The sequence below is a fragment of the Ambystoma mexicanum genome, chromosome 6p (assembly GCF_040938575.1).
Source record: "Ambystoma mexicanum isolate Mex_15411 chromosome 6p, UKY_AmexF1_1, whole genome shotgun sequence".
In the NCBI taxonomy this organism is placed as follows: Eukaryota; Metazoa; Chordata; class Amphibia; order Caudata; family Ambystomatidae; genus Ambystoma; species Ambystoma mexicanum.
Window position 1 is genome coordinate 441,869,554 of NC_090935.1, and position 72,089 is coordinate 441,941,642.

Genomic DNA, 72,089 nt, shown 5'->3' on the forward strand with positions numbered 1-72,089 from the left:
GGCTACAGGGAGACATTCACACGGTATCTGGCCAATGAGGTACCCCGCAGACATCGGCAAGGACACAAAACAATGCTGCACCTTAGGGACACCGAAACTCCCTGATTGTTCCCCTCTCTTTTATGATATGATATGGCATTTATAACGCGCATATACACAAGTGTTTCAAGGCGCAACGAAGCAAGGGGGGGACAAAAGGGAGGACAGACAACGATACTATTGGGCCTGGTGTCATTCAGATCGCGCAAGTGCATGGGAAGGGGGGGGGAAGTGCACAGGGGGAGGGAAGAGGGGAAAGTGCAGTACATGGGAAGTGGAATAAATAAGACACTTAAGACAGCCAGCTAGTGGTAAGTGCAAAGGAAGTGCAGATGTTCACCCCCTCATCCTACAGTCCCCTATCCAGGCACACCTGCCATGGGGCGATTTGCAACTGCTTACCTCTCTGTGATTTTCCTCCAATTTGCCTGTATTTATTAGTTGAATCGCCTAGTTTCCCAGTGGTGCCATGCTCACTGACCTCGAAAGTATCGACTGAATCCATTTCCCAGTTACTACAGTCTCCTAGGAATGGTTAACTTGCAACATTTCTCCAGCACACTGCCGTGGCAGAGTACTTTGAGAAATCCATATTTGCCTTGAAATATAGGGGCTGTGGATGCAAAAAGACGAGTGATTTTACTTACCTGTGGCTTATGTCCCAAAATTGCTGATTGGTGGTTCATATTATACTATAATACCACTTCTATCTTTTTCCCCTGCCGCGGGGTCCCTTTTCCCCTCTGGGTACCCCTCTCGGTGCCCCCACCCCTGCCCTTCCCCACGGACATCTCTAGCTGCACCTGCACACAAAGCGCATAACTTAGACATGGCTGCTGTCAGTGATGAACCACCCTACACAGATGCCACTTCCCCTTTTTCCCATCACTCCCACAACTGATTGGTGAGCCCACCCCATGACAACACTGAATTTCCACCTTTACCACTGGAGGCTGAAAGTGTCTTCTCTTTCTGGAACTTGTTCAGGTCCCAAGATGCCATACAGAATTTAGTAGCAAGTTTCTTCTACAACCTAGCTGAGAGTAATACATATATTACATATGCACACAGCACAGTGGTAAAACTTGTAGTGTTAGGAAAACAGGTGTACACAATTCCCATCAAAGTCAGGAGGGTTTCCAAAATCAGGATATCCTCTAGGCTTACATTACCTTGGCCCCAAGGGGTATACTACACTCAAAGGAAGAAAGCAATACAAGCAAGCATTGATGTATATCCAGAGGCAGAAGTGCAAAGCATAGACTTACTGTATCTAAAGAAATCGAGGACATTGCCAAAAATCCAAAGCTTGGTAAAAAATTCCAGGGACCAATGTAATGGTTTACTTAAGCACCCACGATGTTATTTTTTAGGAATTCTGTAGTTAATAGAATACCACAGGAGACAACAGGACAAAGTATGTAGGTTGAACATTGGTTATTGTGAAAATCCACGTAAGTCTCACTTCCTCCTCACAGGTACATAGAAAAAAGCACCCGACTCCACTGGAGCCAAGTGTAGACCCAAAAGAAAAAAAACAAGTACTGGATTCAAGGCCCATGAGACACAGGAGAATAGAGGTAAAGCAGCATTCAGCCCCAATAAAAGGCAATGGAGAAACAAGGTTGGTGGAGAACTGTCTCTGCGGCTGTCCACGGATGGCCGCCGCCCCGCACCGCAACAACAGTAAGTACACTATTTAGTAAGTGCCCCTGTACATGCCCCAAGAACCCTGTCAACGACCAGTTGCGTCAGGCGGCCACTCTCTGACTGCATCTGGGTCTTGCATTGTTGCCACAACAGCGCCTGGAAACCATACCCATACTACAAACTCCGTAAGCCAACTATCTTACTATTTCTTATCAACTACGATCGCCCAGCAATAGTGCTTATTTACTGTGTGCACCTCGGTGCATAAAACCCAAGACAGTCTAATAACTCAATGCCCCAAAACCCCTTATCAGCGGAATACTTCTGAGCTACCGAACTGAGCTCTATCACTTACCCCGCCAACCGAAGCAACCAGTATCACTCTCCCTTACCTACTATACTGCATTCTGGACATACATTGTATGCGCATAGCTCTTTGAAATCGTATCATCTTGAAAATGCAGCCCACTATGTATTATCGTGTCTACGCAGTATCAGGATTCCTCTCAGCATGTTTACCTATGCCTATGCCATATTTACCTGTGGCAATGTGCGATTATCAAAGCTTGTAGGTCTAAGCCCATCAGGCTTTATCGGAATTGTTAAATTTGATGCATGTAATCCATCCGGCCCTACTGGGTCCACGGAGGCATATTACTTTTAACAATCTTGATGCATGTAGTTTGATGCTTTATCAGAATTGTTTAGTTTTATGCATGTAATTCATCAGGCCCTACTAGGTCCATGGAGGCATATTACATTTAACACTCTTTCCTACTCTATATATGTCTGTGTTACTCTGCATTACACTGTCTTAGCAAGATATTGCATTCTAGCCCTCCTGCAACTGTCTTAACTGGATACCAAACTTTAGGATTTTTGCTGCAAAAGTACCTTGCGAGTATGCTGCTTTTTAGACATCTTACAACAGTGCAACTGTGCTAGGACATTTTAGCCCATCTTAACCCTTCTGCAAACGTGTTCTTATTGCGAAAGTGCCTTGTTAGTTTACTGCATTTTAGAAACCCTACAACAGTGCAACTGTGCCCTACTAGGATATGGCATTTTAGCCCTTGTGTAAACATGTTTTGCTGTACAAGTGCCTTGTGAGTTTATTGTGAGTTTGAACATCCCTAACTATATACCATAAGACTATAAGACCCATCAACTAGCCCATCATCTACACTGTGTTTTCAAATGCATGTACCTCAAGCACTGTAACTTGTTTCTGTACCATTTTCTATACCTACGAGATATCCTTCATTCCACCCTGCCTACCTCCAGGACGTATCCACTAGCAAGCTGACACATCATGATTAGCTTACTCTGCTTTATCCTTCTGTTACTCAACACTACCTGGTCAGTCACTAGCATCCTCAACCCTAATCAGATGGAACCTCAGAGGCATCCCAACACGAGCTCAGCTACAGCCTTCAGCTCTAGGATCAAGGCTACCCCCTTCGTACCTGGAATAAGCAACTTCACCCTGGGGACAATACCTAGGCCTACTTCATTCCTCCCCAATTTTCACCCAGTCCTACCCAGGAACAGAAAAGGCACACCCACATCCCAGTTGCTGCCATAAATATACCTAACCTTACAGCAGGTGTACCCACTACCTGCCCTAACACCATGGTCAGAAACACTAGACTGAGAACCAGGCTTCTCACTCATTACAGCCGACCGATCAAACCTAACCCCAAGAATCTAATAAACACCCCAAAGGACTCACATACCAGGAACAAACTGATAAAATACCTCACGTTAATCTGAATGAGCCCACAGCAAACAAAAACCACAGCCTCATTCAGAAGCAGCCCATAAAAGGAGCCTTAATTAACACCATGTCCCTTGTAGCCCTCACCACTGAGATTGCAGACACCATTCTGTCCAATAATCTTGACTTCCTCAAAGTAACTGAATCCTGGTTGCATGCGGCAGCAGGTCCATCACTCGCCCTAGCAGTCCCCGACAACTACTCCATCCTCAGAGCCGATAGACGTAACGCTAGAGGAAGAGGTACCGCCATCATCTTCAGATCTACGCTAGACATATGAATAGCCACCTCTACTCCCTTGCCTTCATGAAAAATCTTAACAGTTACATTTCAAACATCACCCAAAAGTACCATTACAATCCACATAATATACAGGCCCCAAGGTCCCATAGGTTCATTTGAGGAAGATATTATGACTTTCGTCGCCGACAACACCAAATCGTCTGCACAAATTGTAATCCTAGGAGATTTTAACCTCGGTTACAATGACCCAAATGATTTACCAGCATTAGCTCTAGCCAATGCCCTGTCTGAACATGGAATCGTACAAAAAATCACCCAACGCACCAAGGAGAAAGGTAGGATATTGGAGTGGCTTGCAGATCTAAATTGCAATATCAAAATGAATGAGTCTTCACCCCAAACATGGAACGACCACCACCTTCTCTCTTTTGAGCTTAACATCAACAACCTAAAGAAGAAAAAAAACAATTGCACCACCCTGTCTCATGAGAAACAGATGCAGCATCATTGCAGAGGCCATTCTACCTCTTGTAATCCCTACATTAAATACTTTACCCCTTACTAATGACACTAACTTACTGGTAGACACCTATAACGCATCCATGGGCAAAGCCATAGACACAGTCGCTCCTCTTAATATGTGCAGTGGGAAACCAAGAGCACATTTGAACTCCTTGTTCACCCCCGAATTAAAACTACTCTGCACTGAAAAGAGGAAACTTGAAACACTTTGGAAAAACACCCCTTCTTCAGAGAATAAAACCAATCTAGCAAATATTACTGCCAAATACAAAAGCGAGATCATCTGCACCAAAAGAGAGACCTTCAATGATAAAATAAACCAAGAAGGTTCTAGCACCAAAGAATTGTTTAACATTCTAAGAGAATTGGAAAATCCCAACCCATCTGAGGATACCTGTCTAAAAGATAAACCCTGGTGCACTAACATCCAAAACGCTCTCTCCAACAAAATAGCAGACCTTCAGACTAAAATTGCCAACAAACGGCATCAACAAACCGTTCGAGGACCAACTACTCCATTACCCACCGCCTCCCCTCGTCAACTTTCAGGCTTTAAATTCACCAATGTATCTGTACCAGAGGTACAAAAAATGATAGCTTCACTGAAACCATCAAACTGCCAGGGGGACAGCTGTCCAGCTCAGATCATAAAAGATACGGCCAGAGACCTGGCTCCATTCATTACCAAATTAACCAACTCCTCATTCTCTAGTAACTCTGTACCTTGCAACCTGAAGGAATCATGGGGACTCCCCTTACTCAAAAAGCAAACGCTAGACCGATCAATACCCACAAATTACAGACCAATCTCAAAAGTCCCCTTCCTGTTAAAAATCCTAGACAGGGTTGCATATTTGCAAATACAAGACTATCTAGAGACAAACAAACTACTGTGAACACAACAATCTGGCTTCAGACCTCAACATGGAACTGAAACGGCCCTTGTTGACCTCAAAAGCCAGATTGACGAACTGAAAGACAAAGGAAAAGTGGCCATCACACTAGTTCTAAACTTGTCGGCAGCGTTCGACCTGGAAGACCACAAGTTACTCTGTGATCACCATCGCCACGGCAGCTCATTTCTCAAGTACCACCATCACCTGGATTCAGTTGTTCCTTAACAACAGGACCATGCATGTCTTCTCACCCTTAGCAGCAGCAGACCCTATACCCATTACCTGTGGTGTGCCCCAAAGCTCTTGCGTCTCTCCTACTTTGTATAATATTTTACAAAGCCATTGTTTGATAAACCGGACCATCTGTGTGTCACCTACACCATTTATGCAGATGACACCCAGATACTCCTACCCCTATCAGGTAACTATGACACAGATGCATCCCGGATAAACAAAATCTACACCATCATTCTGGCATGGATGGCCATCCACGGCCTCTGCCTGAATGATGATAAGACTGAAATCCTACTGGTTGGCTCACCTACCAACTTAAACAAACTCAGCCCTAACTACACTAGTATTAGCATAGATGGGAACAATATTGTCATTGCCAAAGATGTAAAACCTTTAGGTTTTTACTTTGATGCCAACTCCAATCTAACCAAACAAGTGAACATGACTGCCTCTGCCACTGCCTACACAGACAAGCTGATCAGGGCATGTAGACCGCTATTGTCATCTAACAGCTGTCTAATATTAGCCAGAGCACTCATTTAGTCCAAACTGGACTACTGCAATGGTCTCTACCTAGGTGCTAACAAGGCTATACTCAACAAACTACAGATATTACAGAATAACACACTCAGAGCTGCCCTAAACATACCCAGAAAAGAGCACGTCTCAGCAACCAGAAAACACTACAAATGGCTCTCCATTCAAGAAAAGATCAACTAGAAGAACCTCTGTCTCCCTTACAAATCACTTAACCACCTAGCCCCAACCTATCTCACATACTGAGACCTGCTACTCGCACCACTTGATCAACTAATACTTCCTGCCTCGTAGTACCCAGATACAGCCTCAAACGAAGAGGTGCTTCCAGCTTTCCGGTCATGGAACTATGGAACTTACTATATAAGTAAAATAAACAACCAAACAAACAAACCTACAGAACCTGTTGACCAGAGACCACGGGGTTGTTGAATATGTCAAATAACCCACCGACCCAAGGCCGATAGGTAGGAACACACAATATTTATTCCAGGGAAGACACTGACCGTGACAAGAAACAACCCAGTAACTACCACTCTTCTTTTGTCAAGTGAAGGTAAGAATCCTTTCATGCAAGGACTAGAACCCTGAAGCCTGAACCAAAGATTACTCAAATAATCCAATTGAAAAATGTATGACCTTCTTCCGAGTGATACCTGCCACCCAGAAGTGAAAGCAATGATAGAGATGGCCCAAGGGGGACAGATGTACCTGCACACAATAAGTTCAGGAATTCAAACGTGGGCAGATTTACAGCAATAAAGATGCAGCTGTACAACCGTTTCAGGTGGCGGCAGATATCAGCCCCTTGGTGCAAGACACTTACAGTAAATGGTGAGAAGCAGCTGTAAAACAGCCCAGACATGTGCCCCAGAATAGAAAGTCTGGCCTACGAAGATAATGAGTAGGGGAGGATGAGGAAGACCCAAGAAGGATGACACTGAGGCAAAAACCCAGATCAGAGCTGAGTGTAGGAAACAGGACCTGGGCAGTATGGCCAAACTGGTCTCAAAAATGCATTGAAAAATCTCAAGCAGATAAGTAATCCCCCACTTCTAATAATCAATCAGAACTGAATGAAGGAATAGGTTTCACTATGTGTATGTATACTCACGTGGTCTAGCCTAAGCCAAACCACCAATCACAAAAGGCACTGAAAAATAAAGGTTGTGGTGACCAGCAACCAGGGGGGGCCCAAAACCTGCTAAACACCCAGGACCAACTATACAGGAAGTGTAATTGCCTGCCCAGAAACTGGTTCAAACCAATATAGAGGGTGCAATGTTGTGCACATGAAAAAAACACGTGTGTAATATTGTAGGGCTGCCTCATGCTTTACCTGAACAAAGAGCAGCTCTTAAAATAATATGTCTGAGAGTAGGACTAGTACTCCAATGTCTCCCATAAAAACATATTGAACAACTAATGAGGCAAACCCATTTTCACACCTGATGAATCCAAAACTAAATAGTAACTGCCACCAGCCTATCCACTGTAACCAATGTGAGGTGATAAAAGCAATGTGGGGCCAAAATTGTATACTAAGGAAGTAGCCATGTCCTGGACGCCAAGTGGATTAGTGTGAGACCATATACTAACAAAGGGGTGTAGCTACCGGAGGACTTCAGCACAAGTCCTGCTGACCAACAAAATAAAGCAGAAAGCCTAACAACCAAAAGGGGTGGATAGAATCATTAAAGGCCCCAGACAATGAGACTGCAGTACCTCAAAAATTGGATTCTGCCCTAGCAGTATCCACAGAAACAAAAAAAGGAAATGACAAGGGTGATGGCATGTGTTGTCCTATTTTAAAGGTTTTGGGTGACACAAAGGCAAAAAAGGACCTACAAAAAGAACCGTTTATTCGAATTTTTTAAAATAAATATTTGGGTGACAGTAACAAATGAGCATGGAGCAGGTAAAAAAGTACAACAGGAACACTCACTTTTTGGCTATTTACATTTTTTCATCGAGAAGTGTAGGGAAAAAGACATTTGGAAATGGCTGGGACTCCACTGATTGGTGGGTCAAACATCTTTATCGGGGCTCAAGCCTCCTGATTCGACCACAAGACTCGAACCGCACCTCAAGAGTCGAAGGCAAGCTTGGCCCATAAGAAATCAAGCAGGAATACTGCCTGAAGTGCGGATCTGCCGAGAAAAGCGCAAATTTACCTGCAGGCACATTTGGGGAAGTCTGAGCACCCTTGGTGACTTCTTCTTGGGCAGGTACCATAACTATCATAAACAGGGGCAGCGCATTGAACACATCAATGGAACTGTTCTCTGTCCTTTGTCCTGTCTGCTGGCCCACTATTCCCTCAACAAAGCATGTACTCCAACAAATTCATCTCAGTTAACATTGTACTCCTCCTCACCCACCTGAAGCTACCTTTCCACCTTCTCCTTTTCCTCTCGCCTTCCTCTGGCCCCACAACTCTGGCTCCATATTTCTCCTCCTGCGTACATCTGCATTCTCATCAACCACCTCATACTTTTTGATATACGTTTTACCTCCTCAGCGCTTTTTACCGGCTGGCCAATATTAACCTCCTTGTGGTCCTTTGCCAGTTATTTTCCACCTCCAGCACAATTCTACATATTTATGCTCCTCCTCTCCTGCCTCTGCCTCCTCATATTCCACCTTCTATTAGCACACCCTCTCAACTTCCTCATGTTTTACCTCCTGTAGCCACTCTATGTCTGCATCCCCTTGTTCTGCCAATCTCCTTTGCTCAACTATTTCCACTTTTTCTTGTCTCGCAACTGTGTCATTCTCTTGCTTTTCCTACTGCCCTGACTAACCTTCTTCCCACTGCCACAGCTCTGCAATTGATGCCGCCACTTTGCCCTACCCACTGTGGCCCTATTCACCAGAAAATGCCTGCAAAATGTCAAGGTGATTTTGCATGACCACTGAATATCCAAAGAAATATTAGTTATCTTTTTGGACCACCAAATATATCTAATAGGTTCTGAGGTACTAATTAGACTGCTGGACTCTAACCTGCACACCAAACTCAAGTGTGTGTTCAGGTTAGATTTCGGCCTACAACCACATTTCATGATCCATTTGCTAGTCTCCTGAATCTCCACTTGCTAGTTATATTGCTGAACAGCTTACCCAACATTACTGTTTTTATTACCCTACTTTGTTGTCTTCTGTTAGGACCCTGAGTTTCATGAGCATTTTTCTAACAGCTAAGTATAAGTATAAACAATTGCAAAAGCGAAAAGAGATTTTAGACCTGTGGAAAATGGTGGAAGATGTAGAGGATGCAGCCTGGTGTATGCCCCGATACAAAGATAGTGCCCTACCAAATGTAGTAACTATAATAGCTCCAGAGGGAACTTCACAGCTGGAGCCTAGAGAAGGGCTCTATCCGCTCACTGCCCGCTCACCACAGGATACAGTAATTCAGCATATGTGCCCCCGCCAACCACCAACGCACTCGGATATGGACCATCTCCAAAATAACTTTACACATCAGGAGGCCAAAACACAGAAGGAGTTAGAGGAGGCATGTTTAGATTGGACAGCACTGCTATTAAGAATGCGCATGTCAAGAAGCACGAGAGTAAAGATCAGGGGTGGAATGTGCAGTTTATGGGACAGTGAGGTCAGACAGCGTGGTGCATGAAGGGGAACAGTAAGGAGATTGGGACAGTGTAGAAGATTTCAAAGACCAAGGAGTTGAGACGCAGGGGGCTCCAGAAATGATGCCGCGAGTAGAACATTTTGGGTGACCAATTAGGGAATAGGTTTTGACAGGTAGTAGTAGAAGCAAAAAGGGAAGTGCTCAGCAGAGAGCAGGGTGAGGACTAGGCCAGCAAATGCAATTGAGATACAAGGGACCTGGATGAATGGATGATGTGCCATGGGCGCAAATGGATAAAACTAATTTAAACAAAGCACTCCCGGCCCTTACTGCTGGGCCTGGGAAGTGGATGTACGCCTTCGAGAAACAGACAGCGAGGTTTCCCTTGGCGGTAGGAGACATGAAATGCCTACTTGTTGCAATTGTGTGGGACCAGGCTGGGGACGTGTGGGTTAAGGCAGAATACCTTAGAGTAAAACTGGGTGATGAAAAAGTATTCTCAACACAAAAGACTCCAATGTCTTGGCAAAAATCTATTATTATTCCTGTATTTAAAAAGGGCAACAGACAAGATCCTGACAATTACAGGCCTATCGCCTTGTTGGATGCCCCTGGAAAAATATTTACGTGTTTGATCATGAGAGACTTCAAGCAGTGGCTGAGAGAGAAAGATCTATATGACCCATATAAAAGAGGGTTCACTAAAGTATGGGTACCTCGGTAAACCACATGATCTTACCGGCGAACGATCAATACTAAGCAGTCACTGTACAAGGCCTACTTCGATTTCAAGGCAGCATTCGATTCAGTATCACAAAATAAACTGCTGAATAAGCTAAAGAATGCTGGTTTCCCGAGTATTTACTACACTATATCCACCAAATACATCAAAAAACTACAATACAAATAAGATTAACACAAGAGGGACATCTGACACAACCGATATGTACAAATAGAGAAATGAAGCAAGACTGCTTGATGGCAGCGACTCTTTTCCATTTTTTCATATCGGACATGATGAGAGAGCTAGAAAGCACACTATCTGATCCGCCTCGATTAGGTTCAGGTAGGATACTGTTTTTATTTTATACGGATGACCTGATCTTGATGTCCAAGACCTGATTTGATTACAAAATCTCCTTATAACTTTGGAACAATATGCCAGATAGAATGACTTGGAGATAAATGAACAAAAAACAAAAGTCTTGTGTAAACATTGTCCTAGTGTCCTAAAGAAACATAAAGCTATTATGTGGTACTTGGACACCAAAGTCCTGGAGGTTGTTAATGTATACAAATATTTGGGGGTAAACATCAGCAATTGTAGTCAAGACAAACCATATTATGACGACATCCAAGCTAAAGTAAATACAGCTATTTCTCAGTCAAAAATCATCTTGCATAAGCATTGGAAATTTTCAATTAAAGCAGCAATTATATATTATCTCCAAAAAAACAATGCCAATAGCCCGGTAGACACTAAACCAGTCAAGAAATAGACCTATTGGTCCAAAACTGAAGGCTAATACTGGAAGTCTGTTTTACATCTTCCGAAATCAGTTTCTATGGCAAGGCTGCAATATGAACTGGGCATTCTATCATTATACAGGATGTATAAGTGGAAGCTCTGCTCAATGCACAGGAAGATTTTTTTTAACAAGAAACAAAGGTAACTGTTCTGTCTTTTTCAGCAGGCTTCATAAAGAGCGCATATCAGCCCTTCTCGAAAAACTGGAGAAAGTTTATTAAGCAGGATCTTCAAGATGCAGATATGACAGAGGATCTACTCATGCAGAATCCGTCATGTGCAAAAACGAAAATGCAACAAGAAGATTGGATAGTGACAAGGAATAGGGCAAAAGGATATACATTTGGCCATGCTGAACTATTGTTTTAAAAAATCTCATCTTTAAACATATCTACAGGGTTCCGATCAGGACCTGTCGTCTTATTGTTTTTCAGAGTTTTAAGGGCTGTCACCACATCACCAACATAAAATAAGAAAGAGCAGGTGTTGGTGGTCTATAAACTGGCACTCTAGGTGAAGGTTTATAGACCTCATCTTTGTACAAGTTTGAAACTAGGTATGCCATTCAACCTCACCAATATTGTAGTGAAAAGCACTTTTCCCCATTCAGATTCTTGTCAGTGATCAACTTCCAGAATAAACAAGCATCCCTTGATTGTAAGGCACGATGCAACATAGGCCCATTGTTCAGTAACAAACACCACATTTTGCAGCCCAATTAACTCCTTGAATTTCAATCACAGATATCGCAATTTATCAGTCCCCAATGGGCTATTTAAACAAGACACAAACTACCTTTTAGCGCTATATCAGGCAGCATCCCCAAGGAGGCCACCTACTTCATCATGGTAGATCTTAAAAATGGCATCTTTCATATATCTCTGAATCCTGATTCCCAGTACCTCACTGTGTTCACGCATGGGGGAATGCACTTCGAACATATGAGGCTGCCCCAGGCATAATGTGAGTCCTGCAGCATTTTTAACAGGATACTCCATGCTGATTTATGTAACATTCAAGTGCTATTACCATCATTCAGTATTTCAATGACTTATTGAGGTGCAATGTTTGCGAGCAACAGTGCATAAAAGATTCAATCATGAACCTGCAGTTGTTGGCTTATAAGGGGTACTAGGTTTATAAGGACAAGCTGCAGTACTGTCTTCAGGAAGTACTTTATGTGGGCCAATTGATTTCTGTACATGGCAAGCAAATTATGCCCGACGCACCACATCTGTGCACAGTACTACCCAACCTAAAACAGTGAAGGAAATGCAGAAGCTCTTGGGATGGGTGTAACTATTGCAGGGCTTGGATTTTAGATTATGCTGCATACAACAGGCACCTCCTACATGGTCTCAAAGATGCTCAAAAGACTGACCAAAAGGTTTTGTGGGCAGAAGACATGATTGCAAATGTTAATGATCTTAAACAAGTGATCTGTTCGCCCCAGTGCCTGCCACTACACGCAGGAATGTTAACTGTTCTCTCATTCAAATGGCCAACTGATGGCTGTGGTGCTGACGCAAAAAAGCACCATGCGTCATAAGCCATTAGCCTATTACAGTGGCACGCTAGATTCGGTCATTTAGGGTCAGTTCCCTTGTGATCAAGTGCTCGCAGCTGCCACATTTGCAATTGAAGAGAGTTCAACTATTGCATGGGATGCTCCATCACACTGTATGTGGAGCATGCCCTATTTGCCATTTTAGAGCGCTCCAAGTCAATATTGGCAACGCGGCGAGCCTCTGTGTATGAGATTATTCTTTGTAGCCCAAACATACACAAGACTGTGCTGTGGAAGACTACGAACCCAGCCACCTTTTTGACAGAAATGTGTACTGATGAAGACCTACCCAAACACGATTCGGTTACATTTGAAGGGGAGGAGAATCACATTCCCAAGGCATGAGACTGCCCATTCGAGTGTGGGAGGTCATGTTCTAATGACCAGGGCACCCGCTTGAGACATACTTGTGCAGCAGATGGGTGTTTGGTGGATGGCGAATATGAAATATTGATACAGAAAAGACTACCCATGCATTTCTCAGCCCAAGTGGCTGAACTCATGGCACTCATTGAGGCACTACGGGTGTCTCAAGGGTGTCACATGACCATTTACACCTTCTCAGCACACTTCACAACTACAGTGCATGCAGGACTTGCCGGTGGAAAAGAAGGGGGTTTAGAAGGGCTGACTGCTCTCCCGTGCAACATGCAGCATTGGTAGACAAGCTAATTGACACGCTGTCCTAACCGTCCATACAGGCAGTTGTAAAATGTGCCACTGACACCAACTACACATACAAGCTCTCTCTCAGTAATGCTGATGCTGATGAGGCAGCCAAGGCGTCAGCATACCTTCCACTACCGCCAGCCTCTGAGTATCCCGTACTCATGCTAATTGCTGAACAATTGCCAGTGTCCTATAATGCCTTACCCATTGCGCAGCTTATTGAATTACAAAGATGAGCACCGCAGGAATAAAAGGATTGTGGGTAAAAAGAGGGTGTAAGCAATCTCCAACCGACTTGTTGTGGAGACAGGAGATATCTGGGAAAGCAGTTATGACACATGAATTGTTTCCAAACAACATATTGCTGCAGACACACAAGAAGACAGTTTTGTCTCCAATCTGCCTGAAATACTTACTTTTCAACTGCACCACTTGCCAGACTTACAGCACTGGGCTAACATTACAATAAATTAGAGGTACCTTGCCTCGCCCTACTGGGCTGTTTCATGAATTGCATATAGATTATGTGCCTGGATTGACAACCTCTGCACTTGCCAACAGGGACTCTGATGTTGTGCTAAAGCAGTAGCTAACAGAGCCATTATGATGGTTTCAATTAGGGCACCAATTGCACCTTGAGGTACAATAAATACTGCTGCCCAAACCGATGACCCAGAAAAACATGCATGTTCATGATGGAGCAATGTCTGCACCCCCTTGGCACTATCACTGCACCCACACCTGATCCTGAACACTTTACCGAACACTGGGTAGATTTAGCTGGATATCTGAGTGTATATACATGACATGCACCCCCGAAGAGTATGCCTAAGCCGGCCAAAGTTTGTGTCATCTGTGTAGAGCATGGGTTCAAAAGGAAGGGCCACCCCCATATATAGAGGCTGAAAGGTTGGAAGAAGAGCAGCGGCACAGAAGTGCTGGCAATTTACTAAGAGGGGAATTTGTTAATGTAGAATTAACGGAAGGGGAGAATGTTGTGAAGGAGAGACCGTCTTCCCAGCCTCCCAAGCGGTTTAGAATAAGGCAAATGCCTGGAAGTGTGATGTAGGGGACCAGGTGGGAGGGGGTTGCCCTTATAAGGTTCTGTATGACCACATCATTTTATGCTTTTTAGATGTAGTGCACATGCGGGAGCAAATTGCCATCTTAGATAGCAGTGACCATATTGAAATTGAGGCATAATGCAGCAGTGCAGCCAGCATTACAGATTTAGGCCATGGACATGAGAAACAAACGGGTGTATGAAGGACTAGGTTGCATCCTGGGCACTGATGAGAAGGGCCAGAGCCGCAGAGAATATTAAAGCCTTCATTGTCTTAAAAGTTGCCAGCCTTTGTGTTCTGAGAGGAATGTAACCTGCAAGGCCGTGGGAGGGGGACCGAGCGCTTTTGCAATTTGCAATCCCGCAATAAGGAGGGCACAGGCCTCTGCCCGCCACCAGTCCCAGATCCAAGTTATAACACCCAAGTGCCCTAGTGCCAAGGCCTTTGAATTCCAAGATACCAACAAACCCCAGACTACCGACCATTAAACTGTTAAACCCCAATCAATCAAGAAAGATCAGAAAAAGCCAGGCTCTCTTGCCTTCACTCTTGGGTCACGTGATTTGTGCTGGGAGGTGCAGGCAGGGACAAAATAACAAACCTAAAACTAGGGTGTAAGACCTTGGAAGGGTGCCAGCCTGTCTGATATAGCGTGAAGCCCGTGAATTAGTATGACATTGACCTCTCCCTTGAGCCCTGGTCTGCTTGTACCAGGTGCACTGCTAGATAGACAGAGATGTATTATTTATCCTGCACATAATTGCCAGTTAGACACCATATCACATCCGATGTGGAAGAAGATGGACAGAAGAGGCTGGTCCTAATTGCCTGGTAACCCTTATGGAGCATGTAGCCTATGTATATTGTCTCTCCAACCAGCCCCTTGGGTTTTTACTATATGTGATGATGTCATTGATTAAGATACATGCCTTTTTAACATGCTGTAATGCAGATGGAGGTAGAACATTCACCAGCAGCAGAGTTCTTAGCTGATGCAGTTTTAATTTGTTAGAATAAAAGCCTGTTATGTGCGCAAGAGCTTTCATTGCCTTTTTCTCTAGCAGGTTGTATTTTCTCTGGTGTGAGCATTGAGGCGCTTGTTAACAACTACAATCTTATTTATTTTGAGCTTATGTATTACAAATATGTATGCACCACAATATTATAAAATTAGAACACTCCACAGCATTAAATAAAACATGATTCAACAATAAACACCCAGAACGATAACTACACTATGAAAGCTTCACAGAGATGCAAGCACCACACCTATATCATCTCGAAACAGAATTAAACATATTGAGCGAACTTTATACTTGTTATCCAAGTTGACACTGAAACAGCCAATATGTTTAATTTTTTTAAATATATTTGAATATACTTCTTTTTTTCTAATACTTTGCATTCATGTTTATTTTATTGGGTAAGTTCAACGTGGTCCATTGCAAGCAAGCCACTTCAAAGTGCAAGATGAAACATGTATAATGAAGAATCTAGGAATATATCAATCAAAGAATCTTGGATCAAAGATAACCCATGTGTTTTCAATCTGATATTGCTCTAACCAAGTGATATCCAAGTGATAAGGAATTTGCTAGGCCACACAGTACAGGTTGGGTTAGCAATTTCCGGGTACATTTGTCCTTTCAGACATCAAGAGCTTGCAATAAGTGCACTTGATTGTTTTTAGGCACACTAGATTGTCAAGTGCAAGTATATCTTGCTTCAATGTATCTTCAGAGAGCTTTGGATAATCCCTGAGCAGCTCTAATTAAGACCTATTTCTATTGTGTGGTAGGTTTGGACATGCTCAAGGAAAGGTCCCTGAGCTCAAAACATGTCAATCACTATTTAGCTCATAGATAGTTTGAACAGACTCGCATCCTCCAGAAATTAAATTATGGACAACAGCACACACATGTCACTTAAATCAATCAATGCAAAAAGCCATCACACGTTGAAAATATGCCCACTTCATAGCAACTGCCACAAAGCCCTGAATTAAATACACCTGATACTGCTGCTATAAGTACTATCGAAATGTATAGGCCTCTTCAGTGCCTGATTCCATATACCTGGGCAGTGGAAGATCCATGCTGTGGCACAGATTGCTGGGAAATGTGGACTAAATATACAGATTTCCTTGCAGGTTCATGAGATCCAGTACACTTCCAATGTAATAGTTGTACTGGAATAATTGAGAGTATTTTGAATGAGCCCCTGGCGACACCTCAGATCGTGTAAAGGGAATTTTAGCTAATGTAAAAGTCAGGGTTGTATCAGACACTGGTGAGGAGCCTCAGCGGCATTAGAGTAACACCTTCATAGGGTGCTTTAGTTGAGGCTCTCAATGTAGACCAAATAAAGATGATATGACCTGAGATAACACTGCACCTAAGCATACGGTCAACACTTTCAGGCAGACATATGACCTGAAATGCAAGTGTGCATCAAGTGAACAGATGTATTCTACAGCCAGCAGAGAATCTGTTGCAAAGAGCCTGAGGCTAGCACTTCCCTATTGCGCGCTCTGACTGAGGGATACTCACCCCACTGAATATTTTAATTTCCTACCTGCACGCATCTGCCTCTGGCAGTCTGTTTTCGCTGCCTATCAGGCAGATTCACGGGATTGGCCATTCAGGGACTTGTGTTCCTACATTGACGTTCAATCTGCAGATACTACAGTTATGGCTTGGCAGTCAACTGTGCTCTTTTATCTTTTACTTGTTTCAGTTTGTTTTCTTTCGTTTCTTTTACTTTCCTTTTAGGCACTGGGTCTCCCCGGTCCATCGTTAAATGCATTTTCGTTTTACCCTTTACTGGTTGTGCAGGGAAGCGCTGAATATTTGTATTTCCTACCTGCACAGATCTACCTCTGACGGTCTGTTTTTGAAGCCTACCACAAGACTAACGGGATTAGCTATGCCAATATCACATGCTTACATACGGAAATGGTAATGAGAAAGCATTGCAGAAACTGGTTCAAACCAATATAGAGGGTGCAATGTTGTGCACATGAAAAAAACACGTGTGTAATATTGTAGGGCTGCCTCATGGTTTACCTGAACAAAGAGCAGCTCTTAAAATAATATGTCTGAGAGTAGGACTAGTACTCCAATGTCTCCCATAAAAACATATTGAACAACTAATGAGGTAAACCCATTTTCACACCTGATGAATCCAAAACTAAATAGTAGCTGCCACCAGCCTATCCACTGTAACCAATTTGAGGTGATAAAAGCAATGTGGGGCCAAAATTGTATACTAAGGAAGTAGCCATGTCCTGGACGCCAAGTGGATTAGTGTGAGACCATATACTAACAAAGGGGTGTAGCTACCGGAGGACTTCAGCATAAGTCCTGCTGACCAACAAAATAAAGCAGAAAGCCTAACAACCAAAAGGGGTGGATAGAATCATTAAAGGCCCCAGACAATGAGACTGCAGTACCTCAAAAATTGGATTCTGCCCTAGCAGTATCCACAGAAACAAAAAAAGGAAATGACAAGGGTGATGGCATGTGTTGTCCTATTTTAAAGGTTTTGGGTGACACAAAGGCAAAAAAGGACCTACAAAAAGAACCGTTTATTCGAATTTTTTAAAATAAATATTTGGGTGACAGTAACAAATGAGCATGGAGCAGGTAAAAAAGTACAACAGGAACACTCACTTTTTGGCTATTTACATTTTTTCATCGAGAAGTGTAGGGAAAAAGACATTTGGAAATGGCTGGGACTCCACTGATTGGTGGGTCAAACATCTTTATCGGGGCTCAAGCCTCCTGATTCGACCACAAGACTCGAACCGCACCTCAAGAGTCGAAGGCAAGCTTGGCCCATAAGAAATCAAGCAGGAATACTGCCTGAAGTGCGGATCTGCCCAGAAAAGCGCAAATTTACCTGCAAGCACATTTGGGGAAGTCTGAGCACCCTTGGTGACTTCTTCTTGGGCAGGTACCATAACTATCATAAACAGGGGCAGCGCATTGAACACATCAATGGAACTGTTCTCTGTCCTTTGTCCTGTCTGCTGGCCCACTATTCCCTCAACAAAGCATGTACTCCAACAAATTCATCTCGGTTAACATTGTACTCCTCCTCACCCACCTGAAGCTACCTTTCCACCTTCTCCTTTTCCTCTCGCCTTCCTCTGGCCCCACACCTCTGGCTCCATATTTCTCCTCCTGCGTACATCTGCATTCTCATCAACCACCTCATACTTTTTGATATACGTTTTACCTCCTCAGCGCTTTTTACCGGCTGGCCAATATTAACCTCCTTGTGGTCCTTTGCCAGTTATTTTCCACCTCCAGCACAATTCTACATATTTATGCTCCTCCTCTCCTGCCTCTGCCTCCTCATATTCCACCTTCTATTAGCACACCCTCTCAACTTCCTCATGTTTTACCTCCTGTAGCCACTCTATGTCTGCATCCCCTTGTTCTGCCAATCTCCTTTGCTCAACTATTTCCACTTTTTCTTGTCTCGCAACTGTGTCATTCTCTTGCTTTTCCTACTGCCCTGACTAACCTTCTTCCCACTGCCACAGCTCTGCAATTGATGCCGCCGCTTTGCCCTACCCACTGTGGCCCTATTCACCAGAAAATGCCTGCAAAATGTCAAGGTGATTTTGCATGACCACTGAATATCCAAAGAAATATTAGTTATCTTTTTGGACCACCAAATATATCTAATAGGTTCTGAGGTACTAATTAGACTGCTGGACTCTAACCTGCACACCAAACTCAAGTGTGTGTTCAGGTTAGATTTCGGCCTACAACCACATTTCATGATCCATTTGCTAGTCTCCTGAATCTCCACTTGCTAGTTATATTGCTGAACAGTTTACCCAACATTACTGTTTTTATTACCCTACTTTGTTGTCTTCTGTTAGGACCCTGAGTTTCATGAGCATTTTTCTAACAGCTAAGTATAAGTATAAACAATTGCAAAAGCGAAAAGAGATTTTAGACCTGTGGAAAATGGTGGAAGATGTAGAGGATGCAGCCTGGTGTATGCCCCGATACAAAGATAGTGCCCTACCAAATGTAGTAACTATAATAGCTCCAGAGGGAACTTCACAGCTGGAGCCTAGAGAAGGGCTCTATCCGCTCACTGCCCGCTCACCACAGGATACAGTAATTCAGCATATGTGCCCCCGCCAACCACCAACGCACTCGGATATGGACCATCTCCAAAATAACTTTACACATCAGGAGGCCAAAACACAGAAGGAGTTAGAGGAGGCATGTTTAGATTGGACAGCACTGCTATTAAGAATGCGCATGTCAAGAAGCACGAGAGTAAAGATCAGGGGTGGAATGTGCAGTTTATGGGACAGTGAGGTCAGACAGCGTGGTGCATGAAGGGGAACAGTAAGGAGATTGGGACAGTGTAGAAGATTTCAAAGACCAAGGAGTTGAGACGCAGGGGGCTCCAGAAATGATGCCGCGAGTAGAACATTTTGGGTGACCAATTAGGGAATAGGTTTTGACAGGTAGTAGTAGAAGCAAAAAGGGAAGTGCTCAGCAGAGAGCAGGGTGAGGACTAGGCCAGCAAATGCAATTGAGATTCAAGGGACCTGGATGAATGGATGATGTGCCATGGGCGCAAATGGATAAAACTAATTTAAACAAAGCACTCCCGGCCCTTACTGCTGGGCCTGGGAAGTGGATGTACGCCTTCGAGAAACAGACAGCGAGGTTTCCCTTGGCGGTAGGAGACATGAAATGCCTACTTGTTGCAATTGTGTGGGACCAGGCTGGGGACGTGTGGGTTAAGGCAGAATACCTTAGAGTAAAACTGGGTGATGAAAAAGTATTCTCAACACAAAAGATTCCAATGTCTTGGCAAAAATCTATTATTATTCCTGTATTTAAAAAGGGCAACAGACAAGATCCTGACAATTACAGGCCTATCGCCTTGTTGGATGCCCCTGGAAAAATATTTACGTGTTTGATCATGAGAGACTTCAAGCAGTGGCTGAGAGAGAAAGATCTATATGACCCATATAAAAGAGGGTTCACTAAAGTATGGGTACCTCGGTAAACCACATGATCTTACCGGCGAACGATCAATACTAAGCAGTCACTGTACAAGGCCTACTTCGATTTCAAGGCAGCATTCGATTCAGTATCACAAAATAAACTGCTGAATAAGCTAAAGAATGCTGGTTTCCCGAGTATTTACTACACTATATCCACCAAATACATCAAAAAACTACAATACAAATAAGATTAACACAAGAGGGACATCTGACACAACCGATATGTACAAATAGAGAAATGAAGCAAGACTGCTTGATGGCAGCGACTCTTTTCCATTTTTTCATATCGGACATGATGAGAGAGCTAGAAAGCACACTATCTGATCCGCCTCGATTAGGTTCAGGTAGGATACTGTTTTTATTTTATACGGATGACCTGATCTTGATGTCCAAGACCTGATTTGATTACAAAATCTCCTTATAACTTTGGAACAATATGCCAGATAGAATGACTTGGAGATAAATGAACAAAAAACAAAAGTCTTGTGTAAACATTGTCCTAGTGTCCTAAAGAAACATAAAGCTATTATGTGGTACTTGGACACCAAAGTCCTGGAGGTTGTTAATGTATACAAATATTTGGGGGTAAACATCAGCAATTGTAGTCAAGACAAACCATATTATGACGACATCCAAGCTAAAGTAAATACAGCTATTTCTCAGTCAAAAATCATCTTGCATAAGCATTGGAAATTTTCAATTAAAGCAGCAATTATATATTATCTCCAAAAAAACAATGCCAATAGCCCGGTAGACACTAAACCAGTCAAGAAATAGAACTATTGGTCCAAAACTGAAGGCTAATACTGGAAGTCTGTTTTACATCTTCCGAAATCAGTTTCTATGGCAAGGCTGCAATATGAACTGGGCATTCTATCATTATACAGGATGTATAAGTGGAAGCTCTGCTCAATGCACAGGAAGATTTTTTTTAACAAGAAACAAAGGTAACTGTTCTGTCTTTTTCAGCAGGCTTCATAAAGAGCGCATATCAGCCCTTCTCGAAAAACTGGAGAAAGTTTATTAAGCAGGATCTTCAAGATGCAGATATGACAGAGGATCTACTCATGCAGAATCCGTCATGTGCAAAAACGAAAATGCAACAAGAAGATTGGATAGTGACAAGGAATAGGGCAAAAGGATATACATTTGGCCATGCTGAACTATTGTTTTAAAAAATCTCATCTTTAAACATATCTACAGGGTTCCGATCAGGACCTGTCGTCTTATTGTTTTTCAGAGTTTTAAGGGCTGTCACCACATCACCAACATAAAATAAGAAAGAGCATATGTTGGTGGTCTATAAACTGGCACTCTAGGTGAAGGTTTATAGACCTCATCTTTGTACAAGTTTGAAACTAGGTATGCCATTCAACCTCACCAATATTGTAGTGAAAAGCACTTTTCCCCATTCAGATTCTTGTCAGTGATCAACTTCCAGAATAAACAAGCATCCCTTGATTGTAAGGCACGATGCAACATAGGCCCATTGTTCAGTAACAAACACCACATTTTGCAGCCCAATTAACTCCTTGAATTTCAATCACAGATATCGCAATTTATCAGTCCCCAATGGGCTATTTAAACAAGACACAAACGACCTTTTAGCGCTATATCAGGCAGCATCCCCAAGGAGGCCACCTACTTCATCATGGTAGATCTTAAAAATGGCATCTTTCATATATCTCTGAATCCTGATTCCCAGTACCTCACTGTGTTCACGCATGGGGGAATGCACTTCGAACATATGAGGCTGCCCCAGGCATAATGTGAGTCCTGCAGCATTTTTAACAGGATACTCCATGCTGATTTATGTAACATTCAAGTGCTATTACCATCATTCAGTATTTCAATGACTTATTGAGGTGCAATGTTTGCGAGCAACAGTGCATAAAAGATTCAATCATGAACCTGCAGTTGTTGGCTTATAAGGGGTACTAGGTTTATAAGGACAAGCTGCAGTACTGTCTTCAGGAAGTACTTTATGTGGGCCAATTGATTTCTGTACATGGCAAGCAAATTATGCCCGACGCACCACATCTGTGCACAGTACTACCCAACCTAAAACAGTGAAGGAAATGCAGAAGCTCTTGGGATGGGTGTAACTATTGCAGGGCTTGGATTTTAGATTATGCTGCATACAACAGGCACCTCCTACATGGTCTCAAAGATGCTCAAAAGACTGACCAAAAGGTTTTGTGGGCAGAAGACATGATTGCAAATGTTAATGATCTTAAACAAGTGATCTGTTCGCCCCAGTGCCTGCCACTACACGCAGGAATGTTAACTGTTCTCTCATTCAAATGGCCAACTGATGGCTGTGGTGCTGACGCAAAAAAGCACCATGCGTCATAAGCCATTAGCCTATTACAGTGGCACGCTAGATTCGGTCATTTAGGGTCAGTTCCCTTGTGATCAAGTGCTCGCAGCTGCCACATTTGCAATTGAAGAGAGTTCAACTATTGCATGGGATGCTCCATCACACTGTATGTGGAGCATGCCCTATTTGCCATTTTAGAGCGCTCCAAGTCAATATTGGCAACGCGGCGAGCCTCTGTGTATGAGATTATTCTTTGTAGCCCAAACATACACAAGACTGTGCTGTGGAAGACTACGAACCCAGCCACCTTTTTGACAGAAATGTGTACTGATGAAGACCTACCCAAACACGATTCGGTTACATTTGAAGGGGAGGAGAATCACATTCCCAAGGCATGAGACTGCCCATTCGAGTGTGGGAGGTCATGTTCTAATGACCAGGGCACCCGCTTGAGACATACTTGTGCAGCAGATGGGTGTTTGGTGGATGGCGAATATGAAATATTGATACAGAAAAGACTACCCATGCATTTCTCAGCCCAAGTGGCTGAACTCATGGCACTCATTGAGGCACTACGGGTGTCTCAAGGGTGTCACATGACCATTTACACCTTCTCAGCACACTTCACAACTACAGTGCATGCAGGACTTGCCGGTGGAAAAGAAGGGGGTTTAGAAGGGCTGACTGCTCTCCCGTGCAACATGCAGCATTGGTAGACAAGCTAATTGACACGCTGTCCTAACCGTCCATACAGGCAGTTGTAAAATGTGCCACTGACACCAACTACACATACAAGCTCTCTCTCAGTAATGCTGATGCTGATGAGGCAGCCAAGGCGTCAGCATACCTTCCACTACCGCCAGTCTCTGAGTATCCCGTACTCATGCTAATTGCTGAACAATTGCCAGTGTCCTATAATGCCTTACCCATTGCGCAGCTTATTGAATTACAAAGATGAGCACCGCAGGAATAAAAGGATTGTGGGTAAAAAGAGGGTGTAAGCAATCTCCAACCGACTTGTTGTGGAGACAGGAGATATCTGGGAAAGCAGTTATGACACATGAATTGTTTCCAAACAACATATTGCTGCAGACACACAAGAAGACAGTTTTGTCTCCAATCTGCCTGAAATACTTACTTTTCAACTGCACCACTTGCCAGACTTACAGCACTGGGCTAACATTACAATAAATTAGAGGTACCTTGCCTCGCCCTACTGGGCTGTTTCATGAATTGCATATAGATTATGTGCCTGGATTGACAACCTCTGCACTTGCCAACAGGGACTCTGATGTTGTGCTAAAGCAGTAGCTAACAGAGCCATTATGATGGTTTCAATTAGGGCACCAATTGCACCTTGCGGTACAATAAATACTGCTGCCCAAACCGATGACCCAGAAAAACATGCATGTTCATGATGGAGCAATGTCTGCACCCCCTTGGCACTATCACTGCACCCCCACCTGATCCTGAACACTTTACCGAACACTGGGTAGATTTAGCTGGATATCTGAGTGTATATACATGACATGCACCCCCGAAGAGTATGCCTAAGCCGGCCAAAGTTTGTGTCATCTGTGTAGAGGATGGGTTCAAAAGGAAGGGCCACCCCCATATATAGAGGCTGAAAGGTTGGAAGAAGAGCAGCGGCACAGAAGTGCTGGCAATTTACTAAGAGGGGAATTTGTTAATGTAGAATTAACGGAAGGGGAGAATGTTGTGAAGGAGAGACCGTCTTCCCAGCCTCCCAAGCGGTTTAGAATAAGGCAAATGCCTGGAAGTGTGATGTAGGGGACCAGGTGGGAGGGGGTTGCCCTTATAAGGTTCTGTATGACCACATCATTTTATGCTTTTTAGATGTAGTGCACATGCGGGAGCAAATTGCCATCTTAGATAGCAGTGACCATATTGAAATTGAGGCATAATGCAGCAGTGCAGCCAGCATTACAGATTTAGGCCATGGACATGAGAAACAAACGGGTGTATGAAGGACTAGGTTGCATCCTGGGCACTGATGAGAAGGGCCAGAGCCGCAGAGAATATTAAAGCCTTCATTGTCTTAAAAGTTGCCAGCCTTTGTGTTCTGAGAGGAATGTAACCTGCAAGGCCGTGGGAGGGGGACCGAGCGCTTTTGCAATTTGCAATCCCGCAATAAGGAGGGCACAGGCCTCTGCCCGCCACCAGTCCCAGATCCAAGTTATAACACCCAAGTGCCCTAGTGCCAAGGCCTTTGAATTCCAAGATACCAACAAACCCCAGACTACCGACCATTAAACTGTTAAACCCCAATCAATCAAGAAAGATCAGAAAAAGCCAGGCTCTCTTGCCTTCACTCTTGGGTCACGTGATTTGTGCTGGGAGGTGCAGGCAGGGACAAAATAACAAACCTAAAACTAGGGTGTAAGACCTTGGAAGGGTGCCAGCCTGTCTGATATTGCGTGAAGCCCGTGAATTAGTATGACATTGACCTCTCCCTTGAGCCCTGGTCTGCTTGTACCAGGTGCACTGCTAGATAGACAGAGATGTATTATTTATCCTGCACATAATTGCCAGTTAGACACCATATCACATCCGATGTGGAAGAAGATGGACAGAAGAGGCTGGTCCTAATTGCCTGGTAACCCTTATGGAGCATGTAGCCTATGTATATTGTCTCTCCAACCAGCCCCTTGGGTTTTTACTATATGTGATGATGTCATTGATTAAGATACATGCCTTTTTAACATGCTGTAATGCAGATGGAGGTAGAACATTCACCAGCAGCAGAGTTCTTAGCTGATGCAGTTTTAATTTGTTAGAATAAAAGCCTGTTATGTGCGCAAGAGCTTTCATTGCCTTTTTCTCTAGCAGGTTGTATTTTCTCTGGTGTGAGCATTGAGGCGCTTGTTAACAACTACAATCTTATTTATTTTGAGCTTATGTATTACAAATATGTATGCACCACAATATTATAAAATTAGAACACTCCACAGCATTAAATAAAACATGATTCAACAATAAACACCCAGAACGATAACTACACTATGAAAGCTTCACAGAGATGCAAGCACCACACCTATATCATCTCGAAACAGAATTAAACATATTGAGCGAACTTTATACTTGTTATCCAAGTTGACACTGAAACAGCCAATATGTTTATTTTTTTTAAATATATTTGAATATACTTCTTTTTTTCTAATACTTTGCATTCATGTTTATTTTATTGGGTAAGTTCAACGTGGTCCATTGCAAGCAAGCCACTTCAAAGTGCAAGATGAAAAATGTATAATGAAGAATCTAGGAATATATCAATCAAAGAATCTTGGATCAAAGATAACCCATGTGTTTTCAATCTGATATTGCTCTAACCAAGTGATATCCAAGTGAGAAGGAATTTGCTAGGCCACACAGTACAGGTTGGGTTAGCAATTTCCGGGTACATTTGTCCTTTCAGACATCAAGAGCTTGCAATAAGTGCACTTGATTGTTTTTAGGCACACTAGATTGTCAAGTGCAAGTATATCTTGCTTCAATGTATCTTCAGAGAGCTTTGGATAATCCCTGAGCAGCTCTAATTAAGACCTATTTCTATTGTGTGGTAGGTTTGGACATGCTCAAGGAAAGGTCCCTGAGCTCAAAACATGTCAATCACTATTTAGCTCATAGATAGTTTGAACAGACTCGCATCCTCCAGAAATTAAATTATGGACAACAGCACACACATGTCACTTAAATCAATCAATGCAAAAAGCCATCACACGTTGAAAATATGCCCACTTCATAGCAACTGCCACAAAGCCCTGAATTAAATACACCTGATACTGCTGCTATAAGTACTATCGAAATGTATAGGCCTCTTCAGTGCCTGATTCCATATACCTGGGCAGTGGAAGATCCATGCTGTGGCACAGATTGCTGGGAAATGTGGACTAAATATACAGATTTCCTTGCAGGTTCATGAGATCCAGTACACTTCCAATGTAATAGTTGTACTGGAATAATTGAGAGTATTTTGAATGAGCCCCTGGCGACACCTCAGATCGTGTAAAGGGAATTTTAGCTAATGTAAAAGTCAGGGTTGTATCAGACACTGGTGAGGAGCCTCAGCGGCATTAGAGTAACACCTTCATAGGGTGCTTTAGTTGAGGCTCTCAATGTAGACCAAATAAAGATGATATGACCTGAGATAACACTGCACCTAAGCATACGGTCAACACTTTCAGGCAGACATATGACCTGAAATGCAAGTGTGCATCAAGTGAACAGATGTATTCTACAGCCAGCAGAGAATCTGTTGCAAAGAGCCTGAGGCTAGCACTTCCCTATTGCGCGCTCTGACTGAGGGATACTCACCCCACTGAATATTTTAATTTCCTACCTGCACGCATCTGCCTCTGGCAGTCTGTTTTCGCTGCCTATCAGGCAGATTCACGGGATTGGCCATTCAGGGACTTGTGTTCCTACATTGACGTTCAATCTGCAGATACTACAGTTATGGCTTGGCAGTCAACTGTGCTCTTTTATCTTTTACTTGTTTCAGTTTGTTTTCTTTCGTTTCTTTTACTTTCCTTTTAGGCACTGGGTCTCCCCGGTCCGTCGTTAAATGCATTTTCGTTTTACCCTTTACTGGTTGTGCAGGGAAGCGCTGAATATTTGTATTTCCTACCTGCACAGATCTACCTCTGACGGTCTGTTTTTGAAGCCTACCACAAGACTAACGGGATTAGCTATGCCAATATCACATGCTTACATACGGAAATGGTAATGAGAAAGCATTGCAGAAACTGGTTCAAACCAATATAGAGGGTGCAATGTTGTGCACATGAAAAAAACACGTGTGTAATATTGTAGGGCTGCCTCATGGTTTACCTGAACAAAGAGCAGCTCTTAAAATAATATGTCTGAGAGTAGGACTAGTACTCCAATGTCTCCCATAAAAACATATTGAACAACTAATGAGGTAAACCCATTTTCACACCTGATGAATCCAAAACTAAATAGTAGCTGCCACCAGCCTATCCACTGTAACCAATTTGAGGTGATAAAAGCAATGTGGGGCCAAAATTGTATACTAAGGAAGTAGCCATGTCCTGGACGCCAAGTGGATTAGTGTGAGACCATATACTAACAAAGGGGTGTAGCTACCGGAGGACTTCAGCATAAGTCCTGCTGACCAACAAAATAAAGCAGAAAGCCTAACAACCAAAAGGGGTGGATAGAATCATTAAAGGCCCCAGACAATGAGACTGCAGTACCTCAAAAATTGGATTCTGCCCTAGCAGTATCCACAGAAACAAAAAAAGGAAATGACAAGGGTGATGGCATGTGTTGTCCTATTTTAAAGGTTTTGGGTGACACAAAGGCAAAAAAGGACCTACAAAAAGAACCGTTTATTCGAATTTTTTAAAATAAATATTTGGGTGACAGTAACAAATGAGCATGGAGCAGGTAAAAAAGTACAACAGGAACACTCACTTTTTGGCTATTTACATTTTTTCATCGAGAAGTGTAGGGAAAAAGACATTTGGAAATGGCTGGGACTCCACTGATTGGTGGGTCAAACATCTTTATCGGGGCTCAAGCCTCCTGATTCGACCACAAGACTCGAACCGCACCTCAAGAGTCGAAGGCAAGCTTGGCCCATAAGAAATCAAGCAGGAATACTGCCTGAAGTGCGGATCTGCCCAGAAAAGCGCAAATTTACCTGCAGGCACATTTGGGGAAGTCTGAGCACCCTTGGTGACTTCTTCTTGGGCAGGTACCATAACTATCATAAACAGGGGCAGCGCATTGAACACATCAATGGAACTGTTCTCTGTCCTTTGTCCTGTCTGCTGGCCCACTATTCCCTCAACAAAGCATGTACTCCAACAAATTCATCTCGGTTAACATTGTACTCCTCCTCACCCACCTGAAGCTACCTTTCCACCTTCTCCTTTTCCTCTCGCCTTCCTCTGGCCCCACACCTCTGGCTCCATATTTCTCCTCCTGCGTACATCTGCATTCTCATCAACCACCTCATACTTTTTGATATACGTTTTACCTCCTCAGCGCTTTTTACCGGCTGGCCAATATTAACCTCCTTGTGGTCCTTTGCCAGTTATTTTCCACCTCCAGCACAATTCTACATATTTATGCTCCTCCTCTCCTGCCTCTGCCTCCTCATATTCCACCTTCTATTAGCACACCCTCTCAACTTCCTCATGTTTTACCTCCTGTAGCCACTCTATGTCTGCATCCCCTTGTTCTGCCAATCTCCTTTGCTCAACTATTTCCACTTTTTCTTGTCTCGCAACTGTGTCATTCTCTTGCTTTTCCTACTGCCCTGACTAACCTTCTTCCCACTGCCACAGCTCTGCAATTGATGCCGCCGCTTTGCCCTACCCACTGTGGCCCTATTCACCAGAAAATGCCTGCAAAATGTCAAGGTGATTTTGCATGACCACTGAATATCCAAAGAAATATTAGTTATCTTTTTGGACCACCAAATATATCTAATAGGTTCTGAGGTACTAATTAGACTGCTGGACTCTAACCTGCACACCAAACTCAAGTGTGTGTTCAGGTTAGATTTCGGCCTACAACCACATTTCATGATCCATTTGCTAGTCTCCTGAATCTCCACTTGCTAGTTATATTACTGAACAGCTTACCCAACATTACTGTTTTTATTACCCTACTTTGTTGTCTTCTGTTAGGACCCTGAGTTTCATGAGCATTTTTCTAACAGCTAAGTATAAGTATAAACAATTGCAAAAGCGAAAAGAGATTTTAGACCTGTGGAAAATGGTGGAAGATGTAGAGGATGCAGCCTGGTGTATGCCCCGATACAAAGATAGTGCCCTACCAAATGTAGTAACTATAATAGCTCCAGAGGGAACTTCACAGCTGGAGCCTAGAGAAGGGCTCTATCCGCTCACTGCCCGCTCACCACAGGATACAGTAATTCAGCATATGTGCCCCCGCCAACCACCAACGCACTCGGATATGGACCATCTCCAAAATAACTTTACACATCAGGAGGCCAAAACACAGAAGGAGTTAGAGGAGGCATGTTTAGATTGGACAGCACTGCTATTAAGAATGCGCATGTCAAGAAGCACGAGAGTAAAGATCAGGGGTGGAATGTGCAGTTTATGGGACAGTGAGGTCAGACAGCGTGGTGCATGAAGGGGAACAGTAAGGAGATTGGGACAGTGTAGAAGATTTCAAAGACCAAGGAGTTGAGACGCAGGGGGCTCCAGAAATGATGCCGCGAGTAGAACATTTTGGGTGACCAATTAGGGAATAGGTTTTGACAGGTAGTAGTAGAAGCAAAAAGGGAAGTGCTCAGCAGAGAGCAGGGTGAGGACTAGGCCAGCAAATGCAATTGAGATTCAAGGGACCTGGATGAATGGATGATGTGCCATGGGCGCAAATGGATAAAACTAATTTAAACAAAGCACTCCCGGCCCTTACTGCTGGGCCTGGGAAGTGGATGTACGCCTTCGAGAAACAGACAGCGAGGTTTCCCTTGGCGGTAGGAGACATGAAATGCCTACTTGTTGCAATTGTGTGGGACCAGGCTGGGGACGTGTGGGTTAAGGCAGAATACCTTAGAGTAAAACTGGGTGATGAAAAAGTATTCTCAACACAAAAGATTCCAATGTCTTGGCAAAAATCTATTATTATTCCTGTATTTAAAAAGGGCAACAGACAAGATCCTGACAATTACAGGCCTATCGCCTTGTTGGATGCCCCTGGAAAAATATTTACGTGTTTGATCATGAGAGACTTCAAGCAGTGGCTGAGAGAGAAAGATCTATATGACCCATATAAAAGAGGGTTCACTAAAGTATGGGTACCTCGGTAAACCACATGATCTTACCGGCGAACGATCAATACTAAGCAGTCACTGTACAAGGCCTACTTCGATTTCAAGGCAGCATTCGATTCAGTATCACAAAATAAACTGCTGAATAAGCTAAAGAATGCTGGTTTCCCGAGTATTTACTACACTATATCCACCAAATACATCAAAAAACTACAATACAAATAAGATTAACACAAGAGGGACATCTGACACAACCGATATGTACAAATAGAGAAATGAAGCAAGACTGCTTGATGGCAGCGACTCTTTTCCATTTTTTCATATCGGACGTGATGAGAGAGCTAGAAAGCACACTATCTGATCCGCCTCGATTAGGTTCAGGTAGGATACTGTTTTTATTTTATACGGATGACCTGATCTTGATGTCCAAGACCTGATTTGATTACAAAATCTCCTTATAACTTTGGAACAATATGCCAGATAGAATGACTTGGAGATAAATGAACAAAAAACAAAAGTCTTGTGTAAACATTGTCCTAGTGTCCTAAAGAAACATAAAGCTATTATGTGGTACTTGGACACCAAAGTCCTGGAGGTTGTTAATGTATACAAATATTTGGGGGTAAACATCAGCAATTGTAGTCAAGACAAACCATATTATGACGACATCCAAGCTAAAGTAAATACAGCTATTTCTCAGTCAAAAATCATCTTGCATAAGCATTGGAAATTTTCAATTAAAGCAGCAATTATATATTATCTCCAAAAAAACAATGCCAATAGCCCGGTAGACACTAAACCAGTCAAGAAATAGAACTATTGGTCCAAAACTGAAGGCTAATACTGGAAGTCTGTTTTACATCTTCCGAAATCAGTTTCTATGGCAAGGCTGCAATATGAACTGGGCATTCTATCATTATACAGGATGTATAAGTGGAAGCTCTGCTCAATGCACAGGAAGATTTTTTTTAACAAGAAACAAAGGTAACTGTTCTGTCTTTTTCAGCAGGCTTCATAAAGAGCGCATATCAGCCCTTCTCGAAAAACTGGAGAAAGTTTATTAAGCAGGATCTTCAAGATGCAGATATGACAGAGGATCTACTCATGCAGAATCCGTCATGTGCAAAAACGAAAATGCAACAAGAAGATTGGATAGTGACAAGGAATAGGGCAAAAGGATATACATTTGGCCATGCTGAACTATTGTTTTAAAAAATCTCATCTTTAAACATATCTACAGGGTTCCGATCAGGACCTGTCGTCTTATTGTTTTTCAGAGTTTTAAGGGCTGTCACCACATCACCAACATAAAATAAGAAAGAGCAGGTGTTGGTGGTCTATAAACTGGCACTCTAGGTGAAGGTTTATAGACCTCATCTTTGTACAAGTTTGAAACTAGGTATGCCATTCAACCTCACCAATATTGTAGTGAAAAGCACTTTTCCCCATTCAGATTCTTGTCAGTGATCAACTTCCAGAATAAACAAGCATCCCTTGATTGTAAGGCACGATGCAACATAGGCCCATTGTTCAGTAACAAACACCACATTTTGCAGCCCAATTAACTCCTTGAATTTCAATCACAGATATCGCAATTTATCAGTCCCCAATGGGCTATTTAAACAAGACACAAACGACCTTTTAGCGCTATATCAGGCAGCATCCCCAAGGAGGCCACCTACTTCATCATGGTAGATCTTAAAAATGGCATCTTTCATATATCTCTGAATCCTGATTCCCAGTACCTCACTGTGTTCACGCATGGGGGAATGCACTTCGAACATATGAGGCTGCCCCAGGCATAATGTGAGTCCTGCAGCATTTTTAACAGGATACTCCATGCTGATTTATGTAACATTCAAGTGCTATTACCATCATTCAGTATTTCAATGACTTATTGAGGTGCAATGTTTGCGAGCAACAGTGCATAAAAGATTCAATCATGAACCTGCAGTTGTTGGCTTATAAGGGGTACTAGGTTTATAAGGACAAGCTGCAGTACTGTCTTCAGGAAGTACTTTATGTGGGCCAATTGATTTCTGTACATGGCAAGCAAATTATGCCCGACGCACCACATCTGTGCACAGTACTACCCAACCTAAAACAGTGAAGGAAATGCAGAAGCTCTTGGGATGGGTGTAACTATTGCAGGGCTTGGATTTTAGATTATGCTGCATACAACAGGCACCTCCTACATGGTCTCAAAGATGCTCAAAAGACTGACCAAAAGGTTATGTGGGCAGAAGACATGATTGCAAATGTTAATGATCTTAAACAAGTGATCTGTTCGCCCCAGTGCCTGCCACTACACGCAGGAATGTTAACTGTTCTCTCATTCAAATGGCCAACTGATGGCTGTGGTGCTGACGCAAAAAAGCACCATGCGTCATAAGCCATTAGCCTATTACAGTGGCACGCTAGATTCGGTCATTTAGGGTCAGTTCCCTTGTGATCAAGTGCTCGCAGCTGCCACATTTGCAATTGAAGAGAGTTCAACTATTGCATGGGATGCTCCATCACACTGTATGTGGAGCATGCCCTATTTGCCATTTTAGAGCGCTCCAAGTCAATATTGGCAACGCGGCGAGCCTCTGTGTATGAGATTATTCTTTGTAGCCCAAACATACACAAGACTGTGCTGTGGAAGACTACGAACCCAGCCACCTTTTTGACAGAAATGTGTACTGATGAAGACCTACCCAAACACGATTCGGTTACATTTGAAGGGGAGGAGAATCACATTCCCAAGGCATGAGACTGCCCATTCGAGTGTGGGAGGTCATGTTCTAATGACCAGGGCACCCGCTTGAGACATACTTGTGCAGCAGATGGGTGTTTGGTGGATGGCGAATATGAAATATTGATACAGAAAAGACTACCCATGCATTTCTCAGCCCAAGTGGCTGAACTCATGGCACTCATTGAGGCACTACGGGTGTCTCAAGGGTGTCACATGACCATTTACACCTTCTCAGCACACTTCACAACTACAGTGCATGCAGGACTTGCCGGTGGAAAAGAAGGGGGTTTAGAAGGGCTGACTGCTCTCCCGTGCAACATGCAGCATTGGTAGACAAGCTAATTGACACGCTGTCCTAACCGTCCATACAGGCAGTTGTAAAATGTGCCACTGACACCAACTACACATACAAGCTCTCTCTCAGTAATGCTGATGCTGATGAGGCAGCCAAGGCGTCAGCATACCTTCCACTACCGCCAGTCTCTGAGTATCCCGTACTCATGCTAATTGCTGAACAATTGCCAGTGTCCTATAATGCCTTACCCATTGCGCAGCTTATTGAATTACAAAGATGAGCACCGCAGGAATAAAAGGATTGTGGGTAAAAAGAGGGTGTAAGCAATCTCCAACCGACTTGTTGTGGAGACAGGAGATATCTGGGAAAGCAGTTATGACACATGAATTGTTTCCAAACAACATATTGCTGCAGACACACAAGAAGACAGTTTTGTCTCCTATCTGCCTGAAATACTTACTTTTCAACTGCACCACTTGCCAGACTTACAGCACTGGGCTAACATTACAATAAATTAGAGGTACCTTGCCTCGCCCTACTGGGCTGTTTCATGAATTGCATATAGATTATGTGCCTGGATTGACAACCTCTGCACTTGCCAACAGGGACTCTGATGTTGTGCTAAAGCAGTAGCTAACAGAGCCATTATGATGGTTTCAATTAGGGCACCAATTGCACCTTGAGGTACAATAAATACTGCTGCCCAAACCGATGACCCAGAAAAACATGCATGTTCATGATGGAGCAATGTCTGCACCCCCTTGGCACTATCACTGCACCCCCACCTGATCCTGAACACTTTACCGAACACTGGGTAGATTTAGCTGGATATCTGAGTGTATATACATGACATGCACCCCCGAAGAGTATGCCTAAGCCGGCCAAAGTTTGTGTCATCTGTGTAGAGCATGGGTTCAAAAGAAAGGGCCACCCCCATATATAGAGGCTGAAAGGTTGGAAGAAGAGCAGCGGCACAGAAGTGCTGGCAATTTACTAAGAGGGGAATTTGTTAATGTAGAATTAACGGAAGGGGAGAATGTTGTGAAGGAGAGACCGTCTTCCCAGCCTCCCAAGCGGTTTAGAATAAGGCAAATGCCTGGAAGTGTGATGTAGGGGACCAGGTGGGAGGGGGTTGCCCTTATAAGGTTCTGTATGACCACATAATTTTATGCTTTTTAGATGTAGTGCACATGCGGGAGCAAATTGCCATCTTAGATAGCAGTGACCATATTGAAATTGAGGCATAATGCAGCAGTGCAGCCAGCATTACAGATTTAGGCCATGGACATGAGAAACAAACGGGTGTATGAAGGACTAGGTTGCATCCTGGGCACTGATGAGAAGGGCCAGAGCCGCAGAGAATATTAAAGCCTTCATTGTCTTAAAAGTTGCCAGCCTTTGTGTTCTGAGAGGAATGTAACCTGCAAGGCCGTGGGAGGGGGACCGAGCGCTTTTGCAATTTGCAATCCCGCAATAAGGAGGGCACAGGCCTCTGCCCGCCACCAGTCCCAGATCCAAGTTATAACACCCAAGTGCCCTAGTGCCAAGGCCTTTGAATTCCAAGATACCAACAAACCCCAGACTACCGACCATTAAACTGTTAAACCCCAATCAATCAAGAAAGATCAGAAAAAGCCAGGCTCTCTTGCCTTCACTCTTGGGTCACGTGATTTGTGCTGGGAGGTGCAGGCATGGACAAAATAACAAACCTAAAACTAGGGTGTAAGACCTTGGAAGGGTGCCAGCCTGTCTGATATTGCGTGAAGCCCGTGAATTAGTATGACATTGACCTCTCCCTTGAGCCCTGGTCTGCTTGTACCAGGTGCACTGCTAGATAGACAGAGATGTATTATTTATCCTGCACATAATTGCCAGTTAGACACCATATCACATCCGATGTGGAAGAAGATGGACAGAAGAGGCTGGTCCTAATTGCCTGGTAACCCTTATGGAGCATGTAGCCTATGTATATTGTCTCTCCAACCAGCCCCTTGGGTTTTTACTATATGTGATGATGTCATTGATTAAGATACATGCCTTTTTAACATGCTGTAATGCAGATGGAGGTAGAACATTCACCAGCAGCAGAGTTCTTAGCTGATGCAGTTTTAATTTGTTAGAATAAAAGCCTGTTATGTGCGCAAGAGCTTTCATTGCCTTTTTCTCTAGCAGGTTGTATTTTCTCTGGTGTGAGCATTGAGGCGCTTGTTAACAACTACAATCTTATTTATTTTGAGCTTATGTATTACAAATATGTATGCACCACAATATTATAAAATTAGAACACTCCACAGCATTAAATAAAACATGATTCAACAATAAACACCCAGAACGATAACTACACTATGAAAGCTTCACAGAGATGCAAGCACCACACCTATATCATCTCGAAACAGAATTAAACATATTGAGCGAACTTTATACTTGTTATCCAAGTTGACACTGAAACAGCCAATATGTTTAATTTTTTTAAATATATTTGAATATACTTCTTTTTTTCTAATACTTTGCATTCATGTTTATTTTATTGGGTAAGTTCAACGTGGTCCATTGCAAGCAAGCCACTTCAAAGTGCAAGATGAAAAATGTATAATGAAGAATCTAGGAATATATCAATCAAAGAATCTTGGATCAAAGATAACCCATGTGTTTTCAATCTGATATTGCTCTAACCATGTGATATCCAAGTGAGAAGGAATTTGCTAGGCCACACAGTACAGGTTGGGTTAGCAATTTCCGGGTACATTTGTCCTTTCAGACATCAAGAGCTTGCAATAAGTGCACTTGATTGTTTTTAGGCACACTAGATTGTCAAGTGCAAGTATATCTTGCTTCAATGTATCTTCAGAGAGCTTTGGATAATCCCTGAGCAGCTCTAATTAAGACCTATTTCTATTGTGTGGTAGGTTTGGACATGCTCAAGGAAAGGTCCCTGAGCTCAAAACATGTCAATCACTATTTAGCTCATAGATAGTTTGAACAGACTCGCATCCTCCAGAAATTAAATTATGGACAACAGCACACACATGTCACTTAAATCAATCAATGCAAAAAGCCATCACACGTTGAAAATATGCCCACTTCATAGCAACTGCCACAAAGCCCTGAATTAAATACACCTGATACTGCTGCTATAAGTACTATCGAAATGTATAGGCCTCTTCAGTGCCTGATTCCATATACCTGGGCAGTGGAAGATCCATGCTGTGGCACAGATTGCTGGGAAATGTGGACTAAATATACAGATTTCCTTGCAGGTTCATGAGATCCAGTACACTTCCAATGTAATAGTTGTACTGGAATAATTGAGAGTATTTTGAATGAGCCCCTGGCGACACCTCAGATCGTGTAAAGGGAATTTTAGCTAATGTAAAAGTCAGGGTTGTATCAGACACTGGTGAGGAGCCTCAGCGGCATTAGAGTAACACCTTCATAGGGTGCTTTAGTTGAGGCTCTCAATGTAGACCAAATAAAGATGATATGACCTGAGATAACACTGCACCTAAGCATACGGTCAACACTTTCAGGCAGACATATGACCTGAAATGCAAGTGTGCATCAAGTGAACAGATGTATTCTACAGCCAGCAGAGAATCTGTTGCAAAGAGCCTGAGGCTAGCACTTCCCTATTGCGCGCTCTGACTGAGGGATACTCACCCCACTGAATATTTTAATTTCCTACCTGCACGCATCTGCCTCTGGCAGTCTGTTTTCGCTGCCTATCAGGCAGATTCACGGGATTGGCCATTCAGGGACTTGTGTTCCTACATTGACGTTCAATCTGCAGATACTACAGTTATGGCTTGGCAGTCAACTGTGCTCTTTTATCTTTTACTTGTTTCAGTTTGTTTTCTTTCGTTTCTTTTACTTTCCTTTTAGGCACTGGGTCTCCCCGGTCCGTCGTTAAATGCATTTTCGTTTTACCCTTTACTGGTTGTGCAGGGAAGCGCTGAATATTTGTATTTCCTACCTGCACAGATCTACCTCTGACGGTCTGTTTTTGAAGCCTACCACAAGACTAACAGGATTAGCTATGCCAATATCACATGCTTACATACGGAAATGGTAATGAGAAAGCATTGCTGAAACTTTGCTGTAAACTAAGCCCGCCTGTGTTTCCATACACAGGAAGGTCCAGGGATGTGTGCAATAACCGCAGTTCCACTGTACTGTCTCGAGAGGAGATACTTTGGCACCATCTGATGCAGTGCTCTGCCTGCCTTCGTATGTAGTCATGTTTCTAATCCCCTTATCGGTACACAAGTAGTTGACTCCTGCAAATGCTCTCTCGTAAACGCACACTCATTCTTCGCACATTCAGCATCTTGTTACGACTTGATTTCTGGGTTCCATCCTAACCTCCATTGTATGACCGAAACCTAGCTTAGGGATTCCTCTGGCCCATCGATTGTCCAGGCTCTTCCGCATAATTATGGCAGCAGACCAAGCAGTTGTGTCCTACGTGAGCTCGAGGAGAGAATGGCCCTGTGACCTCAACAGATGCATAACGAACTTCATTTCTGCCCAGAACTAGCCTGCTTGGAGATGGCACTTTTGATAACTAAACTGTCAGCCTGACTTTCATCTGCATTGTCAGTGCTTGGATGTAGCTGCAGAGCAAATTGCGAGTGTACCGACCTGATCCAAAATAGTGCCCGAGAGAGTGAGGGAAAATCTGTGTTTGCCGAAATTGCCCAAGAGGGAAATGGACAGGGATCCTGCAGAGCCGCATTTGATATTGACTCTGCTACCCCAAAATGCAGACTCGCTCTGAAAAATCAGACTAAGCAGCGCTCCTTAAAGATGCCGGGAAGGTGAAAGACCAGAGAAACCCTGACCCACCCTCGCAGAGCTGCACGCCTCATAGGCGGCTGGTGTGGCCTGGACTGTCATGCTGAGTTCGACATGCGCTGGGAACCCCAGTTGGGAGTTCCCTCCCCCATGCCCTCTGAGGGAGCATCATACAACTGAGGGGCATGATTTACGACCAGAATGGTGGTGCAACCCTGTGTTTACATTGAACGCATCAGGTGAGCTGATCCCCCATATGAGTACAGTGGATGGCATCTCAACGAGGAGCCAGTGGGCTAATCTGTAGCTTGCTGAGCGGATGCGCGCTGCACAATGCAACAAACTGCTGAATTGAATGAATCCTCCATTGTGAGTGCATGGACTCAGTGTGACAATCCCTAGATCTGTTTACAGCTGGCTTTCTGTGTATGCCGCGCAAAGCGGATGTGTTACGTTGTGAGTAAGGAGCTACGCCATGTGCACCCTACGAAGCACATTTAAGTCTGACCCAGAGCGGGAGCCACTTTACTTGCCCATCAGTCCTCAACTCACGCTGCACATGCTTGCCAATATGTAACATGTTTTTCCAATGATGTGTCAGGCCTCTGCAGTTATGTCTGCCCTGTAGCCGAGAGTAGCCATGATGTCAGTATGCCCACTACTATGCACCTGTCACTCAGCCCTACAGCCCCCATAGTGCTAATCAGAGGCTCAACATACGGCAATGAAATTCTGGAACCCCACCACGGCAGCTTCCACCAACTGCCCATTACTCTACTGGATGACAGTCCTCCATTGGAGATTCATGCATCAAGAGCACCAGAATACCCTTATGTTAGGAGTGCCACCTAGAAGGATTCCTCTCACTTTCCTTGTAATCCAGAGAAGGGCTCACACCGTTTCAGTTGCCTTACTTCCTCATGTGTGGATGTCTCGTGCACTTGACTTGTCTGACACTTTTTTGCTGCTAGGCCGCCTGGTTTTTCAAGCATTTGCAGTTTCTCTGTGCACCTCTCTGTGCTCTCCATCCTTGGTGCTATCCATCTCTCCTATTAACTCTAACGGCTACTCTATCTCCTATTGTACCTCTCTCTTGAAGCCTGGAAGTAAAGGGTGGAAAAAAGATCTCCTGGCCTCCAATCCAGGCCTGCTGACACCTATGTCATTGCTAAAAAAGGAGGAATGACACTGTACATTTAAGACATAAAATGAAGAACAGAGTGCAGTAATCAGGAAGAAAGAGACATTACTTCCATTGTATAAAATGACAGCATGAACAAAGAAGGGCCTGTTTTGTTTGGTGTAGATTTGAATACAGATTCCTTATGCAACTATGGACTATCTGTGTGGAGAGAGTGAACTCATAATTGTTAATATTATATAAAGAAAAGACTGTATGTATGGCAAACAGGCCCTGTTGCAGCATTGAAAGTTGCAGGTACACAGTGGTTAAATGTACTGTGCTAGCCTTTCAGAATGATAAACTGCCTATTGCTTTTCCCGCTTTACTGAAATCCCCCATTGAAATGTGAATTGGTTAAGTATGTCTGGATCCTGATCTGGCAGCCCTCTGGTTTGATGAATGCTAAGGGGAAAGGACTGGTATAAATGATATGCTTAAATATATAAAGTTAGATATCGAATTTGTGGTGAATTGCTGATAATACCATCAACAGACATGACCTTTAAGGTCAGATTCCCCATGAAAAGTTTAATTAGTTCTGAACAAGGACCCTTTGAAATCTGAACTCCAGACCTTTTGGAGCTGGGCCTATGAAGAAGAATGTCTGGTTGTTAATTAGTATCTGGTAACATGTCCTGCTGAGGTGACCTTGAGGTCAAGCTTCACATAAACTGTACATTAAGTACTGAGCAAGGGTTTGAAACATAGCAGAAGTACATAAGTACATGTTAAGATGAACACAGATAGATCAGATGGCTGGTCACATGTCTTGTGAGAAATTAAACCTACTGGGACTATGTTATGCCCTGCCAATGATTAAACAATGAATACAGGTTTTCCTTAATAAACGGAGTTGTGTGAGTCCTAGTGAGCCCACCCCCGTTTGCAAATTAAACAGGAAAAAACACCCATTGGGACCCTGTAAAATCGAAATGTTTGTGATGTACATAATTTAAGTTATGTGGAAAAGTAGGATTTTTGCCATTTACATACACCTGAGCATTGGGAGAGTTTGCACAGGGGTAGATCATGAAAGACAGGTTTGAATGGGGAATTGTCCCAATCTTAGCTTTTCGGCACAGCAGAAAAACACAAAAAACAATAGCTCCACTCACGAAGGGCGTGCAGAAGTAAAAGTAGAATGGTCTGACTCCCCATCAAATATAGAGCTCAAAAATATCTATCATCATGGGGTTATTTGAAAGACCTAGGAATTTATTATTATATGAGATTTTTCAGAGCAAAAGATGCAATAATCCTTGTCTATTTGAAATGATGTATCTATTCTCCTCCCTCAGCCTACATCTCTCAACTCCTGGTCCTACCAGCAGGCAGTGGGGTATGGTGGGGGAGGTGAACAGAGCAAACTATCCACTCCTGACCGCAGGAATTATTACCATATTGCAATGTCATCATACTATAAAAGGACAGGTTTGCATCAGAACTGGGCTTTTTGTGATTTATTGCTGCTTGCGAGGAACAACTAGCAGAGGGGCATCAAAGAGGGGCATCAAACCTTGCATTGGAGACAGTGACTGAGAAATAGAGAAGCTAGCTGGAACCCAAACCAGAGGCGCAGAAGGGGTCTGGGTGCAGGAGAAAATCCTTGACCGAAAGCCTTGGACCAGATCTGTGCTATTCTCAGTGGGGCCCCACTGTTTTCCCTGACCAAAGCCTCCCATGTTAGTAGATATCCCAAAGCCATCAATTGTGTGGAGAGCCATCTACAGTTATCCCTTTCCATTAGTGGGTCAAGGGGGGGGTCAAGCTGGATAGGCCCTTCGCTCAATTTATTAAATCTCACTCAAACTTATTTCCCCATAGAACACCACCCCTCTGTTGAAATTGCATTTGGTTGGGAGCAGCCAGCCTTAATCCTTTCCATTAAAGCGTGGGGAGGGGAAAGCTCTGTAGATCCTTAGCACATTTGATTAAAGTAAATCAATTAATTCCCACATACAAAATCACAGGATGAGTGTTGTTAGAATTTGAAAATAGCAAAAGCCCATGCCCAGTGTGTTAGAGCCAGTATAGCCCAAAAAGACTTGCAATCCTTGCCTTCCTCATAGAAAGTGGGGCTACCCCTAATCTCAAAATAATGTAATCCATAAAACACCATCTTTCAAGTCAGCGTAGAGGGTGTAAAACGAAATTCCCCATTCATTTTAAACCAGGATTACAAAATATTGCATCTCATCTGCATATGTGTTACACAATGAAAATGTTCTTTTGTTTTCATTTTTCTGTGACCTCATCTGTCAAATCCTGCCTTTTATTTTCATGTGTGTTGAGAAGCGGTTTTCATTTGAGTTCCTTTTTATTAGCCTTGCCTTTTAGATCAAAGTTGCAAAATGATTTTTCCCATTGCATTCCTTTCCCTTATATTTAATTTCCAGTAACACGCCCAAAATGATTTTTCCCATTAAATTCTGTAAATTAATGACTATCCCCTCCCCCTCAAACTGAATGTAGTGGAGGTAGACTCCCTCTACCTCAAACTGAATGTCAATAACCTATTAAGTTGATCAATGTGTTCAAATGTTGCAGAAGTTAGAATTATAGTGCTTTGCAGGAAAGTGTTTTAAAAGATTATCTATATTTATGAGGTCAGAATGTCTTGAATGATAGAGGGCTTGTTAAGTAGTACATGCTAAGTATATTTTACTAAAAACTAGACTCAAATCAGACCAAGTCTTAAAATATGACCAGAAGTAGGATGATCCACCATTTTGTGATAGGTCAGGCATTTTGTAATGAGGACAGCCATTTTGAGTTTGGGACAGGGTCAGGCACCTTAAAATGTATACTGAAGCATATACATATATGTGAATTTTTGTAGAACCATGTTGAAATGAAGAAAGAATTACATCATGATAGTTCAAGGAGAGTTCAGTAGCCAAGGACGTGGTGTCTGAGCTTCTTATCTCTAATCTGACAGTGACAAAACGTGGGAGCAGGGTAGCAGTCAAGGAAAGATAGTGGATGAAGCATTCAGCTGTTTTAATAAGCAGAGAGGATATAGCTGATGCCCATATTTGGTCCTCTGGGACAGGAAACCACAATGCTCTTGCTAAAACTGTCTCATGACTAACGTCAGTAATGTCCCATTTTAAAGGTCAGGTACAGCACACACAATCTTAATCAGTAACAGATGTGGGTATGACATGGGAGATTTTGTGAATTGGTAGCTCAGCCAACCCTAGAGGAGGAAGGGGCTTGTCTTGGAGTGCATGAACCAATAAGATTGTTTTGCATCATAGACAGGGAGCAGAGCCAACCAAGAAGTGTGTAAAAGGCAGGGTTTTATTCAGAATTCGAGTCCAAGAGATGTTTCTGATGAAGTTTCCCATGTATCCTGTGTCTTGCCAGTTGGAAGAAATAAAACCTGATGACTTCTTGAAACCAGCCTGAGTGTCCTGCTTTGCTTCAAAGTCTCTTCTTCAACAGAGAAGTGCGAATGCTCAGAAAGTGAGGGTGGTGGGTCCCTCTTTAACATTTGCCAAGCCAGAGCCAGGAGGCTTAAAATGACATCTCTTCAAGCCCAAAGATCCTTGAGATATAGGTGAGCTATGCTATGAGACCTAGAAGAAGGGGAGAAAGAGAATGAGGCAGGATGGCAGATGGGAGGGCAAACTACAGTGCCAGTCCACCTGTAGAAGAGAAGGGGCTTACAGGCCTGATAGCACAGAAGAGGGTTTTGGCACTAGACCAATGAAGGGGACTATTTTGTTTTTGGCAATTTTCCAAGAAAAATGATTTCAGAGTCCCCTTTTGGAAATCTTTCCAATTTTTGTTAAAATTCAGTAATTATTCAAGAGTCTTCAAAAAATAAAAACATTTTAATTAATTATTTAAACATTCATTTTTGGGAGATGCACTTTAGGAAAAACATTTTTTACATTTTTCAGGAAAAAACTAAAGTTATTTGGGGAAAACACTCTTAGAAGAACAAAGTTTCTGAGTTAATGTTTGCACAGCTTTTAGAAACAAGTTTTTGACTTACAGGGAAGCCCCGTAGCATCTTTTGGGGGGGGGATCAATGTTTTTTTAAGGGGTAATGGGAAGATGGAGTAAGCGTAGCTTAAGGAATGAGTAGTGTTTATATATTGAGCAATTGACTTGAGAGAGGCCAAGCAATTGAATTAGTGAAATATTGACTTGAGTGTGGCCAAACAGAGAGAGGCTACAACAATAGAATACACCCTGGCCTGCATTTTAAAAAATGTACCAGAAGAAATTTGAACCCAGAGTCCCATAGCGGAACACGTAGATGACAGATCCCATTAAAGGAGTATTTAAAGGGGTTAGTTTAAACTTTGTGCAAAGTATTTTTAGAGTGCAAGACAAGTCTTAGAGAGAAAATTGTAGAAGATACATGTGACCGGTCGAGTCTTTTTGTTGTTGTTTGTTGTTGTCTGTTTTGTTTTATGCGTTGTGTTTTATGTCACATTTTGTTTATTATTTAAGAGTAACAAAATACATTTTTTTGTTGATTTAGCAAAGAAATTGGCATCAAGCCAAGAGTTAAAAGTGATCAATTGTGAAAGAAAATTAGATACATATATGCTATGGATCAAAGAAAACAGGTTTGCGTTGTTTGTTTTAATATTGATAAAAATAATACTTAGTAAAATAATTTTAAAAAGTAGATCCCTTCAAACTCTTATAGAAACAAAAAAAAAGTATGAGGTTAATTCTTGCATTTGCTGAAACCAGACAAGTCAGGGCTCGATTCTCAAGTGGGTGGTAATTGCCAAAAATGTCGTAAAAAGGGCTAACAACATTTTGGGTAATTACACCCTATTCTGAAGGTGGCGCAATGTTCTGAAGTCGGAATGATTGCACCACTTTAGGAATATGGGTGCCGTTTTCGAGGAAGGGCTGGAAAACGACCTAGCAACCGGCACTCTCGTTAACTAGGCCTTTGCATGGTTATTCTTGTGGCACTCCTCAAAGTTCACAAGCGCTTGAAATTGGCGCTGAACTACGGTACACAATTGGTGCCGTTAGGAGTGCCACAATAAGCAATTGGTTTTGTGTGACAGTGGGTGAGATATTATTTGTGTGCTCTAAAATGGCACTCCTTACAATGCTTGACAATTTTATACCTGTGCATGTAAGGGCACAATATTTAAATAGATAACCTGAAGAAGTGCATATTAAAATCTGCCATGTGAAGCTGTATATCTGAGTGTGAGAGCTGGAGTTCCGTTTTGAAATCCTTTATACTGGGACAGAGTAGACATTGTCGGGGCATGCCAAACACAAGTTAGAGGAGCACAATTTACTGCAAGCAAACAGATTAAGGAACGTTAACAAGAACTGAAGAAAAGGAATAGCCTCCAGAGCTGGGAAAAGGCGAACATAGGTTCCCCCCTAGAAAGGTCTGCATGGGAACGGTGGCAAACTAAGCATTATCATACTACTTACATCAAAATAAATGCTAGTTGAGTGCACCTTTGGCAAGGAACAGATTTCAGGAGTGTTTAAAAAGTGCAACACATATGCGATCGAAATATTGTACTTTGTAATACCAGTCCAGTTCATATTATATCAAACCATGCACCTGACATACACACAAAAATGCATTAAAATGAAGTAAAACCGACAGGCTGCTACAACTGTCACTCTATTTGCAGGGCTCCAGGCAGCACGTGCTTTTGTTTTGATCTCGGCAGCAGTTTCGTTAAACAACGATTTCCTCACTATTTAATGAAAGTGCTACCGAGAACCTTCATCCGCCTATTTCCACTAGAATCAGGCGGATATCAATGAAAGCACTGTCGTGCTTTGCGATGACGTCCAGGCCCACTTCAGAATAACAGTGGTGCCTGGGCATCATGAAATGGTGCAGTGAATTGTGCTGTTTAGCACGTTCACTGCACCATGATGAGAATTGGGCCCTCAGTCTACTTAATGAACTCCATACGGTGAAATATTGCATACATTTTGATGGAAACAAGCAGCAGTAAAGAAAAGGCTGGAATGGAGTTTTTTAAAATAAATGAAAGTGCGTAAGCAACTAAAACTGCTCTGCGGTAGAGAAATGCAAAAAGGCAGAAGGTTAAATCCCTTATATTAATGAAGTTAACATCTTCAAAGACTTGGAAAATGTTGTATGATATAAAACTGCATAGGATTTCTTGTAACAATAATCCTCCAGATAAAGATTGACACGAAATAAAAAATGACTGAGGTGTCGGGGGGGAAATTCTGCCAGGGGCGGCCGGACCGTCCGCAGTCCTCCGGGCAGGGAGGCCCCAACTCCTCCCGTATAACCCAAAAGGGATAGAGTATGAGACACACGCAAGAAGCAAGGTTACTCTGCTGTTTATTAGACAAAACGGCAGGGATCGGTCAAGGAGCGTACGCGTCCGTCCTGACACACACACAATCGTGGGGCTCGCAGGCCCTTTTTACCTTAGTATGACGCGCTACTTGCGTCACTTGGAAAGCTTAGCAAGTTTAGGATTGGTTACTCGAGTGGTAGGGTTAGTATAGCGCACATATAGAGAACAGTGTTAGTGGCTGAGGGTTAGTCAGGTGGTATACCTGGGCTGTCCCTTCAATTTGATACATGAAAATTGTTACATGAAGACCTCTGAGGATTGGTCAATGTGAATGGCGTCAGTGATAAGAACCCCATGTTCTAATTGGTCCGCTCGCGAGCCTCCCAGTTTGGGACTATCGCTGTTCCCAGCTCGCGGTGCACCTGTCATTTGCAACAATGTTTTAATATGGGTAGGTGTAAACAATGTGAGGATTTATTCATATGTTGGGAGGTCGACTACTCCCACTGCTGCAGATGTCCAATGAGTCTTTTAATTGTATCTGCCTGTGTCTTGAAACGTGGGATTCAGGCGTCTCCTTCCTCCTGGGCTTGGCATCTTGTCAGGTTTGACTTTGTCACGTGAGGTGGGACCGTGTTTGAGGCAAAATTCAACACAATTAATATTGTTTTTCCTACTGTGTGCCTGGTTTATCTTGCAGGTGTGACCTTGGCGTTGGCTTGCAGCGTGCGAGAATGCAACATCGTGCCCTTGGCGGTGTGCCTTCGTCGGGCTCAATTTGCAGGGTCAGCAACCCAGTTCTTGCTCATTCAATGTTCATGGAAGCTTTTGCCTGCGGCCTACTTGGGCCTGGTGCATAGGTGGAACCGTTTGATGCAGGGCGCTTTAGGTTACGGTATCATATTGCTTTATCCTCAGTATAGTGTCCCCGTTATATTCTTCATTATGGTACATGGCTCTTTAGAAGAAGCGTGAGCAAGCCTTTTTTATATAAGTTCATGATGCGTCTTGCGTTTCTGCATTTTGAGAGCATATGTGGAAAATAATAAAGATGTACGTCCGTGAGTATGTCTGTCGCCTACGTCATAGCACTGAGTATATTCTTCGTGTAGATTGGTGCGGGAGTGTCCGGTGTGTATATTTGCACAGGTGTGCTGACCGTTGGCTAGGTCGTCATGGCATCTCTAACGACGTGTAGGTTTAGTCGAGTTGGTCCGTGCCGCAGGTGTCGGCATGGACAGGGCGGGCTGCTGGGCAGGTAGATTAGCACATCTGTATGTTCCTGTACCAGGGTATTTGGTCGTCCGGTAGATAGGCAAACTCCTCTCGTGGCGGGTGTCTGGGCCGTGATCCTCTAGGCCAAGCACGAGAGGGGAAGGGCGGGAGCCTGTTCTTCCATTCTCCCACTTCAGTCCCCCCTCTGGTCGACTTGTCGACCACAAACATATCCTTTTCTTTATCTCCTCTTACTCTCCATATTTTTGTTATTCCTCCCAAATGTCCATAGTGGTTAACATGGTCTTCAAATGACCAATACATATATTCACATGTTCCTCCAGGAGTGCAGTATACCCATTTCCCTATGTAGCTCCTTGGGTTTCTTGGGTTTTCGAGCTCCACAGATGGTGGGTCCAGGTGGTTGGTGATGATCTGGTTGCGCAACTTCTCTCTCTCCTTTATTATTGTGCCTGTGTGTTGGCTGTCATCTGTTAGCATCAAGAGGTGTATACCAACCATTTCGATCATCTCGTCTGTGGTGCGTGCCTTCCGGGCCTTCCAAAATCTTATTATAATCAGTGCAGCTCCAGCCAAAATAGTGCATCCAACTATAATCTTCAGTCCATCTGACAGCCAAGATGGCATCCATGACCATAATATTGAAAATCAGCTCTCATCCTTTTTCACACATTTACTTTCATCCATCATTTTTGAGTGCATCTGGGCCAATTGTGACACAGCTACCGTGAGGGTACCATTGTCAGCATCGTTAGCAGGAATGAATGTGCAGCATGATTATCATATCTTTGCGCAAACTCCTCCTTCCATTGCTGTGAGGAGGTCCAGTACATATCTGTTCTGTAGTGCAACCATTCTTACTGCTCGCAATTCCTCTTTTATTGCATTGAATCCATTTACTGTAGAGTTAATTGTCATCATTAGTTCCCACCTAGTTATCTGGAGCCATTTCGTGTTTGCGTAGGCCTGCAGTCCAGGATGTATTATTGAGGAGAAGAACATGGCTGCTCTGCTGAATAGTCTGTGTTCCGGCGGAATTGAGGTGAGTGCTGTTTCCGACCTTCCCCACAGGTAATTTCCTGTCAGGGGTTCTCCTTGTCTTTTCCTTCTGTTGAGGACAGTGTTGTTACCGTTGCGTCTGTTCTCTGGCCCTTTCCGAGGCTGTGCAGATCTCTTCTTCCTTTTGTTTCCCTCATCCATCTTGGGGAAATTCGCCATATTCACATGCTTCTGGGGTACCACTAGTGATGGTACATTAACGTGTACAACAGTGCATACACCATTCCACAAACGGGGCAGTGTGTGATACGCCTTGTCTCCGCAGGCCCAGTAATGGTCCATTACTACTGCTGTTCCTGCTCCCCCCTCAGGTAACTCCATCATGCTTTCACAGTTGGTGTTGTATCCTACATCCACCTCTCCTTTATGTTGGTAGCATACCTTAGGCGCAGTTAGCGGCAATATTGTTATTGGGTCTTCATCCTTCTCCATCCACATAAGCATGGGTACGTACTTGATCCAAGTCATCCAACATCTATGGTTATGTCCATCAATAGTTGAAATATTTTCTCTTGTTACCATGTTGCTGCCAACCACTCCTATGTCCCATTTGTTGTCCATGTACACCTTCCCTGTTATTATCATCAGTGGTCTTTCCCAACATCCGTTTTTACCAGGGACTTCAGCGGCGTACCAATCACATGGTAGGTACTGCAGTGTTACCTTCTTTGTTTCTCCTTTTTCAGGACCACTTGTTATGTATCTGAATCCTTCAGCATGTAGACTGCTCTTGTGGTAACTCAAATAAGTCTTAAGGAAGTTGTTTTCATATGGATATGTATCTCGTGTTTTCCACACCAGATGCACCACTGTCCCTTGAAATCTTCCTTTCGTCTGGAACAGTGCCAGGTATATTATGCATCGTGCTATTTTTCCATCTATCTCCGTAGCAACAAATGTTCGAGAAGTGCTCATGGCGTATGGGATCAATGAGCAAACGTAGCAGCTGTCTTCCGTTGTCTGCTTGCCTATTTTGGTCATGTGTTGGTACCACATGTTGTTAGAGACGTGTGCTGAATCTTGTACATAGTTGTCAATGCCTTTATTATCTGAGTATGTGCTGCGTTTAACTCTATTTTCCTGGTGTGGGGTTTTACTAGTACCACCTGACGTAACACCTGTTGCAGCTGGGGGTGGGGGTTTATTAGGTTTGGGTACAGCAATAATATCAATAGCATAGCTGTACTGCCATACAGAGGCTGCCAAGAACCCGGTGATCATTAAAATCCCTATCAATTTTATTACAAATGCTAATTTCACCGGCATTTTGCTCTTACCGTGCTGCAGTCCGGCAGCTTATTCTTGCGACGTTACAGTTGCCCGCCTGAAAATTCTTAATATGCTCGTTATTAATGTTAGTTGTTGTTATTAAGCTCTCCCTATCAAGTAGTCATTCAGTGCCCAGGCGAAGAGCTGCTCCCACGCCAATCTAAGCGATCTATCTCTTAGGGCAGGCAAGTATGGTTGGAGGTCGGGCATTGAATGTTCTATGGCCAAGAGGAATGCTGTGTAGTAGACACATACCCTCCTTCCTTTCAAGTACGTTGGCCGTTTTATTTCATATACAAATTGGTGTGACAGTTCTTCCAGGTAATTATTGTCTGAGGGTACCATCTACTCCTGGGTAGTGAATTAGTTAGTTATCTACTTTCTTAACAGTACAATAATACGCTTTACCTGCATGTGCGAGAGAAAAGAAAGAGAACATTCAGGTTTTTACATGTGTATATGTGCAAAAACAATGTCCTTCAGTTCAGTTATTACTACAGTAGGTAGGGGGTCAATGGGCAGAGGGTTTGGGGCTCAGCTGGCGGGAGTCTCTTTACCCTTTGATCGTGTAACCATGGGGTGGGCGGTATGGGGATCACCCCTTTCTTTTCTAATAGTTGTCTCTGGGGAATCTGGGGGGTGGCAGGGTATGGGGACACTTAAGCTGTTAATTGTGGGAGAAGTCTCTTCCTCCGTTGGTGACGCTGTTGTTGTTTTTCCTGTGGCCCTGTCGGTGGCGCTGGGGCGGGTCTGGAGTTTGTAGATCTTTACGTCGTGTAGGTGGTTCCAAGCACGTTTGTCCTGTAACTTTACTGCTCTCGTTGATACCTCCTCTACCAGGTGGGGGCCAGTGAATCGTGGACTGTTCCACTTTCTGTTGAAATTGCGAAGTAGTACGTGGTCACCTTTAGCAACTTTGCACAGTCTTTCCTTTTCCAATTCTTTATCCACGTCTTCTTGTTGGTCGCTGTTAGACCCGCCCCGCGTGCGCTCGAGCTGTTGAGACACAAACACTACACTAGTAATCAAAGAAGACACATATTGGTACATTTCATCACCAAGAACACTCGCAGTGCTTTCGTGGTCAATAAACGCTCTTGATGTTGGCGTTAGGGGAAGACGCATTTGTCGTCCGGTAACCACCTCGTGAGGGGTGAGGTGGTGGTCGTCCCTGGTCTATTCCTTAGCTCAAATAGGGCTAATGGAAGGCAATATAACCAACTCTTCTTTGTTGTTTGCTGTATCTTTGCAATTGCCTCCTTTAATAGGCCGTTCAGGCGTTCACATACACCGTTGGCCTGTGGGTGGTATGCACATGCAAATTTATGCTTGATGTTCAGCAAGGATGTAATGTGCTGGAACATTTCGTTTGCGAAATGTGGGCCATTGTCTGACCTTAATACCTCACACACTCCCCACCTAGGGAAGACCTCCCTCACTAGGAATTTAGCGGCTCTGAATGCATCTGGGTGTGAACAGGGCCCTGCTTCAATCCACCTCGAGAATGGGCATACTACTACAATCATATACCTATTTCCTTGACCTACGTTGATCATATCAACATAGTCAATATGGAGATGTCGGAACGGTCCCTCTGGCCGGGGTATAGTACCTCTTATCACCTTTAGAGTGTGGCCGGCCGTAAACTGTTGACATGTGAGACAATTGCTGATGAAATTTGACACATGAGAATTTAACTCGGGGCAGAACCAGTCTTCCCTAATTCGTGGTGCAATTACTTCCTTGCCTGTGTGGGCTGGGTAATGTAGTTGGCTCAGGGCGGTGTTCAAAAGTGCCAATATTACAACCTTTCCAGTGTCACCCTGGCGCCATAGTGTGTCGGTTGGTGACATTGTGCATCCTCTTTTTACCCATATTTCTTTTTCGGCCATTGGTGCAGCCCCTTGTAGCTCCATAATCTGTGTGGCTGGGAGATGGGTGTACCCTTCTCTTATCAACATCTCCTTAGCTATTCCCCTCCCTCTCCCTCTCTGTGACTCTGGGGGGTTCCATATCTCACCAAAGTATGCAGCATACTTCGCATGTGCGTCTGCTGCTGCATTCCCTTTTGAGATGTCATCTTCACCATTGGTGTGTGCGGTGCATTTCACTGAAGCTAATTCTTGGGGGTCATTTATTGCTTCAATCAATTCAGCCAATAGGAGGGCATGTTGCACTGGAGTGCCATCAGCTCTCCTAAACCCTCTTCTTCTCCATTTCGACAGCCCTGAGTGGACAGTGGATGTAACATACGCGCTGTCGGAGTATATGGTCACTCGTTTGTCAAAGCTTTCCTTCAACGCCAAGATCAGTGCAACTAATTCCGCTGCTTGAGCGGAGTAATGCTGTGGTAATTGTACACATTTCATGGCCACACACACCGGTACCTCCATCATTTTTACCACTGCTGCCCCAGTCCTCCTCACACCATCCCTTTGGTTGATAATTGATGACCCATCAATGAACAAGAGCTCACCTCCCTCTAGTGCGTTTCTTCAACCTTTCTAGTACATGAGTACATTTCAGTTATTTGCGTACAATCGTAGGCATAATCTCCTTCCTCAAGTACTTCTGCTAGGAACCTTGCAGGGTTGACCGTGCTACATCTAACAATTGATAGTTCAGCTCTGGATAGGATGATCTCATAACCTGATGCCCTTTGCGTGGTTAGGGTGGACTTAGGTTTATTCAATATGGCAAATAGTGCATGCTCCACAAACAGTGTAGTTGGGCACCCCATGGTTATTGCTGATGCTTTCTCTACGGCAAAAGCAGCTGCGGCGAGACCTTGTTCGCAAGGGAAATGACCTAGCATCACAGGATCTAAGTGGCCGCTGTAAAATGCTACTGGTTTGTAGCCCATGCTTGTTTTTTGTGCCAACACTGCTTTCATTACTGCTGAGTCGCAATGTGAAAATATAAAAAATTGTCGCTCATAGTCTGGGGATGCCAGTACCGGAGCAGTTGATATCGCATCTTTCAACTCATCGAAAGCCTCTTTCATTTCCATTGTCCATCCCAGCTTTTTCTCCCCTTTATTAGCTTCCTTTAACCCCTCAAGCAGGGGTCCTATGTATGAACTGTAATCAAATACCCATGCTCTACAGTAGTTGCACAGCCCCAGGAACTGCTGCAGTTCCCTCACTGTTTGTGGTACTGGAGTGTTTGAAATGGCCTGCGCTCTTTGTGGTGCAATCTTTCTTCCATGTTGGGATATGAGCTGACCAATGTAAAGTACCTGTTCTTGACAGTACTGTAACTTTTCCATGTCTACCTTGTAGCCTTTCTCAGCCAATATTGTCAACATCTTTAATGAGTCCTCTCTGCATGTTCTTTCATTTGTACTGCAAATTATTATGTCGTCGACATACTGCAACACTGTGCTCTCCACTTCAATGTTTCCCAAATCCATCTGTATTACTCTGTTGAAAATTGAGGGTGATTCACAATACCCTTGTGGCAATCTGGTGTGTTTCCACTTTGTGTTTCTGTAAGTGAAGCTAGTCAGATCTTGTGAGTCTGGGTGCAATGGTATTGAGAAGAATGCATTTTTAAGGTCGATCACTGTAAATCGTGATGCTTCTGCTGGAATGCCACACAATATTGTGGCCGGGTTTGCTGCTATGGGGTATTCTGCTTCTACTATGTTGTTCAAGGGCTGGAGATCCTGTATGAAGCGCCAAGAACCCCCTTTAGCCTTGCGCACTGGGTATACAGCCGTGTTACATGGTGATTCTGAGGGGACCAATATGCCATTATTTATAAGGGCAGTTATAGTTTCATATATGCCCTCATCTGCCTCTTTTGATAGTGGGTACTGTTTCACTCTGGGGAGTATTGCACCTTTTTTCAATTTTATCCTTACTCCCCCTATACTTTTTATGCACCCCACGTCATAGGGGCTAGTAGTCCACAGTGATGTGGGTACCTTTGTCATGTCCTCCTTAAAGAAGGGGACTGGGGTGCATGCGGGTGCCTCAAGTGCCATTGCAATTTTCTGTGCTACTTGTTTGTACGCCACTCTTAGCCACATTTCCACACTCATCATAAACACCATTTCACCTTCCTCCTTTTCTTCTGAGAACAGCTCCTCATCTGACACCTGGGTGAGTCTACATCCTTCCGCTAGTGCTATCACTGCCCTCCATGCCCTTCCTTCTCTGTCTTGGGCATGTACAGCAATGTAATCAGCTGTTGCTATAATGCTCTCAATGTCCGCTGGAACCACCTTTCCTTCTGGTTCATTTACTGGTGTTTCTGGTCTGAACAGATAGGCTGCTGGCCTCCTCCACATTTTTCCCTCTATCCCTGGCATCCATGCAAATGCCATGTCTGTCCCGTACTGGAAGAGCTCGCCATCTACTGGCTCCGCCCTAATCGCTGTTTGTCCGCAGTATGCTTGCATAATCTGTTGTGCTGTGAGCATGTTAATCCCTGGAGTGGAGCAAATTATGCCGTCCTCAGTAAATGAGATCGTCATATTCAACCTGTTCATTATGTCTCTCCCCAGTATATTTACTGGTGAGGCACTATAATATAGAAGTGGGACTGACAAGTCATAATCTCCTATAGATAGGGGAATGTTATCAGTAAAAGGAACCAACCCTTTAGCCCCAGAGAATCCTTGGGTGTTCATGGCTTCGCCTGACATCTTAAATTTACCTTCCCTTATGCAAGACCGGGTCGCCCCGGTGTCAACAAGGAATGATAACTTTTTGTCACCTATCGTTACCTCTATGCGTGGTTCCTCCGCACTATTAGGTGTTACTGACAGGATGGGACACACCAAGGCCGTCTGTGGGCTGCCCTATTGAGGGTACAACGATTGACCATTTCCTGTGTAAGGGTTGTGTCCCAGGACCGTCACCCTACCCAGTTGTGTTTGTTGTACTTGGGGTTGTTGTGTTATCGCTACCTGTTGTTGTGGCAGTGAATGTGTCTGTGGCTGTTGTTGTGTTATTAGTTGTTGCTGTTCATTTCCCTGTTGCAACGTCTGCTGTTGCTGTATGCCCTACTGTTCCTGTGTGGGCCTTGGTTGTCCCTGTTCACTCCATGATGGTGTTCCTGGTCTTACTCTACATGTGCGTGACATGTGCCCTAATAATCCACAACTCCAACCCACCGGTGGTTCCCTACTCTGCCATGGAAAGCTCCCTGTGTTGTCCTGGTATACTGGGTGCCCTGTGGGGTAGGAATTTCTAAGTCCTCCCACCTGCTGTTGGGTATTATATCCGTATCATCTCCCTCTCATAATTCCTCCTCTCCCCCTGTTGTAATTATAATACCCAGCTCCTGGCATTGGGTATCCTCCTCCCATGTTGGTCGTGTATGGTTGGAGTGGCGGCACCTGTTGTGTTACAGTCTGTGGAGGTGGTATTTGGGAGGGATCTTGTGCAGCCACTACTTGTGTGGAGCTTTGGGTCATTGTGGTAGGCGTAGTTATTAGTGCCCCTTCCATTGTGTATTTAGTAAGCTTTTTCTGTACTAGTTTAGCCTCTTCCGTTTTCCTGTCCTCTTCCTTTTGTTTCATTTTTCCTTGCCATGTCCTGCAATGGTGCACTATAGTCAGTTGTATTTCTGGCCATGCTTTTGCTTCCATTCCCACCACTTTCTTTAGTTGTTTCTGAACTCCTTCTGGGAGCCCTTGTACTAGTATATGATAAAAAATTGCTGGTGTTTTGTCCCATTGTTCTCTAGTTTCCATGCGCCACTTCTCTTGGATTTCCTGGATATAATCAACAGGATCTTCGTTCTCACGCATCTTGCGGGAGGTAATTGCTCCTATGTCTGATGTGTCTGGGTACTGTACCCTCAGTGCCTGCCATAGTGCATGTCTGCAGTTTGCGAATGGTGCCCCATCATGCGATGTGTTTGTTATTGTTACCCCAGGGAATCCCGCTCTCTTCCAAATGTCATCCGCTGCATCCCCTAATATTGATATTAGAAGGCCCTTCACATCTCCTACTGCCAGTTTCTGTCCTGCGGTGTGTTTTTCCATTTCATATATCCACTTACCCGCACCTCCACTTAATGATGGGAGCCTGCATTTTATATTTTCTTTGTCTGTATGCTTCCAAGGGACATACTGTGGCCTAACCCCTCCCCTCTCCAGAAGTGGCATTAAGTTATGTCTCGTTTTACCCTTTGTGTTCCATAAGATCGAGTCCTCACACCCTTCCTCTTCTTCCCTTTCTTCTACATCGTCAATTTCATCCGTATTTCCCCTGCTCGTAACTCTTTCTTCACCATCTTTTCCCCTTCTTCCATCATTTCCTGTATTTAATGTGGGCATGTGTATTCGCCTTTCCTGCCTGCGTCTAGGGAGGTCCCTAAGCCGACATGCATAGGGTGTCAGTTCGTCTGTGAAGGGCGCAAGTTTTATTGTGCGTAACAAGCGTGAGGTGGTTGAACATGTAGAGTGCGATGGGAGAGGGCGTGATGGGGACGGTGTGGCCTCATGTGTCTGTCTTTCCGCTATTCCTTGCTCTCCCTCCTCACTTCTCTCCAGCTCATCCTTTCTCCTACGGATCCATGGTGAGTCTGTGTTGGTCCGGGTGATGTATAGTTTATCTAGGCTTTCCCTTTCACTGTTTCTTCCTTCCTTCTCCACTCCTTCTTCTTCCTCACTACAAAAGTCAGTCATAAACGGCACCCCCCACTCGGTCTTTTTCCCCTTTATTGTTACTGTTTGTAAGTCTATTAGGTCCAGTTCTCCTTATTCTCCTTTATCAACCGCTCCCCTTTGCGCTGATGTTGTTGCTACTTCTGTGTCTCTATATACATCCCCCCATTCTTCACTCTCCCTTCTCCTATCTTCTCTTTCTCCGTCATTTCTCTCCTCCATCTCCTTACCATTTTCCTTCCTTTTCCTTTTTAATTCCTCCATTACTTCACTACTCATTTGTTCCAGTATTCTTTCATCCTCTTTCTTCCTTTCCCATTTCACCCTTTCCCTTTCCAATATGCTCTCTATCACCCTCCCTTCTTCGTATTCCTTAGTCATTTCTGATAGTAATCTCCTCTTCCACATTGCCATTTCTTTTTCTTTCTCTTCTTCTTCCCTTTTCTTTTCTCGCAGCACTGCTCTTGATACCCTTTCTGCTGCTGCTTTTACCCTTTCAGCTTCTCTCCTTTGCTCCTCAGTTCGTTCCCTTATTTTTTCCAATTTGTTCTTACCTTCTTTCCTTTTCCTCGCTCTCTCTCTTTCCTCCCTCTCGAGCTGTTTGATCAATTCATTCTGCTCATCCCTTAATTCTGCTAGTCGTTCCTCCAAAATCTCTTCCTTTTGCCGTAACAGCTCTTCCCCTCTCATTCCACTCTCCCTGGTATTATCCTCGTCTGTTTTCCTTACTACCTCCTTCTCTTCTCCTGTTAATGAACCTCGTAATTTTAATAGTATCTGTGCAGCTACCCACTCATCATTTCCTATTTCCACAGTTTGTTCTTCTCCAGTCCTCCCCTCCGCTGCTGGCATCTTCCTATGAGCCACATATGGTGGAGGGATGTATGCTGGGTTCGAATACCCCTCGGCCGCCCTTAACTGACCTCTTTCTATTTCTCCTAACTCCCTTAAAGTGTAAAACCCCCCTCCCTCTGTTTTCACTCCCTTTGCTAGGGGTATATCGTTGCTCGGTTCCTTTTTTATTTCATTTGATGTATTATTCTTTTCTCCTCCCTCTTGTCCGTTCCCCGTGTTCTTTGGGTCTTCACTCCCCTTTTTCCCATCCTCTCCTTCCTCCTTAATCTCTTTTTCTTCCGGTATTTCCCCCACAGCGAACATTCCATTTGGTCCTGGTCGGTACCCTTAGAACATCCTCCATAAGTTAAACACCTCCACGTGGTTTGCCAACTTCTTCCCCTTGTATGTATTATGCAGATGGTTTAGTAGTGAATGTTGGGCATATGGATCGAAGCTACCATTAGGCGGCCACGGTGTTATCATTTTGTTGTCCGTCCCCTGGGTCCATTCTATGCTATACTTAATCAGTTTCTCCATATGGGGTGACAGTGTTGTACATATGTGTTGTAGTGGGGTAGTGAGGGTGTTCCCCCTCCCTCCCGATCCTGTCCCATATGACATAGTAGCGCTCCACTTGTTAACCTTCCCCTATTCGGTAGCGGTTATCTCACTAGCAGTTTACAATATACAGCCTTATATCGTTACCTGGCCCCGTAAGTTTGGGGACTTGTGATAGTCCGCTAAGGAAAATTATAAAAATTTAGTATTTACATTTGTATATTTTCTTCTGTCTTTCTTCCTTTACACAACACCCTTACGGCCCCCTGCGGCCGAGGTGCACGTACCCCCCTGCGGCTGCGTACCCCTTATGACGTTCTTATACAGTCGTCCTATTTTCACTTGCTCCTCCTCCTTCTTCTACACTTGCCGTGGCCGGCGTTCTCCGTGCGCAGCCACATCCCCCCTTTTCACCTTTCCCCGATCAACTCATTACCGTTTATCTCCATTTCCACTCCCTTACCACAGTTCTCTTCCCCACCACTCTCAGAAAGAAAGATGCCTTGTGCTCTGGATATCCTATGAAAGCCCTACTGGTGACGTCACCGATCTCTTCGAGCTACTGGTAAGTTCTTCATATATTCTTTAAGTTCAAAATACACTTGCAATCTACCCCCATTAACCTCACAGCTGTCTTCCTGTCACTCCTGGAACAAGGTAATCAATAATATAATCAGACTGCGCACGCTGCGTCGCCTCGCGTGTGATACGCCCCTCGACAGGAGGGCTTAACCAGCCAATTATCTTCCGTATTGGGCAACTAACTAGCTACCGCCTACAGGGAAACGTCATCTACCTATAGAGTTTCTTGCTCGAACAATAGGGATCCTCATCTACTCATTGATCAATAAATGCCAAATCGTAGGAAACCACACACACACACACCCTTACACGTAGTCGCGACCTAGGCCAATCAGTGTCTACGAGCGGCCGCACGTGATGTTTTCGTGCTCCACCCCCCTCTCTCGCGCAACGTAGCCGACTGCTCTCGCACTCGTTTGGCTACCATTCATTCCACTGCCAACACTAAATTGCCAAACCTTCGCCGCGCACCTGTGCAACACCTCCCACCTCCCGCACTTAATTCCTCCCCCCTCCCTCACAATTTCACATTGCTTGTTGTGCGTGGCATGCTCACCAAGTTCTCTTGATGTGGGGCCGCTCGACTGCGTGCACCCCTCCAAGCGGCTCGCCACCTCCCCTCGTCTGGACCACGTCTGGACACTCGCCAACCGCGGGCGGGATACTTCTCAACCGGCTCCCGAGGGCCAATATCCGGATTGCGCTGTCCGGTCTTCTCGCAGCTCCGCGATGGTCCTGTAGTTCTCAGAAGGGGCAACGGCAGAGGGGGCCGCGCCGCCGGGCCTCCTCGCAACGCGATTACCTGGAAAAAGTAAAAAATAAAAAGCAGATCTTAAACAGATCTCAGCAGTGCCTCCAACTTGTCGGGGGGGAAATTCTGCCGGGGTCGGTCGGACCTCCGCAGACCTCCGGGCAGGGAGGCCCCAACTCCTCCCGTATAACCCAAAAGGGATAGAGTATGAGACACACGCAAGAAGCAAGGTGACTCTGCTGTTTATTAGACAAAACGGCAGGGATGGGTCAAGGAGCGTACGCGTCCGTCCTGACACACACACAATCGTGGGGCTCGCAGGCCCTTTTTACCTTAGTATGACGCGCTACTTGCGTCACTTGGAAAGTTTAGCAAAAAACCTATCTCCACTCTGGATTGGTTACTCGAGTGGTAGGGTTAGTATAGCGCACATATATGGTGTTAGTGGCTGAGGGTTAGTCAGGTGGTATACCTGGGCTGTCCCTTCAATTTGATACATGAAAATTGTTACATGAAGACCTCTGAGGATTGGTCAATGTGAATGGCGTCAGTGATAAGAACCCCATGTTCTAATTGGTCCGCTCGCGAGCCTCCCAGTCTGGGACTATCGCTGTTCCCAGCTCGCGGTGCACCTGTCATTTGCAACAATGTTTTAATATGGGTAGGTGTAAACAATGTGAGGATTTATTCATATGTTGGGAGGTCGACTACTCCCACTGCTGCAGATGTCCAATGAGTCTTTTAATTGTATCTGCCTGTGTCTTGAAACGTGGGATTCAGGCGTCTCCTTCCTCCTGGGCTTGGCATCTTGTCAGGTTTGACTTTGTCACGTGAGGTGGGACCGTGTTTGAGGCAAAATTCAACACAATTAATATTATTTTTCCTACTGTGTGCCTGGTTTATCTTGCAGGTGTGACCTTGGCTTTGGCTTGCAGCGTGCGAGATTGCAACATCGTGCCCTTGGCGGTGTGCCTTCGTCGGGCTCAATTTGCAGGGTCAGCAACCCAGTTCTTGCTCATTCAATGTTCATGGAAGCTTTTGCCTGCGGCCTACTTGGGCCTGGTGCATAGGTGGAACCGTTTGATGCAGGGCGCTTTAGGTTACGGTATCATATTGCCTTATCCTCAGTATCGTGTCCCCGTTATATTCTTCATTATGGTACATGGCTCTTTAGAAGAAGCGTGAGCAAGCCTTTTTTATATAAGTTCATGATGCGTCTTGCGTTTCTGCATTTTGAGAGCCTATGTGGAAAATAATAAAGATGTACGTCCGTGAGTATTTCTGTCGCCTACGTCATAGCACTGAGTATATTCTTCGTGTAGATTGGTGCGGGAGTGTCCGGTGTGTATATTTGCACAGGTGCGCTGACCGTTGGCTAGGTCGTCATGGCATCTCTAACGACGTGTAGGTTTAGTCGAGTTGGTCCGTGCCGCAGGTATCGGCATGGACAGGGCAGGTTGCTGGGCAGGTAGATGGGCACATCCGTATGTTCCTGTACCAGGGTATTTGGTCGTCCGGTAGATAGGCAAACTCCCCTCGTGGCGGGTGTCTGGGCCATGATCCTCTAGCCCAAGCGCGAGAGGGGAAGGGCGGGAGCCTGTTCTTCCATTCTCCCACTTCAGAGGTTTTCCCTTTTTTATTGCGTTGCTACAGAGCAAGTAGCTGTAATTGCGCGAGACACTTCTGTGTACTGGAACTGAGTAGCGTGACATTTGACTAAGATAAGACCCGCACTAAATGACCTACGCAGTTAGATGTGATGATTTATGTTTGCAGTGTATGGTCTTGTGAATGGAATGTGATTTAAGACTATGTGCGATATAGTGTTTAAAAAATTGCAGAAGCTGGTTTTGAAATTGGAACAAGGTGATTGATTATGTGTTGAAATAAGGATTGAAATGTCATGGTTATTTGAATGCTTTTATGGAATTATGTTTCATTTGTGAGGGCATTGTTGCGGCCATGTTCAAACTAAACTGATAAATGAATACCTTTTGATAAATGCATTCTGAGAAAATATTTATAGGTCATCTGGTGATATGCTCTGCAAAATGAGACAAAAAGAAGGCATGATTATTCTTTTAAACGTTAATTTGTATGTGTGCCATGATTGGGGAAAGTGTATTACAAATGATAGCATGACGTCTAAAAGCATGCAAGGTAGAAACAGTGTATTGAATATATTTGAAATATAGTAGACAGTTGTTAAGCTAAAGAGTGATGTTTTTAGAGTTGTATACTATATTTGCTAAACCTTCAGGACATTTGGAGATACGTGGAAATAAATGTGTCCAAGGGCACAAGTGTAGCTGAAAATCTGAAATATAGGTTTTATATGCAAAATGCAGCGAAAAACAGGCAAAAATATCAGTGAAGGTCAGCAAATTAATCACAGATGGGGAAATGAAATCTTTATATTGTAGCATAAAGGGAAGTAGTGAATATTGAAAGAAAGCATGCACAAGCATAACACTTACGAGTACACAGAATGGGTTTTATTTTTCAGCTAAATTGATAGCTGACAGACAATATAGTTTGTCCCTATATATGAGATTCTTGCAGTATGCACGCAAGAATAAAAGAACAGTAATTGCATTTTACTGTGGATATAACCAAAAAGGCTGTTTTGAAATAGGTAAAACAGCAGGTTGGGAAAAGTGTGAATATGCCGTGAACTCGCAGGAAGTGAATGTAGCACTGGCCAGCCTTGAGGAAAAAGTTTGCCAAAGTTAAAATTGGCTCATGATAAAGAGAGTCAGAAATGCGGCATTCGCGCATTGCGGGCAAAGTAATTAAGCAAGATTTTGTACACAACAGCTTGCGAAGGTCAAAGCTGATTAAAGAGAGAACATATTTAAGAGTAACGCGAAGAGTTGCAAATCGCATACAAATGAGTGCACCACCGGCAGGCTTTTGAATCAATAGTGTGCACCAATGCAGATTGAAAATGTGAAAGGCTTGTACTGCCTCAAGCATGAGAACGTTGCCTATAGACAAGGTGTTTTAAAATAAAGACTAGAAGAATAAGCACACAGAATATGTCAGGCCAGGAGAGAGCAACCTTCTGTGGAAAAAAGGAAAAAATGACAATGTGGCCTTGAAGGGTGTTTTTCAGTGAATAAAAAAGGCGATGGTCAGATTTAAATGTATCGGTATCTCGGGTGTCAGAATCACTGGCACAGTTAGAGCACCTTAAAAGACAACCTCATGGTGAGTGCAAGGAAATGGCACCTTATGTGAGCAAAATTGAGGTCATTTCCAGGTAGAAGATGGTGCAGAGGTATTGCCATTGCTATGGACAGACAGACAATGAGAAATAAGAACAAGTTTGGGGCTTCACAGTTTCCCTTGCTAGAGAAAGGGTGAGCCAGATCACAATATGTACATTGACACAAGATGGGCAAGAGTAATTTAAGGTAAAAACTCCTGAGTATTGACTTCTAGCGCTGAGAAGTGGATACATGGACTAGAAAAAAGTGACAAAAAGAGGCACATTAGCCACAGAAGACAGTAAAGCTCTTCTAGCTGTTATTTTTAGGGACAAAAACTGATGACATTTGGTCAAAGGTGAGATATTAGTTCAGTATTACCACTCATGATAGTGCGCTGTTAAAACTTGTAGAGCGGCAGTCTGGAAAGCACCTAGAGGACTGTATCCAGACATGCCAGATGGGAGAGCCATCAAAATGCCAAAGGCTGTTAGAGCTTGTGCTGACGCAGCATAAGTGACTAGTGGGTCTGGAAGTAAGGCTATGGTTAGAGATGCAGCTGATCATCGCGCATTAGTACAGACTACTGCAAGAGAAGAAGTGACAGAAAAATAATGCTAGGAAAGTGAGAAAATTAAATCAGTGGAAAAAAATGTTGAAATACACCATTGAAAGGGCAATGTGAATAGTGGAGACAGATCAGGGTTACGGTAGGCAGCACACATGCCACAGGTGAAGAATCAAAGACAGTTTGATCAAGGCTATAAGGGGTCTGCTCTGCGAGGAAGAGGTTTTCAGAATAATCAGGGAAGCATTCAAACTAACCAAGGTGGGTTTCAAAGCATGCAGGAGAATAGTCAAAGCATACCGGAGGAGTACATTAGGGTACTTCCTGCAAATTGGATATGAGGTATGTTGGAACATTTTGTACATATGTAGAAGCCGATGATTCGTGCAGAATGGAGAATCTCGAGGGAGGGGGGAAGCACGCCCCCTGGTGTATGTCTCACAAATCAAGAAAGGGGTTTCGCCCAGGGTCAAATATTGTATTAAGTGCTGGGAGTGCAGCAGGTACAGCAGCTTAGGAAAGGTGAAAAACAGATTTACTGTAGAGGGCAAGTAAGTGAACCCACATGCAGGCTCAGCAATGTGTGAACACAGAATACATAAAAACACACAGGAATGAAAGGTGTTACTCTAAAAAGAAGGAATGCCTTCACAAAGACAGAGGAATGCAAGCACCCACAGGACAGCCTCATAGGGTCACCTAATGCGTTCAGAATTTTTAGGCCCCATGAATGAATATGGCAAAGAGAGAACCGTTTTTGGTCTATTGGTAGACATTGGGACTGTATGTCCATGGAGAAAAGACAGAAAGGTGGTGAATGAATATTAGAAGGTTGAGGATGATTTTTGAAGACTATAAGTGTAGGTTTTCTAGTGAGAAATTAGTAGTCTCTGAAGGAGAGTGTGTTATGATGAATGTTTTGCATATGTCTATCAGGAAAGAAGTGGACAATGGAAGCCAAAAGCATGGTGATGTTGTTTAGGTAATCAAAGAAAAGTGTGTTTTGTTTTTTTCTGAGAAATGGGTATATCCATAGTGGCATGTACAAGGCAGAAGCCTGATGAGATTGTTCTGGCAGAGATAAAAGGGTTTTTATTGTTGTAAAAGCAGAGTATTATAGATAATTGTGTGACCTAGTGTGACCTAGTGTGACCTAGTGGAAAAGTGGTGAGAGTACTTGATAGATTTTGTCTCAGACCACAGATATTTATGAATAAAGAGGGGGGACAGATGACCTACACGAAAATTAGAGACAGCCATAAATTAAGGAAACATGGCAAATGATTAAGGAGTGAATAATAAAAATGGATCATGAAGAACAGTAATGGTTCTCATAAAAAGATTTAGGTTAGGTAGCGTCACAGATGATGGTATACCTAGATAGGGCTTAATGGAGTATGAAGTGGTGCTTTCTTTAGGGGTATCAGACATTAAACGGAAAGGAACATTTTTTAGTATACATGACAATAATGTAACAGCACCCAGCATAAATAAAATAAGTTCTGAAAAAGTGTCAAGAATGTTAGGTGGACTTTGGTCCTTTTTTGGCATAGGTCCAGAAAAATGAATTAGGAGAAGATGAAAACAATTAATTTACCTTAAACCGTGTAGGAGTAAAAGAGCCCAGTTAAAAAAATTGATGGCATTTGGATGAAAAAAATAAAATGATGTAAATAAATAAATAAAAAATAAATGAATGAAAGAGAAAAATGAATGAAGGATTGGTTAGATGGATTAATTAAGGGACAGAAAAATTAAACCCAGCATAAAATAAGTGAAAATCTAAAATTTTACAAAACAAATAGAATCTATGAGGGCTACAGCCCAACATTGAATATATTGCGCAGAGCATTAAAAAAAGCATTAGGAAGTAACAGAGAACCAGAAAAGGAATATGGTTGACCAACATTGGGTTAACAAGACAAGGACAATTTGAACAGAGCAAATTTAAAAAGAAAATACAAGGCTAAGTAAATTATCATTTTTTGAGTGCCTGTAACAATGTTTGTTTATGTTAGAGATGTAAATCCTGGATCTTGTGTGAACACAGTAGCTATGTCTGCATGGCCTTAATTAAGGAGAAACGAGAAAAGCGATAAGTACTGGTTTACACTACAAGGCTGTGGACACGTTATTGATCATTTTCAAGAGTAAAAGGACCCATGTTAGTAACAGAAAAAGAGGTAGATAGAGACACACTGTCTTCAATTATGTAGACATTTTCTACCAATATAGGCGCAATTATGTGTGAAGAGAGTATCAAATAGATGAAATTGAAGGTGGGTAATCATTTCGGTATTTATGGGATGCCAAAAGAGGGTGGACTTGGCCAGTGTATAAAAAAATGTTCAGAATAGGAAAACATGGTAGTTTTCTGATAAAAATGAAAGCACATAGTAAGAATTGGTGCCATAGTCTAGAAAAATAGGGGTAGACTAGATTAAGTATAGTGAGATAAGGAGGAGATATTGTGCAGCAAAACGCTTCTGTTTGTCTTAACAGGAAGACAGTGAAGCACAGAAGAAAAAGACCATGGTCCAACTCAATTGGGAGAAAGATGGAGAAGTGAAAGCAGGAAGCATTTACAGCTGAGCAGGAAGCATTTACAGCTGAGCAGGAAGCATTTTCAGCATAGCAGCAAGCATATAGAGCAGAGCAGAAGGAAGAAAAAAGTTTGGGTTAGGTAGTAACTTGACCTCCTTGCGCCAGTACCCAAATGACTTTTGTCTCTATTTTTATTATCTACAGAGAGCAGGGATTCCTGCAGATGACGTCCTCATCTGCTACAGATGCACCTAGAAGACTGAGAAGACAACAATATATATCTTTTTTAATGCTTTTTGATTATGTATTTAAGTGTCTCTATATAATGGGGCAGTAATTGTATATATAAAAAGAAAGCCCAGGTGACATAAGGGTCTGCGAGAATTAGACAGGCAAATGTATTTATTGCACAGATATATTATACAGACTGAATGTTTATAGTAAACAGATCAAGTTGCAGCAGGCTGTCCATATACAGTAGGATAAAAGACAATATATACAAAAAAGGGAGAGAATTAGTAGCTTTTCTATACACAGAACTTCATTGTTTGATAGCTTTGTCTAGGAGGCAGGGATGTCCAGAAAATGTGTAAATATTGTTTTTTCTAGGAGGCAGGGATGTTTAAAAATATTGTTTAGGTTTAGTTGGTTTAGAAGGAAGGTGATTTATAATAAAACACGCAAATAAGGTTTTTAAGTGGTTGGGTTGAAAGAGAAAAAAGTGTGATGATAGAGACATACTTATTTATCCAAGGAGACTCATTCAGTTTTTCATTACAGGTGAATAAAAGGGAAGGTGTGTACATTGGGATACTTACAGCGAACAACCCTGTGAGAAAGAAAGGATTGGGTGAGAAACCCAACCAAACAATGCCCAACCAGAATTTACACATATTGTTGAGGGTCTGTTTCTGCAAAGGCTCCCCCAGCTTTGTTTCCCCCAGAAAGAATGAACAAGTGATGTTCTGATCGACTGTTTCTTGGTGCCACAAACCTAACTTATTGCTGCCATATAAGACAATGAACTTCTGGCACAGGCATTGAAGGGCCTGGGAGACTTGCTGCAAAGCAGCTCAATAGGGAAAAGATCTGTGAACGTGAAAGATACAGTACCATATTAAGATGAATCGGGTAGAGGATGTGATTGCGGAAACTCTACTGATGAAGAAGAAAGAATAAGAATATGTATGGGGTGGACAATTAAAAAACAAGGCACCAATGTGGGGGAGTGAGACAGAAGTGTGAAGTAAAAACACATGTGATTAACCTTATGAAAAATGGGCTGGCGGGTTTCCTCAAATGACATACCATCTTTTTGATTCTCTTAGTGGCCAAACATTACCTAATGTATAATTAGTATAAAGTAAATGTGGGAATAGAGGTGGGGCTCAGATAAAAGTAAATAAAAGTAGATTTAGGGACACATACATGTTTAGACTAGGAGAGTATAATGTGTTAGTATTGATGTTGTAGAAATGTGTTAGGATACCTCTTTGCTTTAAGTAAATTGTTTATTGAAAAAAGGTGATTAGGTCTGAGGTGTGTAGGTTTCATTGAAAATTAAGGAGAGTGAACAGGCGTGTAGTTGTAAGTTTTAAGTAGATGACTAAATACTATGCAGAGGGGGAGTATATAAAAATGTCTATCCCCTAACCCTCAAATTGAATGTAGTGGATGTAGACCCCTCTACCTAAAACCGAATGTCAATAACTTATTAGATTGATCCATGTGTTCAAATGTTGCAGAAATTAGAATTATATTTTTTCACAGGAAAGCGCTTTAAAAGACCATCTATATTTATGAGGTCAAAATGTCTTAAATGATAGAAGGCTTGTTATGTAGTAACATTTTGTGATCGGTCAGGCATTTTGTAATGAGGACAGCCATTTTGAGTCTGTGGCAGGGTCAGGCACCTTAAAATGCATACTGAAGCATATGTATAAGTGAATTTCTGTAGAACATGCTGAAATGAAGAAAGAATTACCTCATGATAGTTCAGTTAGAGTTCAGTAGCCAAGGCTTGTCTGGGATTGTTATCTCTAATCTGACAGTGACTAGCCGTGGGAGTGAGGTAGCAGTCAAGGAAAGATAGTGGATGATGCATTCAGCTGTTTTAATTAGCAAAGGATATAGTTTATGCCCATATTTGGGCTTCTGGGAAAGGAAACCATGATGCTGTTGGTAAAACAGTCTGAGGACTAACGTCAGCAATGTCCCATTTTAAAGGTCAGGTACGGCACACACAATTTTAATCAGTAACAGATGTGGGTATGATATGGGAGCTTTTGTGAATTGGCAGCTCAGTCAGCCAACCCTATAGGAGGAAGGGGCTTGTCTTGGAGTGCCTGGACCAATGAGATTGTTCTGCATCACAGACAGGGAGCAGAGTCAACCAAGAATGGTATAAAAGGCAGTGTTTTATTCAGAATTTGAGCAGAGTCCAAGAGATGTTTCTGATGATGAATCCCGTGTATACTGTGTCTTGCCTGTTGGAAGAAATAAAACCTGATAACTTCTTGAAACCAGCCTGAGTGTCCTGCTTTTCTTCAGAGTCTCTTCTTCAACAGATAAATGCCAAGGCCCAGGGTGGTGGAACCCTCATGAACATATCCTTTCCCAAATAGCGTCTTTTTAAATCAGCAGCGAAACAATCTTTGTATTGTGCTCGCACTCCCTCGACCTTGCCTTTCAATCAAGGGGTTCATATTAAATTGAGGCCTGGAGGGTGGGGGTTGCTGGGAGAAAAGTATGGTTTCAAATTAGGTAATTTCTGTGGATTTTGTATTGTATTGTGAATGTTTTTATTGGTTAAAGTGAAATAAAATATGTTGTAAATTGTTATTGCAGGCTTCAAAATTTCATCTGTGTTGTTTGTAGAATAGACTTATAGTTGTGATATTGAGTGTTGCCACAGCATTGGTGGCTGATGTTTGTCTTTTTGTCAAACCTTGATTAAATACATTCATAAATATATATTCTTACTACACACTGGCCTGGTTCCTAGCCCATTGGTGTCACAAGGTATTTGTTGGAGTTGGGTGTGAGACGGTTTGGAGGCCTCACCAAATTGAATCTGAAATAAAAGTGCTTTATTGTGCGCCACCTTGCTTGAGGGGAAAGGAACTCCCTGAGTTAAGTGGGACTGCATAATAAATTTGTGACAGCAGACAACGTGCAGCTCTCCTTCAAGCTTCCCTCTACTACCATGTACTTCCTCCTCTTCCTCCTCATTCATCCCTGACTTTCTGACTGTTGTTCAGGCATGGTGTGCTGCCAAGGATGTCTGCCCTAATGCCAGTAAGATCGAGATCCTTCCCATTGGGACCACAGCTCCCTCCCCTGCCCTCCCTCTGGCCACCCTCAATGGGTCCCGTCCCCTCACCCTCTTGTGAGGCACAAAACCTTGTTTTCATCTATGACTCCTCTATCTCATTCTCTCCTCACATCACAGACCTTGCCAAGGAGGCCTGATACCAGCTGCACCTCCTCAAAGGCATTCTTTCTTTCCTTACCTTCCCCTAGAAACTCAATGTTCCAGACCTGTGGTCCAATATAGGCTGGACTACTGCATAAGCCTCTTTCACAATCTTCCTACATCCTAGCTTTGCCCTTTTTAACTGATTCAGAACAGGACTGCAAGACTTATCCTTGGCCTCAAGCCCATGGACTGCATCTTGCCAGCCCTAAAATTGCTCCAGTGGCTCCTGCTTGCAGCTAGGATCAAATTCAAGACCCTCTGCATCATCCACAAGGCTTGCTGAGGCCTGGGGCCCTGCTACATCCAGCTTTCTCTCCCTAAATACTTCCCTGCTCGAGCCCTTCGCTCTTCAAGTTCCAACTTTCTACAGATCAGACACTTCTTGAAGCAGAAAGTGCGGGGTAGATTTCTCTCCCCTGTAGGAAATTCCTTCTGGAATGATCTCCAAGCCCCTTTCCAGCTTCAGCCGGATCTACTCAAATTCTGGAAGTTCCCTCCACAAGTGCCTCCTTTTCTCTTCTTCTTTCCCTCCCCTCCTCCCCTGCTAAGATCTGTGGAGTGTAATCAAAGGCCACCGAACCAATGGAACTGAAGGGCCATGTGAAAAGGCCTAGCTGTCATTACTAAAGGAAAAGCAGTGTTTTAATTAAAAAAGGCAGAAGAAATTCAGAGGTCCCTTTCACATGAAAAATAAGATTTTTAAACACTGACACCAAAACGGCTTTGCATTTGTGTTTGGAAGTTCAAGCAAGACATGAGAAAATGTTTCCCCTGCCAACATAAAAATGGCAAAGAAAAGACATGGTGCGTTTAAACAAGATGTAATGTATATTAAGCTTCCCATGCAAAATACTAGCAACAAGGTAACAGAAAAACTTTGTTCTATGGGTCTCATAAAGATTTTTTGGCCCAAGGCTGACCCTTTTAGCTTGTTTGTGGGCAAACTTTACAAAGAACTCCCCCACTGCAAGCCTGGCTTTTGCATCCCCCAGCTATTTACAACTGTAATAAAGTGTGTCCTATTAAGGGAGTCGAAAACCAAGTTTCCCTCGAACCTGCTGTCTCTAAAGGCAGTTCTCAGCAGGCCAAATGCTCTGGTTGGAGCAATGTCTGGAATGTAGGGGGGTGGTGTGAACACAGGGCTGTACTCAAAACTGAACTCTGCAAACAAAACAATACAGGAAAATAAAAGCTTTTCAGATCAAAATGTGGTCGCCTTCAAATAAGAAGACAGGATGCCGGATGTCTGCAGTGGGGGAATCTCTGTGTAGCAAATGCATCCCCCATTTACGACCTGCACCCTACACCTCAAATAACAAAAAAACAATATAAAACACTGGCCCAAAGAGGCAAATTGTGTTTGAGACAGGAGGCTTCCAATTTGCATATCCCAAACATTTGCTATCAATTTAAAAGGACTATTATAGCTTCTGCCTTTTTCTCGGCAACCACAGGTCGCACTGATTACATTACATTTTTTTTTTCTCGGCAACCACAGGTCGCACTGATTACATTACATTTTTTTTATTATTTCTAGGCGATTTTGGTGATATAAAATTAATCCACATGTGACTCAGGGAACTGTAATGGCCATCTATAATGGTTTCCTGGCTGATCTGAAAATGTCCTAAATTTGAAAGTTGGTGAACCGGTGAAGAGAAACATTAGGTATGTGTAGAATAAATTGCATGATCCCAACCATTATGCTGTTTGTAAAAATGGCATGAAATTGCCAAATGGCAGTGCAACATGGCAAAGACCCAGCTGTTGCTTTATTAAATTCCCCATGATTAGCTGAATTGGAAAATATATACATTATGCCAGTTGCTAGTAAATGTGAACAGAGAATAGCACAGGGGCAACGCACTGGTCTTGGAAGCAAGACCATGCAGAGCAACACCTGTCCAGATCCACACTTATAAACCAAACTCAGGTATGGTATTAGGCATGTTATAAAAAAAACAATTAAATAAATACAACACATAAATCACACAGTTTTTGACACATGGCTAGTTTTTGCCAAAAAATCATACATGAGAACAAAGGGGGATTGTAAATGGAAGCTGCCATATGTCTGCTCCAGACTCCTAAGCCAATCCTTAGAGAGGGGATGGATTTGCGAGGAGAGATAAGGGTAACTGTCCAATCCTATTTTTGCAAGAACTCCGGGAGGGTACTCCCCAAGATTGTAAACTTGATGGCGTCATTGCTGCTAAATACAGTGGATGCACTATGAGGAAGAGGAGAGCTGCTGAAAAGTATCATCTGACAGCCACAAGGACTCACCGAAGGAGATTGCATCTAGGTGGAGCTGTCTTTTGTTAGGGAGGCCTAGAAAATCTGACTGGGCTCTATGGTGAAGAGCTGGGGACCATCCATGAGAGTGCCTTTTCCTTCCAAAGGGTCCTGACAAACAGCTGGCTTTTTCTGAACTTTAAACAGAGGTTTTCTATTTAAGCAGAATTGAATCCCTTGCAACTAAAAGGTGGAGGTATCTGCTGGCCTTAAATCCTTTCCCTTTACAGCGGGTTGGGGGTGGAAAAAAACTGTGACGGTCCTTAGCTTATTTAACAAAAATATAATAATTAAATTAATTACCCTTGGCAGACACCACGTGTGATTTTTGTTAAAATTCAAAATTAACAAAGCTCATGCTCGGTGTGCGCAGAAAACTATAGACTGTAATTTAATTGGATGATCCTATTTATCCTGTTGACCACAGCATCTTTGGGAAGAGTGGTTTCTTTGACCCTAAACTAAAAAAATACCTAAACTGACAATTTGTCCAACCCAGGTCTTTAAGCGGAGGGGGGTCTGAAATCAAAAATTCTCAAACACCCCCATTTTTACTGCGCAGCTTCCCCAATGCAGGCCTTTAAGTGGAGGGGGGTCTGAAATCAAAAATTCTCAAACACCCCCATTTTTACTGTCCATCTTCCCCAAAACAGGCCTTTTAGTGGAGGGAGAGTCTAAAAACAGAATTCTTAAATCATGCCAATTTTTCAGTCCAACCTCCCCCCCACAGACCAAAGTTGGGGCTATCTGAAAAACCCACTGCTAAATCACACTGTGTTTATTTTAAGGATAAGTTTGTGGGTGAAATAATAATTGCCATACGCATTTGTCCAGATCTGTACCTAAAACGGCAAGCCTTTGTTTATTAATCAGTTTAATTATTCTTGAAGTGAAATTTGTAGAACGTAAGGAATGGTGAATTATGCTCGTTTCCCATCCCATTGGTGTGAATTGTGTGCCACAAAGAAGGTGGTGTGTGTAATTTTGTGTGATTTCTATTACCTACAATTCAAATAAATAAATAAATATATTTCCTGTACGCTGGCCTGGTTCTTGTCTCATTGGTAGCTCAAGGGGACGTATCCAAGGGACATGATATGAGACTGAGACAGGGCTGAATAACAGAACTAACATTAACTGTTTATTGTGTGACACTTACCTTGTAGAGGGTAGGAGCTCACTGTGTTGAGGGTGGCATCTCAATAAACTGTTACAAATTGGGGGCTCATGACCATGATTTGGCTGGCTATGTCTTACTCATGACATGGTGACAGACCATTCATTTTGATGTAAGGGC